We start from the raw sequence: 68,924 nt of genomic DNA, 5'->3' as shown, positions 1-68,924 counted from the left end.
GACAAGAGAACGAATATCACTTATTGCATGACACCTCTCACGCATTCACGAAATGAGCTGCCAAACCCTACAGGAAAGCCACCGAGGATTTCAGCGCATATCGAAGCGTTACGCCGCGGCAGATTGATCGTTCGTATAAACGATAGGTTTGGCAACCATGAGGTCCGCACGTCTTAACGCCTACTGCGAGGCCCGCCAGCTGACCTCGGACCAGGAAAGCGTGAGAATTGCAGGCGCAAATGGGCTGAGTCATGATCGTGTTCGTCAAACTTATAACCTGCAAAACGAATCGCGATGGTTTATATTGCTCCGTTCGTCGCGTGAACAGATCGGACCTTAACAAGAACAGGAAGAGTTAATGTTTTGCCTTCAACCAATGGTCCCATGCAGATGAGGATGCAAAATGTGAATGTTTGGAAAAAAACTGGTAAAATGTTAAAACTCGTATTAGATTGGTAGCGATAGTACTACCAAGCAAGATGTCATGCTGCGGATTGGTACTCTGGGCATGACTCCAAGCATTATTAGCTTGTTAGGAAATGCTGAATTGTTGTATGGTTTTACCGCTTTATACCCCCACCTAACTGTCAGCGGGCTGCTATAGCTTATGTATGAACTAATTCAGAATTTGCACAAAGTTAGACCGATGAATGAAAGCTTCACGACAAACTAGAAGCGAATGCAGACATGAATAACAGAATTTTAACAAGAACACGCGAGGGAAATTGCATGTCACAAAAGTTAGTCAAGTAATGAACCCTGATACATGCTCCATATCCACAAATGTAAGTATTATCACCTTGCAATGCTTCAAGAGCAATTGTAGCTTGAGCAGGGTTGTCAAAATCAACAAAACACAACACATGAGGGTCTCCACCAGGCTGCATAAAAGTTAGAACATAAGGCATCATCCATTAAAAGAATAATAATTCTAAAAGGGTCAAAAGGTACAGTAACTTACATGTCTGGACTCTTTGTTAACAAGTCGCACTTCACGAAAACCTACAAATGGGCGAAATATATCTGCAGAAGCAAACGGTTAAGGAACAAAACACATCAAGAGAGTGGTCACGTATACAAGTATCCTCAATTGGTATTTTGAATCAAACTGGCAAATGGAGCATCTCAACAAATATAAATTAGAGAACATCAACAGTACAAAAAGAAGGAAAACAGGACCATCATAAACCTAACAACAATAAATTTTTGCTACTTACACGGGTTCTCAATTACTAATTACTATCTGAGTTGTTGCTATTTGAGTAATTGAAATAACTCAAGGCGCAGAATAGATCAACCCTTCATCTGTCCTTTCTTTTAGTGGAATGAAAACTCAATAAGATGCATATGATATTCAATAATAGTAAATTGAAACATCACATGCTAGCAACAGCCAGTCATTGGAATGTTCAAAGCTAGCGAAACCTATTTAGAAAGATAATAAGATCTTGAAGAAGGATACGTGAAACCTCCCGGCGTGTGCAGTTTGCAGGTAAGCCCTCAATATACAAAGTGCTTGATGCATCTGGAGGAAGAGGAGGCTCAGGCCTGCCACCATAGCCCATCCCTCTGTTGTCCATACCGACAACACCCATCATACGGCGGTCATCAACACCATAGCCAGCCATGCCAGCACCCATTCCAGCAGCCATACCAGCACCCATCCCAGCAGCAATCCCAGCACTCATCCCAGCAGCCCTACTAGTATCATTGGCACCGACAGAGGGCATCTACAAAGTTGTCACACAGATAAAGAGCAAGTTAATAACTCTGTGCTGGGGAAAAATGCTAGGTATACAACATGAAAAGCTCTGTTTGTACCCCATTGCGCAAGTAACGATCATAAGAAGCTCCGATCGCTTCATTCTCTCTAAGTGAATGGTAACCTGCCCTGTCAATTTCACGTGGATAATATCCTGTCATGTCTTGTCCTCCAGACACATCTGCTAAACCAAAAATGAAATCAAAAGATTGCAGGCAATTCTCACTATATGGCATATAGAGTATTTCCTCAACTTCAAGAAAATTCCCTATATGGCATCAGATAAAAATCTGACACTAAATTTTTTTCCCTACCTTATTTGACACTGAGATTTATTTTTCATTCCTTTCTTGACACTTTTGTTCCTTATTTGACATCAGGATATATTTTTTGTTCCTTTCTTGAAACTTACGCTAGTTTGGCTGGTATATCTCAGCGAAAATATATTTTTACCCCTCATCTTATCTAGTACAAAAGTTCTTGTTATATATGATAAAATATATAGAATACACAACAACGGAATTGAATAATTTTCTGTGAATTATTCAAAGGGCAATATAAAGCTGCACATTGTGTTTGCCAATTTCGACAACTTTAGTTATATAATTATTCAATGAAAAAATAAAGATTTGCTGTATATCAGGAGTATTTTGGTCCACATACCAAATATCTGACATATTGAAAGTGAAGTTGATGGAAGTTTCTAATAGATATAACCGACATGTAATCCTGGTGTCAAATAAGGAAGATAAAATTTTGTAGTGCTGTATGAGGAATCGTATTTTTATTCAGTGCTATACAGGGAATTTCCTCCACTACAAACCATCTTGTGTAATCAATATAAAAAGTTTTCTGGGAAGTTCAGGATTTCGCTACATAGGACAGTCCTAGCACATGGACAGAATTACAACAAAAATAATAAATACAATAAAACAATCAATGCCCCCCGTTTTTTATTAGCTTTATTTTTGCGACAGCTTTTTATGTAAACCATAACTAGGCCTTTGACCAATCGCGAATTTATTATAGCAATAAAAAGAGAACAAAACGGGAATCATCCTTTCCTCCATGAGTCAAATCAGCAAGTGTCTAGGAAGTATCAGTACATAATTTTTCCTCAATCAACAATCCCAACAGGAATCAGCTTAACAGATTAAACTTTTAGGCAAACAAATCTCAATTTAGTGAATAGAACCTAGGTTGCCATAGTTTAGAACTAAGAGCAACCTAAAAGTATGATCTAAAGGTCAGACATCTCCAGATCTAGAAGCTGGAATTAAAAAACCGCACATAATAACTACGAGCAACCTAAAAATCCACCCCCTAAATTCCACAGGGCACGGGCGACACGGAGATCGAAGGGCCACCAGGGGGGGCCGTCGAGTAAAACAGATATATGGGGGGCACGAACCTCCGAAGTCGGGGCGCGCGCGCTTGAGCGGCGGCGCGGCGGCCTGCTGCGCCATGGCGGCGGCGGCCTGCGGGTTCATGCCCGCCGCCGGGCCCCCGACCGTCTGGGCCGCGGTGACCGTCGCCGCGGGTGCCATCCCGGCCGCGGCCGCCGCGGCGGCCACCATCGCCTGCTGCTGCTGCCGCGCGTCGGCGTACCTCCAGTAATTCTCCGCGGCCATGGCGCCCGGCTCGTCCCGCGCGGCGGGTGCGGCGAGGCGAGGGGAGGGGAGCGAAGAGCTTGCGTGCGGCTAGGGTTTCGGGGCGCGAGGGAGAGAGGGTAGGAGACCGGAGTGGAGCTCGCGTTCTGACAAATCTGGTTGGGGCGACTTGCGGAGGAGAGAGAAAGAGACGGACTCGCGTTGAGAGGGAGAGAGGCGTGGTGGCGGTTGTGTCCTGAAGCGGGCTTCTTGGGCCGGGCCTGCTCTTGCAAATTGAGACGTGTCCGGTTCAAAGGAATTTTTTCTTTTTTATATTTAAAAAAAATTAAAATTTCAAAAATATATGTCGGTTTTGGAAAATTTCAAAAATATACCCCGGTCGCCCTATGGGGGGGCGACAGGGCTCAAATGTATTTTTTTTCTTCAAATTTGCAACGAAGTCCCTGGAGAAAAAAAAAGAGGGGGGCATGTCGCCCCCCAACGGGCGACAGGGGCCTGTCGCCCACCCCAGGGGCGACAGGCCCTGTCGCCCGTTGGGGGGGGGCGACAGGATCCTGTGTTTGGCCAACAAAGCATATTGAATTGCATAAAATTCCTCCAGCGTCCGAAGATTTATTGTGATATATTTGCAGAAGGATTTGGAAATCGAGTTCGAATTATCATGAAATTTACGGAAGGTGTCGGATGTCAATTTTGGTGGGTGATGCGGCCTCTAAAGGATGACACTAGAGAAACTACTTTTCATGTGATTTCGAACTATAAACTTTTTTGTCAGCGCGGATGTCTGGTAGATGCAGATTTCACGTTGATTTACACAAACCTATAATGATTAGAAACTAAAAACGAAGTCTCGAAGCAATTCGGACGATTTCGATTATCATTTATTTGTACTTATTAGTTACTTCTACCAATAGAGCTTAGAAGTTCGAAGTAATAATTTCTTGGTTGATTGTATCCTTAACCATTTCTACCAATAGAGCCTAGAAATTCAGAAAAAAAGAGAGGGGTGAGGAGAAGAAAAGCGGCGAAACTCTGCCGAATTGCGTACTCCTGATCTACAGGTAACTTAAAAGCACACATGTAATTAATATAACGATAAGAAATAAGAACTAAGAAATGCATTACGTAATGTGAACCACCAAATTTTACATCATAATACAACGATAATGAAACACACATCACACATGCAGTGGCATGTCAGAACCCGTTGCAAACTACGGTAAACAGATTCCGGACTAACCTAACATGTCTTAGGTAATTTAAAAAAACAGAATAAACACAATGATACAGCATGTCACTAGCACTAGGGTAGTCCTATTAGCCGTACCCCCACGTAGCAAACTGCGTTGAGCCTTCTCCGCAGTATCCACCCATTGCAGGTGGTGCAGGAGGTGGTGCCGGAGGCGCATGGCCCTTCTTCTTGTGACAAGGGCAGTTGCAGTAAGGAATAGTGCATGGTTCATCCTGTGAAACGGCTGCATTGCTGATATCATCAACTTCGTCGTCTTTGTTACCCTCGCTCACTTCCTCATAATGGTTCACCTTACATTCCAGATCAAAGATCTTTATCTGGAGGTACTCGATGAACTCCTGAACAGAATCAATTGGTGCAAGATCTACCCACCTAGTAAAACCACAGTTTTCTGGTGCATCGGAAGACTGCAAAACAAATTCCATGTAAGGTGTCTCATTGAAGATAAAGAAATGAAACAACCGAGTATTACCCATGCATGTGGACATTTAAAGAAACGCCGACCGCCATCCATCCCGTCGGTGCACATCTGCACTAAGCAGTCCTCACCATGTCTGCATTTTGGCCACGGTTCTCTACGGTTATCGTATTGTCGAAGAGGAGTTTCATTGGTAAATTCACTCTTGTGCTGTGGCGGAAACTCAAACACTGGTTCCGGAAAGGAATCAGGTCCAAGAGGCCCCTCCCATATTATGGGGTCTCCCTTTCTTCCCCCTTTTCCTTTCCCAAAACCATAGTAATTCTTCCCGTTAGACCCACCTCCAGACATTGGATATACAATGAGGTTTGATGTTTGAGTTGTGCTGGGAGTTCACAAACTTGGGAGTATTTATAGGCGCACAAAGGTCTGATACCCGGAGTGTGGAGTGTAAATGCACCTAAAAAACCTATATGACAACACAGTGAAGAGGCTAGCTGACCTAACACTGAAAAGGCTAGATTCGATTCTCGAAATGACTACTGTAAGGATCGATGGACCAAGAGGGGGGGTGAATTGGGCCTTTTTCAATTTCTAAAACAAAGTAAAGCAACCTTAACCTATGCAATGCTAGTAGGGCACCAATTCACCAACCGGATAACTAAGCTACCTACACAAGCTAAGAGAGATAACACAAAGTAAAGCCTAGCAAGGTAGAGCTAAGTTATGATCACTAAGTCAAGCACATGAGTAAATTGCATGAAAGAAAATGCTTGAATAAAGAGAGTGGACAAGAGACGACCGGATTTTTTCCCGTGGTATCGATGTGTTGGCACACACCCCTAATACACGTTGTGACACTCACAAAGAGTCTTGTCACCTCCCAAGTCACCGAGACGAGGGCGCTCACTAAGAGTCTCCGTTCACCATCCCGGCGTGGTGGAGATCAAGCCACGTACAATCTTCTTCTCCGGGCTCCCACAATCCTTGGCAAGCTCCACGAGAAACACCTCGATCACCAAGATCGCCTAGGTGATGCCAATCACCAAGAGTAACAAGCTAAGGCCTTCACTTGAGCAAGAACCGATCACCAAGAACGGATGCACACTAGCTTCTCTCTACTCAAGTCCTTAATCTTGCTTCTTGATTGATTGAATGCACAAGTATGTGAAAGATGAAGCTCAAGGTGGCTCTTGACTATATTATGAGTGTATGGATGTTGCCTGGTGTCAAGAGTGGGCGAAATGACCCATTGGAGGGGTATATATAGGCAGCTCACACAAATAGAGCCGTTGGAGAAAAGCTGCCAGAAAACTGCGTAGCGCCGGTTAATCCGACGTCCCTCCAATAGTCATCGTCGGTTTAACCGGTGAATGTAAACTGCCTCTTCTGAAAACTAGCCGTTACCACTTGGGCAGATTAACCGACGTATCATCGGTTTAACCGGTGAGTGTAGTTGTCCACTGATCAACTGAAAAACCAAGTCTCTGGACAACTGCACCGACGTTAACTCAAACCTATCGTCGGTTTAACCGGTGAGTACAACTTTTGAATTCCTCTGAAAAACCATCTCACTGGTCAATTGCACCGACGTCTTGATTTAAACAGCATCGGTTTAACCGGTGTATAGAACTTGAAATATCCTGGAAAAACCAACTCTGGACTAATGCACCGACGTTAATTTCAAACACGTCGGTTTAACCGGTGTATTGAATTTGTCCAGACTCTGCTGACTTCGTTTAACCGACGTATAGAAAATTTAGAGCGTCGGTTAAACCGGTGTATAGACTTTTTCTGATTTTGTCTTTTCTGATCTGAGTCTTGAATGAAATCCAAATATTCTTGAGATATAGTTTGAGAACCACTTATTTGAACTTCTAGAAACCTGAGAGACCATAGTGTGCATCCATTTTCAAATGACCATGTCCATGCTCAAGTTACTTAGCCTTAACCCCTCTTAATAGTGCGATCACTATAAAACTATAAAACCTATACTAACCTAAGTGTCCTTCTCAACCTTGTGACACTTAGGACTAGAAAGATCCTTAGCCTTGACATATAATTGAATTGAAAACCGAGATCGCCTTTTTGAATAATGAAATTTAGGGGCCTCTTTTGACATATGACCAAATGAGCGATAATGATCTATTAAGCTGCACAAACTCATTAGTCACAATAATGGTTGTCATTAATCACCGAAACATACCTTGAGGGCCTAGATGCTTACAACTACTCGATGCATCTCTGTGCATGCAGACTCACAGCACTGCATTACTGCCGCTCGGTCGATCGCGCCTAGATGCCGCCTTCCCCACTACACGCCACAGACCTTCGCTGTAGAATGACAGGTCCGCCGTCCTCGCCAGAGAGACTGCTTTGAAGGTGAGCTGGTGTGGTTGCCGTGTTGTCACATCTTTTTGAAATGTTGGAAGAGCACTGCTATTGGGTTGTCGTTTTTTGTCACGTATGTCTGGGCAAAGAATGCGACATTTGGGAAACCCGTGATCGCCGTGCTGAGCAGTGGCAACCTGTGATCTCGTACTCGCAGCTAGATACACTATGGTTCCTATTTTGAGCTATTCGAGCTTTTTAGCAGCAGACCCTGATGTATTTCTTAGTTCTTAATTCTTATCGTTATATTAATGTGTGTTTTTAGTATTCTAGTGACATGAAAAGCTCCGAAAATATTAAAGAAAAGTTTAAAGATTTCATAGACTCCCGGCTACAACTGCAAATTAATGGTAAAGGCTACAACACACAGAGTTAAGCTCTCAACTTAAAACACAAACAACTAATTGCAGTGGCATGTAATTTCTTGTTGCATCTAAACCTACCATGCCTTATGGAATGTAAAATGCCAGGATTACATGGTACTACTCTACTGAGTGCACCTAGGATATTTGCCCTTCATAATTGCTTCGGGCCCGGCTTCCTTCGCACGGCGTGCCCTCTCTCGCTTTCTCTCCCTGTCAGCTTCACGTTCGGCCGCCGCCTTACGATCCACCTCCTCCATCCTCTTGCGGATCTCTTCTTGCTCTTTGTTGCGCTTCTCCTCTTGCTGTTCCTCGTGCTTCATTCGGCGCCAACGTTCTGCAGCCCATCTTGCTTTTTGTTCGACAATGTCCTTTGCCTGCTGCGACTGCACGGTGTCGAACCACTGCATAAAATCACAAAGAGGCGGAGGAGACTTTGTCCAACACAAGTTAGAATCATAACTCAAAGTTAGGTCATATAGAAAAATAGCGTATGTTGTCCTGCTACCTTGGCCCGGTCTTTGCCATATCGCTTAGGTGGATCATATTCGTAGTTCTCACACATAAAGAACCTCATGCCGTAGTCATCTCCTAAAACCTCAGATTGCATGAACTTGCATAACGAACCGCAGAAGCACATTGGCGCATCAATTCCTTTGGGTACGGTGCCTTTACACTTGCTCCACGGAATGTAGGTTGATCCTGACGAAGACATTGGCGCTATAGTGTGGTGCGCCAAATAACAAACCATAATTTAAGCAATGCACATATCGTATACCAAATCGATGCGTGAAAATATAGGTACTGTTATAATTCTATTGTCTTATACTGCAATATCAATAAGGTACTATCATAATTCTATTCTAATGTATAATTATTTTATTTGAAAAAATCTGTAATAGTACTCAAATTGTAATACTAAACCAGTGTTCTAAAGCACCAAATCTAATTCAGCTAATCTGCTAATTAAATTAAATTGTTATTCAATATCAACGAATTTATACGAAAGTTACCGGTAGATCACAAGTGCGGAATTCAGCAGAGCTTCGCTGCTTCCCTTCTTCTCACCCTCTCTATTTTCTGGATTTTTTGATGTCAAATGAGAGGAGGGAACGAGGGGGAGGCCTTATATAGGCGGGCTGACCCGGTCGCCCGTGGGGGGGCGACAGGACCCCCCTGTCGCCCGCAGGAGGGGCGACCGGCCCCCCTGGCGGGCCCACTGGCCCGTCGCCCCTGGGATAGGCGACAGGGGCCTGTCGCCCGTTGGGGGGGCGACAGGCCCCCTCTTTTTTTTTCTCCAGGGACTTCGTTGCAAATTTGAAGAAAAAAAATTACATTTGAGTCCTGTCGCCCCCCCATAGGGCGACCGGGGTATATTTTTGAAATTTTCCAAAACCGACATATATTTTTGAAATTTTAATTTTTTTTAAATATAAAAAAGAAAAAATTTCCGGTTCAAATGGGTGGAGATGGGCTGGAAAAGCGTTTTGAAGTGGGCCGTTGAAAATGGGCTTTTTCGTGCTCGGGGGTTTCTTCTTCCAGTCCAGGAGCACCGTAACAGCCCAAAGCTTCTTTGCCACAGACAACCATGCAGAAGATTTGCGATCACGTAGCCTGGAACTGTTCTTTTTTTTTGTGGCACGATGCAGGGGTGAGATGTTTTTCTTTTCTTCTTTTAAAAAATATATTTTATTTTTCTGTTTTTGGAAAAGGAGATGCCATAGGGTAGGTGTCTATTGGTGACTGATTGTGCCCCGCAACTGTATGTCGGAATCAGTGTGTGCTTTGACTTTTTGTTTTTGGTGCATGAGGGCTTCGTTTTGCCTGACTTATCATCATGCATTTTTGAATGACAACATCAAAAAGAGATTCCTTACTTTAAGTATACAAAATACTTCATGTCAAAAAAAAAAAGCGAGAACGAGCGCTCAGCTCGCTGGGAGGACTGTCAGTGGACAACCTACCGTTCCGGCCGGGTTCCGTTCCTGATCGGACCAAGAGTTGCTTACCAAGATTCGTCCCATAAACAACTCATCCATCTTTCACACATGATGGCAAAGGAAAATGCGATGTGCCCACCATCTACGGGAGTTATGGAGGGTCCCGATGATCTCTTTATGTAACACCCGGTTTATAAAAAGATATAAACCGAGCAATCATATACGTGCCCAGATAAGTCACACGTATATACAACAGAATGAACAGTATATCACAGCACATATCACGTAAAAAGATATAATAAAGCGAGTACGAATGTTATTTATTACATTAATGACAAAATGTCTGATACAGCGGAAGCGTAAATACATATACGAAAACTCTCGGAAACTGGGCGCCACAGGGACGTCGACTGGGAGACGACCGCCTAGAAGTCCTCGTACTCCTGGTAGCTCCGGGTGAACTCCTCCGCGTCGCCAGGAACTGAGCAGCAGTAGGGTATCCCCAAAAAAACAAGAGGAAAAGAGTAGAGTAGGCAAGATTAAGTACACAACTTGTACTCAACAAGTATAACACAAACTATGAGGCTCTAAGGTTGGCTGACTCAACTGCATTAGCTTTTAATCTTAGCAAAATTTTATTAAAACTAATTACTACAAGTGGATGAATTACCATAAACACAGTTATATAGAAATTAATCAGAATTAATTATGATACTACTGAGAATCATACCAAACCAAACCACCCGGGGAACCCCCTAATCAAAAGAAGATAACCCCACTAATCAAAAGGAGGATCTGGGCCGCTCATAACCGTGAGCACGGCTAGTATACCAGTTTTACACTCTGCAGAGGTTGCACATCTTTACCCACAAGTCGTGAGTTACACTAGTTGTTCATCACACTTCCTTAGGTGAGATGACTAGCAAACACACTACGAGGACGTTACAAAGAATCTCGTTGGTAAGGCGTAACCACGAAGGGTTAGATTAGCGACGATGGGGCCCACCTCACGGGGGTACAAGACACGTAGCACAGACCAAGCCGGAGGAGCAAGGACCATTGAAGCTTACCACCCTTACCCCGCAGGTAAGTTACTCCAAACCAAAAAAACCTAATTAGTAAGCCAAGGCCGTCTCATTCCAGTCTTGTGGTAGCGCTGTTGTCCCATGTTGTCGCTCTATGAACCGGTCCTTAGGGTGAGTGGCCAACCAAGCACTAAGCACCGTGCTGGCCCCCTAAACCATGTTTCTAGAAAAACCAATTTTTAACGAGACGTGAGCCACTCAAGCGGGCCACTCCCAGAATTAAGTTGCATATACCATTAATCAAATTAATTAAAAAGGACCAAGTGTGTTATAGCGCAGCAACCTAGCACAACTAACCAAAATGCAACCCAAGGGATATATAAAGGATATAAAGTGGTTAGGAAAGTCCATATAGGCATACAATATTAAAATGCAGTATGAAAATATATTTAAAAGTGATAGGTGGTGTTCATGTTATACTTGCCTTCCTCAAAGTTCTCCTGCTGCTCAAACTGCTGTGAAGACGGTGGCTGCTCCGGGTACTGGTACTCCTCCAAAGGATCAACGTCTACTCACGATCGCAACGCCAAAACAAGTCCAGCACATACACATACATGCAAAAAAGAGCAAACACTAAGAAACAGTACAACAATACATAAAAACAACAAACAAAACTAAGCTAAGACTATTCTACGCATTACAACAATCGCGTGAACATAAAGAACACCTAAAACGGAGCTAGAACGCGAAAACTAGGCTTAAAACAAGATCCTGGGACTAAACTGTAAGAAAAACTGAGTTTCCAGGGGTTTTCTGCAAAAACCAGGGACCTATACATAATTAAAGGGTAGATCTAGGGTCTAATTCGCAAAACTGCAAGGGCTGGACTGCGGGTTCTAATTCTAAAAAGCTCAGGGTTCAAAACGTAAAAACCAGGGCTGATTCGCAATTACTTTTGAACTAAGTGGACGGCGGGTTGATTTCAAGGAAACTGAGGGGCTCTTTAGCAAAATGACCAGGGCGAAGGGGTACGCGTGGATCTCAGCCGTCAGATCTGGATCTAACGATCCGGACTCGGTCTGAGTCTAGATCTAATCTCGTGCATCCATTGTGGATTGGGCGGCCAGGACCTATTTGGGCGTGAGATCGGCGGCGCTGGTCACCGGAGCTCATCTCCCGCGGCGGAGCTGGGCTGAACTTCACCGGAGTTCGCCGTAAACGGCCGTCCGGGGGTCAAATCGACCGGAGTTTTTGTAACACCCCCAGTGTTAATGAGCGCTAATCATGAGCCTAATTTTGCTAATTAGGAGTTTAATCTTGTCTTTAGTGTTAATCGAGTTCGCGCGGTGAGCATCGATTTAGCCGAGTTCGATCGCGTTTTTCACTCTAATCCGAGCTCCAAATCAACTTTCGCCCAAAAGCAAAGTTGTAGATCTTCTTGTCCTCTACAACTTCTATTTTGGCCAAATTTTAGGTTTCAATATGAAATTTGGAGTTTTGGGCTGTCAAACTTTGGTCAAAATTTGATCAAAAAGCACTCAAACTCGGTACTGTGCCTCCCCTGTTCTTGCCACGGCGACGGCGAGACTCTCTACTGCCATTGCGATCGCCAAGTCCGATTTCGCCTCCCTGTTCCCCTTTCCTCGCCCGTGCGGAGCACGCAGCAGAGCTGAGCTCGAGCAGAGCTGCCGCCGGTGCCGATTCCGGCCACCCCTCGTCGCCGTGCCTCGATTCCCCGCGCCCCAATCCGTGCAACCTCGCCCTCCACCTCCTTCGCTCCATCTCGTGCTCGGTTGAGCCCTCCGCCGGCCGAATCAAGCTCCAGACCGCCGTCCGCCATTGTTGCCGCCTGAGCTCCGCCCCCCTCCCGTCGAGCTCCACCTTCCAGCCTCCATCCGCTCAAATTGAGCCCCCGGTGAGCTTCCTTGCGACCCACTCATGTTCCCCGAGCCTTTTCCCTTTCGATTCCGGTGCTGTCGCTGCCGATGCGCCGTCGCGCCGCCGTGGCCGCCTTGCGCCGCCGCCTGTGCCGCCGCGGGCTATCCTGGTGCGAGCTCGCGGGCCACCGCCGCGCGCCCCGAGGCCGCCGAGCTCCCCTCAGCGTCGCGCCGCTCCCTCCCGCGGCCGCCTTGCTCCGCCGCGGCCGGAACGGCCCGCCCACCGCCGCCGCCGCAAGCCGCCGCAGCCGCCTCGCTCCGCCTCGTGCCGCCCCTTGCGCGGGCCGCGGGCGCGCTGGCCCCCTGCACGTGGGCCCGCCCGCGCTGCCCCGCTAGCCGGCCGGCCCATGGTCGCCGCGCTCGCGCAGGCGCGCCGCAGGCGGGAGCGGCCGGGGCAGGCGGGCAGAGCAGAGCAGCCCCTGCTCCCTCTGTTCCACTGCGGGTGGGGCCGCTGGTCAGGGGGGGTAGGAGTAGTTTTTGTTTTATTTTTGTTTGATTTGATCATATCTGCAAGTTGGGTACTTGCTTTTAATTTGTTTCTAGCTAGGCTCTTTTCTTTTATATTTGTGGTAATGAATTCTTTAATCCATGTGTTTTGCAACAAAACAAGCCCCTGGTTAATTTGATCCATGTTGTTCTAGGGTTGTATTTAATCCTTTGAAGCGAGTTTAGTAACTTTTGCTTGATAGGAAACACTTCAGGCTAAAAGGCATTAGAATCAAAGCCTGTACATCAGTTCTAAACTATTTTTGTCGTAACCCTAGTTGTGAGGTTGCTCCGTAGATGCTTTTCGAGTTTGGTCCATGCTTATCATTGTGTAGTGCATTGCATCATTTCATGAGTCTCATGCATGGCATATTTTATTCGTATAGACGCTGAAACCGAAGTCGCCTACGAGCTGATTGCCGAGCCGGTCCAGGAGCCTTCTGCAGGAGAACCGCAACCAGGAGAAGTCGTTGATCAAGCTCCCGAAGAAGCCACTAACCCTGTTGACCTGCAAGGCAAGCCCCGGAGCATAACTCTTAATTTCAGTATTCAATATTATTATTTAAGTATTGTGCATTTACGTTGTTAGGAGTTGTATGGAACCCTAGTATGCATGTTTCTCCCTAGGTAGCTATGAGTTTCTACTAGTATGCAGGTGTCGTTAGAAATGCTTTGCTAAGTAGGAACTCGGTAAAAGTCGAGTGATTTTCTGTCACTCGCGAGATATAGGTTTGATACTTCAGTAAGAAAATAAAAAATAATACTATGAGAATGGAAATGGAGACCGAGCGGAGGAAAAGTTGGACATGGCTATGGAATAAAGGAAAGTTGAGTCTCCGCCTGTGTCGATTGAGGACCGTTCCGTTGTTGGCCTTTTGACTGAGGATTGAACAGTACTAACCATATGCCGGGAGTAGGAGGTAGTCGAAACCAGTAAGCTAATTACCTAAATTGCGTTGGAATCTGATTCTCGACATGCGTTGCTGGGTAGGGATGACGGATGAGGTAGTCGTCCACGAGTTCACCGGGTGTTCGTCGTGTGGGGCTCCTCATTCGGGTGCTGGCGGGCTTGATTCAGGCTTCAGGGTAATCGTGGGAACGATTGCTCGGTGTGACCAGCCGGGGTCGCACTTGGCGTGTGAGTTAGGTCCACCTTGCAAGGTTAAATCGGATCGATTCGCCGTGACTCGCGGATATGAGAGCCTTGGTCAATGCGTCGCATCGTAGTAAGGATTGAAAGGACAAAAAGAGAAAAGATGGTTTTATGTTGATGTTCTTGAAAAGATAATATGATCAACCATGTATGCTCTAGAGAACTAGGCAAACCTAGTTTCTAGCTATAAACACAATTGGAGCTAAAATATTGAACGTAAGGATCCAGTATTAGTAGCTTTTTAGCAAAATAACTCCAGAGCCAAAGAGTTGTGAATGTCTAGATAATGTGCTAAGTATACCCATAGACGGGTAAATCTTGCTGAGTATTAGAGTACTGAGGGTTTTGGTTGTAACCCTTCTGAGCAGAATGTGTTCCGGAAGACTTCGAGGAAGTGTGCGCGTCCTGGATTGGTCAACCTCTTCCTCCGGGTTGGACTGTCGAGTGGGTCCCGTCTTCTCCGTGAAGTACGGGCAGGTGGGCCTCACATCAGTGGGCAAGATGTGAAGCTCGTCTTTTGTCATCGACGTTATCTACCGTACTGTATTTTGATGCGTTTTCAAACTGGTTGTATTTTTCCGCTGCGTTGAACTCTGTATAAGAAGTGTAACCCTGGCTTGTAAAACTGTCTTGTAAATTTAATTTGGAGACTTTTGTTTAACTCTGGTTGTAAGTTAAGTTTGAAAACTTTTGTTGATTGTAATCACCTATGCTCGTCTTTTGGCGAGAGTTCCCGTGTAATCGATCCTGGTTATAGCAGGCAGTCTGGGTGCACTGGTGGAGTGCAGTAGCGGAGGATTAAGTTTAAATGGTTGATTAGTGCACTTGATCGGTATTATTTGGACTGTTCTGTGACAGCTGGCATCAAAGCTAATTGCACTGGGGGTGATTACTTGAGTGTTTAACTGCAAAATTTTTGGGTTTTTCGAAAAGTTGACGCTTGATGCGCTAAGGAATAGGATAGATAGATCGTATGCCCTAATTATGTGTTATATGTTAGGAGGCATCTAAGTATCTATTCATTCCAGCACTTCCAGCATTTACTTCTCGTTAAACCTTACTTTTGTGCACAACTACTATTCTGTAACGACGCACCTATGCTGAGGTAAGCAAGGTGAGTATTCTGATAGTTCTTAGAATAGCCCACGTGTTTCATACGTGCGCGGGTCCCGTATGATGAGCATACGAGGAGGTGATAAGACTCAATTCAAACGAGCCTGTCGCTATCTGCCGCCTGATATGGAGTGCGGATTTCTTACCGTGTGATTGTGATCATGGCCATCTCGTAAGTCAATGTTACGAGATGTAAACCTGTCATGCGGTTGGCCATGACCATGACCCTTGGGACACGTCTACCCTTGGATGCCCCGTAAGGCGAGTGTACGGGAAGTGAATACGTTGCCTCGGTAACGTATGCAGCGCTGCCCATTTAGCGTCGAACGTTTGGGTGCCATCTCTATAGTAGATGGTAATGTATGTGTGAATATGTGGGAAACTGCATATGCGTTACCCGTGTGGCGTAGGACACATGGGGGCCGTTCGTGAGTGCTGGCACGAAGGGTCCAGAAGTGGTTATATATCTATCTATTGTGTTTTGCTGCAGGTAACTAACCTCGTTAAGCGCATTATGAAATCCTTGATTGTAGGAACGACTAGTATATATAGGGAGAGTACGTAATTGTGCCACTAGTCGCCCTCGTATGCTATAATTGGTAATTGTTTGGGTGAGAAACGATAGAATGTGCATGCATCTGGCATATTTGAGTTGGTTGATCGCTTTGTTGTTTGCGGTTGCGCCTCATCAAAAATTTATTTTGATCGCTTCGTAGTTAATAGTTGTGCAACCCCGAGTTACCAATGTGCGGTTCAAGTGAGTAGATGAGGTTTCAACCGAAGCAAGTCGGTTTATTTTCCCTTGGTGAACCATATCGCGAGGGAAATGATTCATGCCATGTGTTCATATTAGATATGCACATTTTTTATTTGCATGAATTAGTCCTGATAGCGGAATGGCTAACAAAGGGGTGGTTATTTTGCAGACGGGTGATAACCACGCTGCCAACCATGAAAATGAGAATCACGGAGCACAGCCACAACCACCTCCCTCCTTGGCTCAAGCTATTGCGGCTCTTATTGCTGACCGCAATGAGCAGACCGAATTGATGAGGCAATTGGTGCAAAACAATGCCGGCAGAGGTCGACAAGCACCACCAGCAGAAACCGACTACGTGGGTTTTCTGGCCACACAACCACCTCTGTTCCACAAGGCAGATGATCCCCTTGAAGCCGATGCATGGATTCGCACTATTGAGGACAAGTTCAGTATCCTCAATTACACAGAAGTAGACAAGGCCGCCTTTGCAGCGCAACAACTGAGAGGCTCAGCGAAGATATGGTGGGTAAATCACAAGTCTCTACTCCCCGCTGGTGCGCGTCTCACTTGGGATGAGTTCGTGGCAGCTTTCAAAGCCCACCACATCCCTACTAGCTTAATGAGGAGAAAGATGGCGGAATTCCTAGCACTGAAGCAGGGAACTCACACCATTCTTCAATATGCTCAAACCTTCAACCAGTTAGCTCAGTATGGCGGTTTTCATGTGGATAGTGATGAAAAGAGGCAGGATTGCTTCAGGAGGGGACTGAGCACCAAACTGCAAGACAAACTGGCCCTAACTACTTGTGCCAACTTTACAGAACTGGTTAATAAGGCTATTACTCAAGAAGATGCTACCTTAGCTCATAAGGCCGACAAAAAGAGGAAGGCACCTGTTGGATCTTCCAGCAGTGCGCCCCAGAGGTACAAGCTAGTACAGACAGAAAGTCAGCGCTCCAAGTCATCCTCCGCAGCAGGGCCGTTGGGTCGCTAGGCCGCCACAGCAGCTGCCGTGGGTACCACGTCTCCCAGCGCCACAGCAAGGGTAGAGACCTCCAATGCAGCAAGTGACCCGCACTAATAACTATCCCTGTTTCAACTGTGGACTTCCTGGGCATTTGGCTCGTGATTGTCATCTACCACGCAAGCAGTTTAACTACAGGCCTCTCGCACCAGTTCCAACTGCCAGTACACAGGATCACAAGAAGAAAGCTGCACCTATCAAAATAGGTCGTGTGAACTACACTACACTGGAAGATGTTACTGACGGTACTCAAGTGATGACGGGTATGTTTTCCGTTAACCAGCGCCCTGTTGTTGTGTTATTTGATTCCGGAGCATCTCATACATTTATCAGCGAAGCATGTGTAGCACGGCTCAACTTACAAGTAACACATATGAAAAGACCCTATATTATTCATACACCGGGTGCACAGTTAAACGCCAGTCAATGTGTTTCGGGCGTATCCCTTGCCCTAGGTGGAAAAAAAATTCGAACCACTCCCATTATTCTTCCAAACCGATGAATAGATATCATTCTCGGAATGAATTGGATGGAAGAACATCGTGTTACCCTTGATACTTCATCTCGCATTGTCCGAATCAATTCTTCCACACATGACATTTTGGATATTCATCTCTCTAAGCATGAACTACCTATCAATGCAATCTATCACCTTAAAGGAAAAAAGCTTAGCGGAAATTCCGGTGGTCAGTGAGTATCCTGATGTGTTTCCAGAAGAATTACCAGGTATGCCTCCCGATCGAGATGTGGAGTTCGTGATTGAACTACAGCCTGGTACAGCACCTATATCTTGGCAACCATATAGAATGACTCCTAGTGAGTTGGCTGGATTGAAAATCCAATTGCAAGAATTATTAGATAAGGGTATTATCCGACCCAATACTTCACCATGGGGTTGTCCAGCCTTGTTCGTAAAAAAGAAAGATCATGGGTTAAGATTGTGTGTGGACTATCGACCTTTGAATGTGGTCACCATCAAAAACAAATATCCTCTTCCTCGCATTGATATTCTCTTTGATCAATTAGCCGGTGCCAAGTTCTTCTCGAAAATAGATCTTCGATCCGGTTATCATCAAATCAAAATCCGTCCATCAGATATACCAAAAACAACATTCTCCACTCGTTATGGTCTTTATGAGTATTTGGTCATGTCCTTTGGATTAACCAATGCTCTAGCCTACTTCATGTATCTCATGAATTCGGTGTTCATGCCAGAGCTGGATAAATTCATCGTGGTACTCATTGATGATATCCTAATCTATTCCAAGACGGAGGAAGAACATGCTCAGCATCTTCATATAGTACTCCAGCGTCTCAGGGAACATCAGCTATATGCTTAACTCAGCAAGTGCGAATTTTGGCTAAAGGAAGTTTCATTTCTAGGTCATGTTATCACGACTGAGGGTATCTCTATTGATCCCAGTAAAGTACAGGATGTACTGAACTGGAAGGCTCCAACCTCAGTGGCTGAAATCCGAAGTTTCTTAGGTTTAGTGGGATATTATCGTCGGTTCATACCGGAATTTTCTAGAATTGCTAAACCTATGACTAAACTTCTCAAGAAAGGTACCAAATTCTATTGGAGTGACCAATGTGAGGCAGCTTTCCGGAAGTTAAGAACTCTACTTACTTCAGCACCAATCTTAGCTCAACCAGATACTACAAAGCCATTCGATGTCTATTGTGATGCTTCGGGCACCGGAATTGGCTGTGTTCTGTTGCAAGAGAATCGGGTGATTGCTTATGCTTCTCGATCACTCAAGCGTCACGAAGAGAACTATCCCACACATGATCTTGAATTAGCAGCTGTAGTCCATGCTTTGAAGATCTGGCGACATTATCTTCTGGGCACGAAATGTAACATTTATACAGATCACAAGAGCCTCAAGTATCTCTTCACCCAAGCTGATCTGAACATGCGTCAAAGACGATGGCTTGAGTTGATTAAGGATTATGAGCTCGAAGTACACTACCATCCAGGAAAAGCAAATGTGGTTGCTGATGCGTTAGGTCGCAAGGCTCACTGTCATTGCCTCTCTGCTATACCCCAAAGTGAGTCTCTCTGTTTTGAGATGGAAAAGCTGAACTTGAGCATTGTATCCCATGGCACATTGGCTCATCTAGAACTTACTCATAATCTTCGTGATCTGATCAACGAAGCACAAAAGAAAGATAAAGGAGTAAGGGAAATTCAGATGAGATTATAAGAAGGAGATCCGCAAGTAAGTTGCTTCCACCAAGATAATCAGAATGTGTTATGGTTTAAGAACCGAATAGTGGTGCCTAAGGATTTTGAGCTCCGAAAGCAAATTCTTGATGAAGCTCATAACTCCCGACTATCCATCCATCCTGGTAGTGACAAAATGTACCAAGACCTGAAACAACGATTATGGTGGACTAGGATGAAAAGAGAAATTGCTACATATGTGTCCGAATGTGATATCTGCCGGAGGGTCAAGGCTATTCATCTACGGCTCGCCGGGAGGGTCAAGGCTATTCATCTACGGCCCGCCGGGACTCTTCAACCTTTGAGTATTCCTGAATGGAAATGGGAAGATATTAGTATGGATTTCATAGTCGGATTGCCTCGGACTCAGAAGGGCTATGACTCTATATGGGTTGTGGTCGATAGACTGACCAAGTCAGCACATTTTATTCCGGTTGGCACTCGTTATGCCACGAAGAGATATGCTGAGTTATACATTGAGTGCATCTTATGCCTGCATGGTATACCCAAGACCATCATCTCCGACTGTGGAAGCCAATTCACTGCTCGCTTTTGGGAACAATTGCATACTTGTTCAGGAACTCGATTGATCCGCAGCTCAGCCTATCACCCTCAAATAGATGGCCAAACAGAGAGAATCAATCATATTTTAGAGGATATGCTCCGTGCATGTGTCTTAGCATATCCACAGAAATGGGATCAATGTTTGCCATTAGCTGAATTCTCTTATAACAATAGCTATCAAGAAAGCATCAAAATGGCACCATTTGAAGCATTATACGGTCGTCGATGTAGAACACCTCTGAATTGGTCAGAGGCGGGGGAAAGAACTATCTTTGGACCCGATATGGTTCAAGAAGCTGAAGAACAAGTCCGTCTTATTCAAGAAAATTTGAAAATCGCGCAGTCTCGGCAGAAGAGCTACGCTGACAGAAGGACTAATCCACTCGTCTTTAAAGTTGGTGACCATGTATACTTAAAAGTATCACCTTGGAAAGGCGTGCAAAGATTTGGAGTAAAAGGAAAGTTAGCTCCCCGGTACATTGGTCCATACCCAATCGTGGAGAGATGTGGCCCTGTAGCTTACCGGTTGAATCTTCCAGCAAAATTTTCGGCAATTCATAACATCTTTCATGTATCGCAACTTAAGAAGTGTCTTAGAGTTCCGACTGAAGTTGTTGAAAGTGACTCGATTCAATTAGAGTCTGATCTCACTTATCCTGAGCATCCTATCAAGATTATTGATCGCAAGGATCGAGTTACTCGTCGCACAACTAGTCGATTCTACAAAGTTCAATGGAGTAATCACTCCGAAGATGAAGCTACTTGGGAGAAGGAGGAATTTCTGAGATCCAAGTATCGGACTTTTTAAACGCTTATCCAGGTACTTCACCTTTGAACCTTCTCGCTTTATACGTTCCCTCGTGCGTAAATCTCGGGATGAGATTCCTTTAAGGGGGGAAGGCTGTAATACCCCCAGTGTTAATGAGAGCTAATCATGAGCCTAAATTTGCTAATTAGGAGTTTAATCTTGTCTTTAGTGTTAATCGAGTTCGCGCGGTGAGCATCGATTTAGCCGTGTTCGATCGCGTTTTTCTCTCTAATCCGAGCTCCAAATCAACTTTAGTCCAAAAGCAAAGTTGTAGATCTTCTTGTCCTCTACAACTTCTTTTTTGGCCAAATTTCAGGTTTCAATATGAAATTTGGAGTTTTGGGCTGTCAAACTTTGGTCAAAATTTGATCAAAAAGCACTCAAACTCGGTACTGTGCCTCCCCTGTTCTTGCCACGGCGACGGCGTGCAAAGCCGGCGACGCCACGCGTTGCCGTGCCGGCGAGACCAGCGCCGCTTAAGCTCTCTACTGCCGTTGCGATCGCCAAGTCCGATTTCGCCTCCTCGTTCCCCTTTCCTCGCCCGTGCGGAGCACGCAGCGGAGCTGAGCTCGAGCAGAGCTGCCGCCGGTGCCGATTCCGGCCACCCCTCGCCGCCGTGCCTTGATTCCCCATGCCCCAAGCCGCGTAACGTCGCCCTCCACCTCCTTCGCTCCATCTCGTGCTCGGTTGCGCCCTCTGCCAGCCGAATCAAGCTCCAGACCGCCGTCCGCCATTATTGCCGCCCAAGCTCCGCCCCCTCCCATCGAGCTCCACCTTCCAGCCTCCATCCGCATAAATCGAGCCCCCGGTGAGCTTCCTTGCGACCCACTCATGTTCCCCGAGCCTTTTCCCTTTCGATTCCGGTGCTGTCGCCGCCGATGCGTCGTCGCGCCGCCGTGGCCGCCTTGCACCGCCGCCTGTGCCGCCGCGGGCTATCCTGGCGCGAGCTTGCGGGCCACCGCCGCGCGCCCCGAGGCCGCCGAGCTCCCCTCAGCGTCGCGCCGCTCCCTCCCGCGGCCGCCTTGCTCCGCCGCGGCCGGAACGGCCCTGCCACCGCCTCCGCCGCAAGCCGCCGCATGCGTGATCCACTGGTGACCTAAGTGCAGCTCGGGAAGGCTCTGGTCGCCGAGCGGGATGGCGGTGGCGGCTCTACGCGGTGAGGGTTCACCGGCGTGCGATGTTCCAGCATCGGGAACGGCCTACGGGCTGAGATACCTAGCGCAAAAGAACAAGGGAGGCACTGGGGTGCTTACCGCGGGTCGGGATCGTGTGGTGGGGCTGTGCAGGGAGGCCGACGTCGACGGCGGGCGGCGGCGCAGGAACGGAGTTCACGGCGAAGGTGTTGCAGTGGTACTTCGGTCGTCTGTTCCCCCCAGGAAGGTGCGCCGTCGAGCTGTGAACACGAACCGAGGGTCAGTGAGGCACGGGGCTCACCGGTGGCGAGGAATTGACCGAGGTTGGATTCACCTGCGGTGGCGGATCCGAGGGCAATCCCGACGCTGGCGATGGTCTGGATCGAGGCGGAGTGCTCGGGAAGGTCCCTGGGCAAGTGGCGAAGCTGCGGCGCGACTCGGGGGAGGCTGCGGTGCGGCGGAGAGGCGAGGCCACGGCGGCGCGGGGCTCTGCTCCGGCGCGGAGGTCGCGGGGTTGGTACTGGGGTGTAGAGGTGGCGGCTGCGGGATGGGAGGAGGGCGCAGAGGGGAGGCCGGGCATTTAAAGGAGGCGGCCGGGATCTCGGCGTGCGCTCCCGGGAAGGAAGGCCGGCGGAAATCTCGGCCGGGAATCTTGGCTTGGCTGTTGTGTGAGCGGAGGGCGCGGGAGGAGGGAGATGGTGCTGACGTGTGGGCCAGGCGTGTCAGCGGAGGGCGACGCGAGCGTTGCGCGGGGCGCTGGGCTCAGGCGCGGGGTGGAGCTGGCCCGGTCGCAGCCTTGCCGGGCCGAGCGCGGGGCGAACGGGCTGGCGAGGATGCTGGGCTGGCGTGCTGGTTGGGCCGATGTGGGAGCTGGTGGGCTGCAGTGGGTTGGGTTGGTTTGGGTGATGGGCTGGGTTGGTTTTCTTCCATTTTCTTCTCCCTTTTCTATTTCTAATTCAAACCAAACTAAACCTATTAGAATTCAAATTTGAATTTGAATTCAAACCACACTCAATCAAATAAAATTATGCACTAGCATGAACGCACAACATGTTGACCTAAGAAAAATTTTATTTATTTGTGAAACAAAATTAAATTAAATGCAAGACTAAACCTAATAAACTTTAAAAAATTAAATAAAACCAATTAAATTTATTATTAAACGCACAATACGGCCTTTTCTTCTGATCTAAATGTAGTTCTGGATTTGTTTATTTTGCGTGCCAGTGGTGTGAGTTGGGTGTCCGTGTGTAGGGAGTTAGCGTGTGTTCCGGTACGGACAGATACCATAGCTGGTGTAGAAAAAACACATGTTTGCCCGCCCCAAATCGGATTCCCCTATCCAATTGAACACACCGTGCATTAGTGGCAAAGAAATGCGACGTCCCGTGGCAGATACTAAGTGAGGAGACACGTGCTCGCTCGGCCAGCTTTCCCCAAATGCAGCTCCGGAGGCAGGCATCTCCCCTCCAAAGCAGGAAATCCTGTTGAATGGGTGCTTAGCATACCTGTAGATCAGTGGTTACCGCCCGCTAACGCATCCAATCCAATGGGGTTAAAATAAGGTCAGGATTGTTTGTCAACAACGCCGCATCAGTCATCAGTTCATCAACATCAAGGATCGCACGCAAATCCCGAGCAGAGCAGGTACGGTAAAAAAAGAAGAAGCAAAAATAAAAAGGCACAGCAGGGGTGCTCGTCGCCTACTACCTTCGAATATAATCGGACGCGAATCCCGAGCGCTGCGCAGCAGTTGCAGTTGCAGATCACACCGCACCGCCGGCACATCCACGCACATGCCGAGGCCTCCTCCTCGGTCCACAAGATAAACAAACCCCCGCTGGACTCTGGAGGCTGGATCGCCACCGCCCGAGCCGAGACCAACACCAACCACCGAGCTCGGAGAGCAGAGCAGCCTCTCTGCTCTCTGGTTGCTCTCGCAGCCGGTCAGTCCTCACACCTCACCGCTCACTATCTGACCGCGACGTCCGGCGCCAAGCAAGGCCGCCTCGTCCACCTCCGTCCATGTGAGTGAGTGGCAGCACAACGCTGGCTCCGAGGTCTCGCTCGCCCGGTGGCCGGACTTGCAGAAGAAGCAGCAGCAGCAGCTAACCGCAGCGGCTGCAGAATCCGGCGGGAGGCATGGGTCTGCTGTCTCACCGGGTGGAGCGGTCGGAGATCAAGCCCGGCGACCACATCTACACCTGGCGCGCCGGCTACACCTACTCCCACCACGGTACGCACGCGCGTTTCCTCCTCCGCCTCCTACATTATATTGCCGGCGGTTAGCATTAGCAATGCAAGCGCCGCCGCTGTCCGGCACTCCGGGCCGGCAGGTGCCATTGTTTCTCAGTTTCCCTCTGTCGGTGCGCACCATCCGCGCCGTCCGGGCTGGGGTGGTTGAAAGCTTTGCGGTGCGGCAGATGCTTCTTCAATTTCGTCTGCAATTGCGTTGGAAAACGCCGCCGTGCTGCTCAATTGCTGTACATTTCGGCACATGCTTAATTCAGTGACAGCAGCACTACCGTAGCTGCTCTGCTCCATCAGAGCTTCCAGTTTCAACTCGCGTTGCAATGCTCCTGCTCCCTCCACCATCTATCCAATTCCCATCACATACAAGCGGCTGATGGGGTGCTCAAGGAAGAAGCCACTACCAGTACTGTAACTGCCGAGCACGGTCCTCCTCATCCAGGATCTGCCGACGCAAATGCTGCGCCCACCTAGTATCCGTTCCGTACAAAAACACTCATCGCGCAGCTGGTCACCAGCTGGTGCTCAGCTCTTTCTCTTTCGTAGTATTCCCTTTATTTCTCAGATTCGACGACTGCAAGTCTGCAACTGATGCTACTAGTAGCTCCATAAAGCCAGTCTCAGTGGGAGTGTCATCGACATAGTTATTTAGACTGAAAACTTGAGAATTGTGCGCCAGTGGAGTGTCATGGTGATGACACTCCTTTCACATTTCATGACACTTCTCTCTCCTCATACTATTAGTACATATTAGCAAATTTAATTTTCATGACATTCCTATAACACTCCCACTAAGATTGGTCTAAGAATAAGACCATACCCCAAATGAACTGCTCCTCAATAGTCAGTACTAGACATGCATAACTGGGTGACGTGTTCTAATGACGATTTCAGCTAAGCCATTTTCGCGAAAGAAACCTCCTCAACTTGCTAGTAACTTCACCATCGGTGAGTGATCAAAGCTACTACTTACCTGCCTTTTTTCCGTGCAATGCCCTGCATGCGCGCGTCCTCCAGCTGAGAGGCAGTGCCACTCACCGCGCCCTCTTTTACTTTGCATCTCTCCTCACCGACCATTTGGAAGCGTAAAGGTCTGTTCCACATCGTGTCTCTATGCGCTGCCATAGGGGCCGGCATTTTGTCCCGCGCATTGTTAACGTCCAGCCTAGACTTCCTCCGATCATTGTCGTGTGTGGGGAGTGGCCTTTCCGGATGGGGTACTTCTCCACATGGATGGATGGAGCGAGCACTACCTGCACAAACAAGATCCAATGCCTGTGACCCATATGTCTAGTGTATTTTTCTTACCCTTTTTAGGGTTCGATTCCTAGAGTAGTATAGTATAATTGGTCGGGTGTATGCAACTCAATACCCGTCATTGAAGCAATAATGTGCGTAATTTCCCTTAAAAAAAGCAACAATGTGCGTGATTGGTCGAGATCCAATCTAGCACGCTAATCTGCAACTCTGATCATGAATTGGATCATGGTGGAATCGTATGGACCATCCACCAGGGATCTACGTCGGCGGGAGCAAGGTGGTGCACTTCACGCGCAAGAAGGAGGCGGGCACCGCCGGCCTGGACTCGGCCATCGCCGTGTCGAGCCTCCTCTCGCAGGGCCCCGACGAGTGCCCGACCTTCCCGGACTGCGGCTTCCAGCGCCCCGACAGCGGCGTCGTGCTCACCTGCCTCGACTGCTTCCTCCGCGGCGGCGCGCTGCACCGCTTCGAGTACGGCGCCCCGCCCGCCGTGTTCCTCGCCAAGCTCCGCGGCGGGACCTGCACCACGGCGCGCGCCGACGGCGGGCCCGACGCCGCCGTGCGCCGCGCCATGCACCTCCTCCAGAACGGCTTCGGCGACTACGACGTGTTCGAGAACAACTGCGAGGACTTCGCGCTCTACTGCACGACGGGCCTCCTCCCCGGCGCCGGCGACGACGGCATCGGGCGCAGCGGCCAGGCGGCCTCCGCCGTCGCCGTGCCACTCGCGGCGCTCCTCTCCACGCCGTTCAAGGTGCTCGCCGCCGGCCCGCTCGGCATGGCCGCCATCACCGCCGGCGTGTACTGCGCCGGCAGGTACATCACCGACATCGGGGTGCGGAAGGACGTCATCAAGGTGGAGGTCGAGAACCTGGCGGCGCACCTCGGCTGGCGACGCGCCAAGGCTGCTGAGGAGGCGGTCAAGAAACAGCAGCATCAGCCGCAGCCGCCGCCGACGCCGGAGAAGAAGGCCAGCAGCAGGCTGCTCCCTCTGAAACGGAAACGAGAGATTTGCGTCTGATTTTGCGTGGATACAGGCAGATTGGGTCGTTGCATAGAAATCAATAAGTGCGGTATAGGTATCGAAGCGTCTTGATCGAGCGTGCTTTGATTTGTTTAGTTGAGCGTCGTACGTGATCGATCTTTCTTTCTCACGAAATGGAAGATTAGATAGTTGCAGTTTTATAGCTTGCATTATGTACTACGTAGTCAATTGCTAGACTTGGTCTCTGTATTATCCGATATAGCTCAAGAGTTGATCAGTAAATGGTTTGTCATGCTCGCTACATAATTTCTTCAGCCTACTGCTATTGGCAACAAGAAAACAATTGTATACACTTCTTAGCTGAGCTGTCTCTTGGTACTGTTCCAAACTAGGTACTTGTCCACAAACAAATACAAGAGGTCCCCAACATTGGACCCTTCCCTGAACTATCCTACTAGACGCAATTCAGAGCAGCAACACATGATGATGATGATGCATTCGTCCTCCTCCCGACCACACACACGCACATGATTGTAAAATGACAGCCCTGACAGATCAGATCAGGTCAGAGAATCGTTCGTCCATCCACAGTGAAGCCGCAGGCGAAACTTCAGGCAGCCAGAAGCAGCTGCAGTCTGCAGCTTTACCCCCTTGTGGAAGGAGATCTGGATTCTGTACTGATATTTAACATGGTAGTAAGAAAAAGATGTCGGTTGTTTCTTCTGAAATTACCCCCGGCCCGGGTACGGTGCTGCCTTTTTCCCCTTTGATTGATGCTGCTGCTCTTCTTCTGCCTTTAATCATTGACACCATGTACCTGTAAGACCTGGAGAGGCTGGCTGGCCAGTGGCCACGTTGTGGATTGGGATCTGTCGTCGGCCTGGGGGTTTGGCCAGCCGGAAAAGTACTCTGGTAAATCAGGTCCAGGACCATTGTTACAGGCCGGTTAGGTGAGCAGGAACCAGAAAATGTTCCCTGGGTTCTGTCAGTGAGGTATGGACCGTTCTGTATGCATGTTCCGTAGTAGGCGATGGCAGGAGAATCTGTAAGTATTCACTAATAAATCAGTATGATGCTGTTGAGGGAGGGAGGTAGCTAGGTCACGTGAGAATGTAGGCGCTCTACTGTCGGTGGAGCGAGCATGTGGGCGCGGTTGCCCCTTCTCTCTTGTCTCTTGTACGTAGCTTCCTCCTGTTGCAACTTGCAGGAGCATTTGTTTTTCTTTCTACGGAGTACCGAGTTGAGTATTGCTGGATCAGTAGGCTCCGTCTGGAAGATGGCACGAGTATAGGTGCAGAGGAAACTCTGTAAAGCCAGCGACAGCGGCCATGGTGTGGTGACATGGGGGCAATGGATCATAGATCTGGTCATCTGGAGGCCGCTACAGCACCCAGCCGCTACAGTATATCTCCTCTCACGAAAACCAGCTGCTACAGGAATAAGCCAAGCCAAAACATTCATCCGAACAGGCTGTTAGCTGACTCCATTGTCGGCCCTTGATTTTGTGTCGAATTCGTCGACGATGCATATCTCATCAAGCCATCAAGGGAATACAGTATCTATCGAGAATCAATGGTCAACTATCCCTATTAGCTTTCCTTGCTCGTTTTCTTTACCGATATTCCATTTGGAAAAACAAAAACAAAAAAAGGCCAATGCGTCACCCGTCAGATATTCGATATAGTATATGTGCATGTCATGTCTGCTTTTGTTATATGCTCTTGGTATGTCCATTGTGAATGTGCATATTATCTTTCATTTTAAAGACAAAAAACAAAATACAGATAAAGATATTTATGTGCATGGTAGTACATCTAAAATAACCCTATGAACGCACATAAGTAAGCGCTCGGACCTTATTAGTGGAGGCGTCTATTCATAGCACTTGCGATTAGCTGTCATACCATCGCATAAGTCCGTCAGAAATAAAAATGTCCCGGAGATGAAAATTGTTCCAGAACAAAATAAAATGTTCTAAAACAAGATAAAAATATCTCCGAGGTAGAAATTGTTCCGGAATAAATAAAAATATTTTAGAAAAATATCATCTAAACACAATCAGGTGTAGTATAGTTTTGAAGATCTCTCGTAAAAACACAATGGTGCAATTAAAATTTAATTTGAGTAACTCGTTCTCAAGATAAAATATTTTTTTGTTTAGATGCATGGAAGTCAAGACACGTGAGGTGTCAGGTGCGGCACCCCCTGCGATAGGTTCATGGCAGTTCGCGTGCGTGATGAATACCTTTTTTTTTATTTGGAAGGGAAGAGTGACCAACACAAGAGGCGCATTATATGGGCCGCATCTTCTTAGATGCAAGATTCTTGGCCGTTCCCAAGAGTATGGGCCGGTTGTATCGACCGCTAATCCAGGCAGAATTGCTTGGGCTGTTGAGCAGTGAGATTGGGCTGTGCGATATTTGATGTGGGTTGGGCCCTGGTGGAGACTTGCTGAATTACTCGCTCCACAAGTTTGACAACTCGTCTTATTCAAAAATTTGTGCAAAATATTACTTTTTTTGTGGTGGGTTGCTTTATCAATACAAAATCTTTAAGAATGACTTAAATTTGACAATATTTACATAATTTTTTGAATAAGACGAGCAATCAAATTTAAAATAAAAAAATCAAACGAACTATAATTTAAAACGGAGGTAGTACTTCCTAGTGCGGCTGCTGCTGTAAAGGCACTCACTGCTGGTAGTACAGTCACGGGCGCACGGGCTCAACCTGACACGAATTCCCTCCCATTCGACGGAATTTCTAAAAAAAATCAAAAAAGGAATACGAAAAGATCTCGTCCGTTGCTTTGTTTCCTGCACAAAGCAGCAAAGCTGCTTCTTCTTCTTTTGGCGAGATACGAGAACGTTACATCGAGTCAAAAACTAAGTAGCCGTCCATCACCGTTTCCCTGCTGCACTCTGCTTCGCCATGGCGGGCGGCAGACTGGGCGCTGCTGCGACCAAAGACCAGCTGAGCTGACCAGCAGCCCTCTGCTGCCTGCCTTCGTCATCGCCCTTGACCGCTCCATCCCGAAGCTTGCAGGTGGCACGCACATGGCGATCGGCTGCTGTTCAGCTCAGCTCATGCCGCTTTGAACGGTTGCCGGGGGCGGCCGGTCATGGTCAACAAAGCCTACGCCGCCGCGCGGCACGCCTCCAGAATCACCGGGCTCAAGAGAAGGGAAGGGTCTGAACAAACAAATGCTTCTCTTAAGAAGTTGCGATCCAGTCTGACTACGGACTCGTGTCGCGCCCGACGCCGGCTTACTCCAGATCGCCGGAGCTCGCGTCGCGTGTAACGCCAACTCTTCTCTTGCAGCAAGCTTAGGTTAATGGAATCATATCACGCAAGTTTATTGTACGATACTACTCACTCCTCCATAAAAGAAATGCAATTCTCGCTTTTCGTAAGTCAAAGAGTTTAAATTTGACTAAAGTTATATAATAATAATAACATTCATTTTCTTGCAAAAAAAATAATAGCATTCATGATATAAAATAAGTACCACTAGATTAGTTATACAATATACTTTTATAAAAAAAAATATGTGGAGACATAAGCGTTAACACTATTTATTATAAATTTGATCAAACTTGATCTAGTTTGACCAGCACGGATTTCATAATTACTTTTTTTTGGACGGAGAGAGTACTTATTTTTTAGACAAAATAGGCATTTTGGTCTCCGATTTTATCCTGAGGGTCAAAGTAGTTTCTCAACTTTCAAATTAACTAGTAACTTTTATTTTGAGGTCAAACTCATCTTTATGTTGTTATAATAACACGAGATAAATGTAAAAGTCTTTTTTTATCCTTAGTTTGTTTTCCCCACTTAATTTAGTGTCATGGTTCGCTCAACTTTCCCTAATATTTTATATGGTACTAGTACCTAGTTATGCAAAGAGTTTTAGAAGGTGCGCCTCTCCATGAGTTTTCAATACAATATGATACATGCGGAAATAAAATTCTATGTTCCAAATTAAACATCTTGTGGTGTTAAGCTCCTAAATGAAATTAGAAGGTGAATGAGCCAACGATAAAGGGAACTTTTTGCACAAATTTAAAGTATAGGGATGTGTTTGATCAAAAATAAAAGTTGAGGGATTATATTGATCAATTTGAAAGTTTAGGGATGAATTTAACCCTCCAATTAAAGTTGAGGACTAAAATATCGTTTTTAACTTCTTTCTAGAACTTTGTACATTCTGATGTTGCTTCGTTTTCCTTCCAAGGCGTTAACCGAACCATCGGATCGCGAGTTTTTTTTTTAATACAGGATCGCGAGTTGTTGGCCATGTTTGATTTCCACCCTCAAATTCTTTTCAAAAAATATGAATGTATACATGGAGTACTAAACGATGATTATTTGCGAAATTTTTTCACGGATAGGTGTAACTTTTCAAAACGAATCTAATGAGCCAAATTCCACCATAATTGGCTACAGTGGTGCTACAGTAACCACCTCTAATAATCTTTTAATAATGCGGTTAAAAGCCTTATTAGTTACAGCATGTGCTATAGTACCATAGTTGTGGAGGTTATTTTATAATTAAATTTTATTTAATACCTCTAATTAGTAGTGAAAAAAACAAAAAAAATTCATGATTTTTTTTTACCCACTAACCAAACAAGGCCGTTCTTGCGATTCAGCTGGAAGTTGCTCACTGTGCAGCAGCTCCAGGGGCCGCTCGCGTTTCACCAGCATCCGCCGAGCACCTGTCCGTGTCAGGGGGTGTTTAGTTAGTAAAAAATTTTGATCCAGGGTCACATCGAAATGTTTGATCAAATGTTGGGTGGGATTTTTTGACACTAATTAAAAAACTAATTTCAGAACTCGCTTGGAAATTGTGAGACGAATCTTTTGAGGCCTTTGACCGCATCATTAGAACATGTGGGGTACTGTAGCACTTATGGATAATCATGTACTAATTAGACTCAAAAAATTCATCTCGTCGTGTACATCTAAACGGTATAATTAATTTTGTTTTTTTAACTATATTTAATGTTCTATATATGTGTCTAAAGATAAGACAAAAAAAAATTTGGGTGAAAATTTTTGGCAACTAAACGGTGTCTCAGCATGATGGCCCGATGGGCTGTGCGTGTGATCCGGGTCAGCGAAAGATCTCGGCCTCGGCGTCAGAAAAGCAGATTCACGCTAAAGAAAAATCTTGTTCAAGTCGGCTCTTTCCAATCTTCTGGAGTGGAGTACAGTATCTGCTAACAAAATATCTAAGTAGTAGAATCACAATCAGTAGTGATGCATTACTTGTGCCCCGAAACTGTCACGCTCAAATTAAGAGTGTGTTGGTGAAAAAGTTTGAATTTTGGTGCTGTAGCACATTTTGTTATTACGCGACAAACAATGTCCAATTATAAACTAATTAGATTTAAAAAATTCATCTCGTGATAATCAGCTAAACTGTGTAATTAGTTATTTTTTCAACTGCATTTAATACTCTATTCATATGTCGAAAAATTCGATGTGATGATTATGTACGGAAGCCTCCAGATCATCTGTGTCCACACACAAACACCCAGTCAGTCATGCCGAGGACTGCAGCTGGGCCGTGGCTATCCTACAAAAAGTTTCATTTGTTTAAAAAAAGTTCAAATTACAGAAAGATGGTACTACTGCTAGCATCAACTTTTCCAAAAGAAAATAACTTCTCTCAAATCTACAAGGAAAAAAAAACAAGTCTCGTTGCAGCTGCTGCCGCAAGCTGCGTGTAGGGAAAATTGGGTGTGGGACACTCCTCAAACGTGGTCTTTGCCCCAACACACTGAAAAATATGGTCTTTGTCCCAACACACTAAAACTTTGTGGCTATTTGCTCCAACACACCGCCGTGAGACCACCGTCCGCATCACTCACCTGTCATCACCCATCGGTACTCTCTCCTCTGCTTGATGAGCTTGAAGAGGCTGGGCATCACCTTCTTCTTCCTCTTGTTGGTGAACGACGAGCGCTGGTTCCGGATCCCCGCCGCCGTCGACACCGACGACCACCGCGCCCTCCCCCTCCGCATCGTCGCCGACACCCTGGTCGACCGCCGTGGCGGCGGGTACGCGCACATCAGCCCCTCCCGCTCCGCCGCCGCGTCCAGGTCGTACAGCTCCTGCTCCAACGCCTTCTGCTCGGCCCCCGCGCTCTCCTCCTCCGTCGCCGCCCCGGCCTCCCTGGCTCGCATCTCGGCGGCCGCGTGCTCGGCCGCCTCCGCGCGCGCCTCCAGCTCCTTCTCGCCGGCCTTGAGCGCCTGCACCCACGCCTGCGCCGCGGACACCTTCTTGTCCGCCACCACGCGGACCAGCGCCGCGCGCCCGCTCAGGTACTCGAACCGCGAGATGGTTATGGTCCCCGAACCCTGCGACGCCCTTGCCGGCATCGTGCCCTCCATGGCCGCCTTCAGCTTCCTCATCGCCGTGGCCTCGGCCGCCTTCGCCGCCTCGAGCTCCCTCACGGACTGTTGGATATGTGCCTCATCTTCTTCCCACGCGATGGGGCAGCGGCGGCTGGTGCCTGACCTCGCCTCCTTCGCCTGACTCCACGCCCGAGCTCGCTGAGCGACTGGAGAGAGTACCGAGGCGCACGCGAGGTCGAGGTGGTCTGGTGGGAGTCCACGTCACGGCGGCTGGTCGACGGAGATGGCCGGACGCGGTGACAACAGACAGGGCGCGGCGGCGGCTCAACGTGGTGATCGGACGCTCTCGTTCCCGACGATGGGGTGGCTCAACCTGGGATCCGAGAGAAGCATCACGTTCAGTGCATGAAGGAGAACCTATCGGTGCTATTTAGAGCCAGGAATAGGGTCCAGGGCCAGAGCTCACCGTGCGATGGCGAACTCAGCTTCATGGTGGCTCTGGATCTCCAGCGACGAGCCTCTCCGGCGGATGACTAGCTCGGGCGAGGGGTGGAGGTCGTAGAGGGGCTCGGGAGGATGCCGTGTGCGCGAGGAATTGAAGAATGGTGGACTGAGGAGGGGGAATCGAGAGGAGAGGCGGAGCGGGCCTCCGCCGCCCAGCTCTGCGCCCGAGCCACCCACGCTCCGCGCTTGAGCCGCCCGCGTCGAGGAGCGGCGGGGAACCAGGGGCGGGCGCGCGCGGAGGAGGGCGGGGAAGGTAGTCGCGAGGAGCGGGGTGGCCGGCGGCGGGGCTGCGATGGAGGATGTGGAGGTGGACGGGGAGCGGGAGCGGCGCCGCGGGCAGCAGCGCGGGCGGCAGGTGCGTCGTGGTGAGGAGGTGGCCGGCGAGGCGAGTGGCGGAGCGCGTCCGTCAAGCTGGGGAGCGGCGTGGCGGCTGGGAGCCGACCGATGGGCTCCTCCTCTCACCGTCGGCAGCAGTCATGGGTATCGCGAGTAGCAGGAGGAAGAGGATGGAGGCGCGGCAGTGACGCGTGACGCGATACAGACGGAGGGCTCACGGCGGTGTGTCGGAGCAAATGGCCACAAAGTTTCAGTGTGTTGGGGCAAAGACCGTATTTTTTAGTGTGTTGGGGCAAAAACCACGTTTGAGGAGTGTCCCGCTCCCAATTTTGCCATGCGTGTATCGTCGAGGAGCGGGCCCCGCCCCCACGCGCGACGTGTCCAAGATTCCTCCGCCCGGTCTCGAACCTTCCAGAATCACCAACTAAGGCCCTGTTCAGATCTTTACAAATAAACGCAAAAAAGCCGTAAACGCATTAAAGTGAAACAAAATCTTGCTAATTTGATGTACTAAATGAAGTCTATTTACAAAACTTTTTGCATGGTTGAGCTGTAAATGACGAGACGAATCTAATGAGTCTACTTAATCCATGATTTGCAACAGTGATGCTACAGTAACTATTCGCTAATTATTGATTAAACATGGATTAATTAGCATCATTAGATTCGTCTCGCGATTTACAACCCATCTATGTAAAAAGTTTTACAAATAGACTTCATTTAGGCCCTGTTTAGTTCCTTTTTGCAAAAACGCAAAAAGGTGTAAACTCTCAATTTGAAGTACTAAATGAAGTCTATTTACAAAATTTTTTGCACAGATGGGTTGTAAATCGCGAGACGAATCTAATGATGCTAATTAACCCATGATTAAGCAATAATTAGCGGATGGTTACTGTAGCATCACTGTTGCAAATCATGAATTAAGTAGGCTCATTAGATTCGTCTCGTGATTTACAACCCAACCATGCAAAAAGTTTTGTAAATAGACTTCATTTAGTACTTCAAATTAGTAAGATTCCTTTTCACTTTAATGCGTTTACGGCTTTTTTGCGTTTACGGGGTGGGAACTAAACAGAGCCTTAGTACTTCAAATGACTTATTTATATCTTTACACAATTTTGCAAAATGAACTAAACACCCCCTGACCAGATTACCAGAACCAGCCGTGTAATAAAAGAAAGAAAAAAAAACCCAGCGGAACCTTCTCGCAGTTTCCTCGGCCCACCACCACGCAGCCCCCGCGCGCCGCCATCTCCACCGCTGGGCGCCCATCCAGCGGGCCAGGCCTTGCCCCCGCGCTTGACTCCCACTCCGGCCACCGCGCGGGGACCTGGCCTCCGCTCCTTCTTCCCGTCTCGCGGGCGGACTACCCGCCACTCGCCTTATTAGCGCCTCCCTCGCCGACCGCGTGCCTCTTCTCCCGTCTCCTCCGCGCTCTCTCTCTCTCTGGCCACAACCGCCCGCTGGTTTTCTTCTCCACACTACGCAACGCGGAAACTTCCAGAAGCCAACACCTTTCTTCTTCCTTCCGTCCTTCGTTTCTGTCCTTCCTCGCCGGCCGATAGGGGCGCGACGGTGTCGCCGGCCCGGATCTGCGCGGGCGGCGGCGCCATGGCCGCCGAGCAGGTCGCCGCCGCCACGGGGGGCGAGCCGCCCCCGGCCACGCCGCAGCCGGCGGAGGGCGTGACGGCGGCGGCCGCGGGGCAGAGGTCGGTGCCCACCCCGTTCCTCTCCAAGACGTACCAGCTGGTGGACGACCCGGCGGTCGACGACGTCATCTCGTGGAACGACGACGGCTCTGCCTTCGTCGTGTGGCGCCCCGCCGAGTTCGCGCGCGACCTCCTGCCCAAGTACTTCAAGCACAACAACTTCTCCAGCTTCGTGCGGCAGCTCAACACCTACGTGCGTCCGTCAACCCAGCCTCCTTTTATCTTTCATTGATCATCGCAATTCCTGTCCTTTTTGCGTCGTCTCGGCGGCGTGGTGCTGATTTCTCGGCGTGATCTGCGGCGGCGCAGGGGTTCAGGAAGATCGTGCCGGACCGGTGGGAGTTCGCCAACGACTGCTTCCGGCGAGGGGAGAAGCGGCTGCTCTGCGACATACACCGCCGGAAGGTGACGCAGGCCGCGGGGGCGACGGTCACGGTGGCCGCCGCGGCCGTCCCGATGGCGCTGCCCGTGGGGTCGCCGGTGTACTCGGGCGACGAGCAGGTGCTGTCGTCGAGCTCGTCCCCGGAGCCCCCGCCGCAGGCGGCGTCCGGGTCGGGCTCCGGCGGGGAGGCCTCCGGCGGCGACGCGGGCGAGGAAAATGACCGCCTGCGCCGCGAGAACGCGCGCCTCGCGCGGGAGCTCGGCCAGATGAAGAAGCTCTGCAACAACATCCTCCTCCTCATGTCCAAGTACGCCGCCACCCAGCAGCTCGACGCCGCCGCGCAGCAGCTCGACGCCGCCAAGGCCACCGCGGCGGCGGCCGGGAACTGCTCCGGCGAGTCGTCGGAGGCCGCGGCGACGCCCCCGCCGCTGCCGTCGGTGCTGGAGCTCCTCCCGTCGTGCCGCGCCGGCCCCGCGCCCGCGGCCGCCGAGGAGCCGCCCGAGGCGGCGGCGGGGACGGCGCGCGGGGACGATGACGACGATAACAAGGCCGGCGCGAGGCTGTTCGGCGTCTCCATCGGGCGGAAGCGCGCGCGCGACCACGCCAGCAACGGCGACGCCGGCGGAGCGGAGGACCCCGTCAGCCGAGGCGCAGCGGCGGCAGCGGAGGTGAAGGCGGAGCCGGTGGACGCACAGGCCGAGCACCGCCTCCAGCACCAGCAGCTGCCGCAGCTCAGGGATGATCATCACGGTGCGACGGAGCCGCAGGCGTGGCCCATCTACCGGCCCAGGCCCGTGTACCACCCGCTCCGGGCCTGCAACGGGTCGGCGGGCAGCGCCGGGACCGGGGGCGACCACGACGGGTCCAACTCCACCAGGTGACGCCGCGGCGGCGTTTTCCTCGTCTCGTCGTCGTCCCGTGCAAGCAAGCAGCCATTGCCGCCGGCGTTTGCAGTAAATTACTACTGATGCTAGTTTACCGTGATGGATGGACATCTCATACAAGTACAACAGGAGGTAACAGGAAAAGAGAGATCTGATCTGATCAGCTTGGGATTTTACTGACCCCATGTAAAACTCAAGTGCTTCTTTCTGTAGCAGCTGCTTGCTAGTTTTCATTCATGTCACTGTAGCATCTATGTATAGCAAGGCCACATGAACAAACCTAGAGATTAACTTATGGATCAGGGTACATTTTCTGCTGCTGTGCTAGCTCTTGAATCGTACTGTGTGATCGGTCCCAGCAGCAAGCACGGCACGGAATAATCCTTGTCGGCTAGTCCGAATTGCTTAGGTCGTGTTTAGATAGAATGTAAAAAAATTTTCGACGAAATTTTACTAATTTGAATTTGAAGTACTAAATGAAATTTATTTATAAAACTTTTTATACATATGAGTTGTAAATCTAGAAACGGATCTAATGATGCTAATTAATTCATGATTAATCCATATTTAGTGGATGGTTACTATAGCATCACTGTTGCAAAATCATGGATTAAGTAGGCTCATTAGATTCGTCTCGCGATTTATAACCCATCCATGCAAAAAGTTTTGTAAATAGACTTTATTTAGTATTTGTGGCAGCCTCACCTAAATTAATCCGGCTTAAGTGTGTTAACCATCACCGAAACGGTAACTAGGGTTAACACGCACTTAAAATGGAGTAATCCGGTAGTGCTGTCGGGTAAAATCCCGATTAAACCACTTGAAACAAGATCGACAAAACAGTCAAGAGAATGCAATATTCCGCAAATTTTACTATACAGAGTATGAAATGGAATTATTATTACAAACCAAGTTTGAATTTATAAAAGTACAACAGAGTTCAAGTTTGACGAAAAACGAACGATAGTCTAGCGTCATAATCAGACGTCATGATGAAACTCGTACATGACGTCAACCGTAACCTCCGATGTACCACCTGAAAAACAAAGTCAAAAGCAAGGCTGAGTATACTAATACTCAGCAAGGCTTACCTGACTAAGGGTATACTTAGCCCTTAATCTAGACATGCAAGGCTTTTGGCTTGAGGGGTTTGTTTTGCCGATAAACAGTAAAGAGTAGATCCTTAATTTCAGATTTTAGCTTCCAATTTCTAGTTCAATTAATCATTCTAGGTGAGCATCTATCCAATAGCATACATGGTGGAAAATAATTATTTTTCATCATCCAACCAACCATATTCATCATCATCATCATCTTTCACTTCTTACTCTATGTGGCAAAAGGGTTAAGCAGTCCCAAACCGTGAAAAGCGGACGATTCGAATTGAATTTGTTAACCTGACCAGACAGACCTAACACACACGCATGGGGTCGACATCTCGCTTCGCCCACGCGACTTTTCCCTTCAATTCCCGCTGCACGGAACAGGCCCACCACTCTCGACTACAAGAATCCACGCCACGGTACGGCGCCGGGTCGTGAGCCTCCTTGCACCCGCATGTGGCCGCATGAGAACAACGTTCAAAGACGGTGGGGAGGTATGTTCCGGCCTCGGTGCAATCCAGTACTTAAGCTTACCGATTACCATATTTCTCGGCATGTGGTTAGTACGTTCAAAAGCTTAACCACCATTACCACACACTGCAGCCTTATCCATTTTCACTAAACAGACGGGGTATCACAAGTACCACAACCCCGCCCGTGAGCCTTATAGTTGCAGTATGTAGTAGACATTCAACTCCTATAATTCTCGCGAGTGACAGGAAATCACTCGACTTCTACCAAAACCATTAGCCTAGCCAACTAGCGACCTACACATACTAGTGTTCAAGAATAGGTACCTAGGATCATGCAGCTAAGGTTCCAAGTAACTCCTGTAAACTTAAATGCGCAAGTAGATAGAAATAATAAGAAGTTGCATAAATTTAAAATAGATAGGATATGCTCCGGGGCTTGCTTGGGATTAACACTAGTTCAGTGTTAGTTAGAGAACAACTGCTCGGCGAGCATCTTCCTTCGGCCATGCACATCGGGATCCATCCATCCATCTTCTAGATGTGTGCACCATTCACCGTCTTCTGTCTCGGCTTCAACGTCACATCCTTCACGTGGTTCATCTATCATACCTAAATGAAATGCAACAATGCATATGTATGAATACACAGTTCCGAGTTGTTTAGTGATTTAGGTTTTATTATTTTTCCTCCACGAAAAAGTTGTAGTCCAACATAAAGTGAGTTGATATGGGAAACTTGTCAATTAATATTTCCTGGACAGTCATTTATAGAGTAGTTATTTAACACAATTTAGTTCATAAACGAACGGGTGGGTTTCAAACTTTTGCTAAGTCATGCAACACAAGTATTTCAACAAACAATAGACAAACAAGAATAAATTGTATAGATCAAAACATGCAAGTAATGGTAAAATTTTCAGATTTTTACAGATGAAACAACTATTTATCATGATATAGTGCCATTTCTAAGGATTAAATCACAGAGCTAGTTACACATATCTAAAAATGTTCAAATCTGGATAGTTGTGTTCACATAATATGCTAAGCACACAGAAAAAGTTTCATCCACATATTTGTAGTGTAACAATCAGAACAAAAATACAAAGATTTATCCTAGATCTAGCAAAGGCTAGGTTTTCATCTAGCTACATATGTTATCTGGAGTTCAAAATTTTACACCAAGATAGAGATAGCACAAAGTATTTACCAGCCAAAAATCATCAACAGATAATGAGTAGAACTTTTTGAACATTTATGTCCTATTTAAACTAACTTTATTTATGGATAAAAATAGAATCTGAATCTGAACATGTGAGTGTAACAAAACTTGTAGTTCTTGTTCTAAGGATTCCGGAACAATTTAGTTTGTATTTTTATGATTTTGCTAAGATTTTATATGGAATTTACGAGTTTGCTGCCTTGAGGGTGTTTTTACAGATTAGACCCCGAAGTTTCGTTTCTTCTCATAGGAGGTCCCTGGCCGGGTCTCAGCATAGGGGAGGAATGGGAGGCGCCGCTTCCGGCAAAGTCCGGCCCTGGAGGCGAGGGGAAAGTTGGGTGAAATAGAGAGGGGCTCAAGGTGCACCTAATGGTGGTCGTAGCTCGTCGGGAGGGGGCTGTAGGAGGGCGGACGGCGGAGGGGGTTCTCGCCGGCGGCGGCGCTCTAGCGCGTTCTGGAGGAGACGGTCAGGTTCAGGAGCTTCACCGAGACGAGGGGGTGCTAGTGGGGTGGTTAGTTCGGGCAATGCGTGAGCGGAGGGAAGGCTCCACGACGAGCTGATCTCGCCATCAATGGAGGGCGCTGCAGGGGGTGGTCTGGTCGTGCGCGTGGGGTCGGGCTCTGCCCTTTTGTAGTCGCAGCGAGGGAGGGAGGAGCTGGGCGCGCACAGGGTTTGGGGCATGGCCTAAGGGAGGAGGGGAGAGGAGGAGGGCACGGCCATGGACGTGGCGGCGAGGCTCGCTCTAGGCGACAGGGAGGAGGGGAGCTCGGACTCTGGAAGAGGCAAAACGAAGAGGAGAAACACGGTTTGGCTTCGACGACAGCTTAAGCGGCGACGAGGGCAGCGGCACGGTGACGCGTGGACGCGGACGCCGAGAAGCTGCGGCTGCGTGAGCAGAGGAGTAGATGGAGGTGATGGCAGTTTCGTAAATAAAGCGAAGTTCAAAACTCCAGTTTGTAAACTCCATTTTTATCCCTATTCCAAAGGTCAAACGAAAAAAACTTTTGAATATCAAACTTGCTTAAAATTTCGATATCTCCAACTTTCGTTGTAGGCACTTTTTCATTTGAACACTGGTTTGGAAGATAAAAATTGAAACTTGAATACATTTGAAAATGTCGTATACACTTCGGAAATCAACTTTTTCTCCCATTTTTGTGTAGCAACTCGAAAAACTTTGAACACGAAAGTTGTTCGTCATTCGAAAACCTATAACATTGGTTTTGGGCAAAAATTTATTTGAGCAACAGTTTAAAATTCATTTTTAAAACATGTTCGTTACGATTTGAAAGATAATTTAAACGTTTAAAAATAGTGATTTGAAGAACTCGTCATTTCATGAGTAAAATTTTATTTTCTCCCCTTGACATCAACTAAACTTTGGCTTATCATGATGTTAATGAGATGCCTAATCAATTTCATATGCACACGTGCATCGGTTCAAAAGTTATTTAAGTGTTCTCCCCTAAGTTCAAACACACATAGACACACGTAGATATAGACATTCATGCATACACATGTATTAATTCAGGGTTCCCTATTTAATGATGCATGATTTGGTTCTAATTACTCTAAATTGGCTATTTAAAAACTTGGGCGTCACAATACTCCATGCATGTGTCAAAACATTCGATGTGATGTTTTTTTTACGTTTACCGGGGTTTACAGGTAAAGATCTAAACAGAGCTTCATTTCCATTTCTGGCTGTGTTTACTTCCAAAATTTTTCCCTCCAAATTTCACTATTCACCTATCACATCAAATTTTTAACTCATGCATAGAGCATTAAATGTAGGTAAATAAAAAATTAATTGCATAGTTTTGATGTACACAACGAGACGAATCTTTTGAGCCTAGTTAGATCATGATAAGACAATAATTATCACAAATAAATGAAAAGTACTCATTTTACCGTCATTTTACGGATCTAAACAAACAGCCTCTGTTTTTGCTGGGGATCTGAATTCGATGCCTGATGGAAACGTGGGCGATGATGGAGTCCTCTAGAGGCGTGGTCAGTTGGTGACTGGTCACTGTCAGAGTTGAGAAACGTACGTATTCCGGAGGGGTTTGGTGGTTGTTCCAGGCTGGTGTGGGTTGCGCCGGCGTTTGTCCCGCGGAAAATATCTCGCGCCGCGCCTACTAGAAGGTGCGAGAGGCGCGCTTTCTTCCAAGCCAAGTCGGGTATGACGGGGACGGCGACGGCGACGCATGGTGCGCCACCGCCGCCGCCGGCGGCCACCGTTACGTTCGCTCTTCAAACAGTTAGCTGCGCGGCGCCCGTGTGTGCTCCACGTCAGCTGCGTGCTAGTGTAAACAAGCAGCAGGGCCAGGTCGGCGTGTCGAGAGCCGAGCGCATGCCCCAATCGGACGGCCATTTCAAATTAGCTTGGCCGTGTTTATTTACATGTAAAAATTTTGTGTTGAAATCTTGCTAATTTGAAGTACTAAATGAAGTATATTTACAAAATTTTTTACACAGATGGATTGTAAATCGCGAGACGAATCTAATAATACTAATTAATCCATGATTAATTCATAATTAGCAGATAGTTAATGTAGCATCACTGTTGCAAATCATGGATTAAGTAGGCTCATTAGATTCGTCTCGCGATTTACAGCCCGTCCATACAAAAAGTTTTGTAAATAGATTTTATTTAATATTCTATGCATGTGTCAAAACATTCGATGTGATGTTTTTTTACATTTACGGGATTTACGGATAAAGATCTAAACAGTCCCTTACATAGGTGGCTGGTAATACGATTCAACAGCACATGATGGGTTTCACACCATTCTGGTGGGCGTACTTGCTTCTCCGGTTCTCCCTAGCTCATCTCGTTCTCATCCCCACCTCATCCTACTTCTGTTTTAGAGGAAGGGAACTCTCGCCGGCCTCTCTCCACTATCTCATTATCTATCTTCTTCTTTTAGATTTTCTTTGATTGATCCGTGCCATCTCTCTCTCTCTCTCGGTGACTTTTTTTTTTGCATGTTAAAAGGGAAGAAAATGAAATGTTCTCTAGCTACTCACATGAAATTAGTGGGAATTTGTTGGTTCAAAAACAAGTAGTCGCAACCACACCGCTCGTTAGCTAGCGTCAGTGAGGTCTAGGGTACAACGGGAGGGGAGGTTAGAGCATCCGCAGTAGTGTCGTGAAAAAGCGAGGTATTGTAGTGTTTTATTCACGGTACAGGACATAGGACGCGCATGATGTGTTTGACAAGTGCTTGTTTAATTTGCATACGTATGCAGGCCTAGCCATGCTAAGGCACTTCCACTCAGATCACTAGTACATCAGTACACCACCTGCATCCTCTCTCCGGTCAAGAATGCTACCAGAAAGCTCTCGTTTGTATCATTGACATTGAAGTGCTCTCTTTTCTTGAGCCATTTGAACTGCGTGATGACTCTATTATTTCAATCAATTGTATGCTGAATGGTTTCTGTCTGAACCTCGAGACCATATTACTGACATGTGAACTCATCATGAATGAATGATTTCTGTTGCTGTTTGGTTTCAAAATCCGTCTCAACATTTCATTGCATATTAGTTCACACAACTGCATTCGGCAGGCTGGAGCTGGAGTGGTGTGAGAGAAAAACACTGTTATCTGGTTGGTGGCTGGAGGCTAGTGCTGGAGCGATGTGAGAGAGAAATACTGTAGGGCTCGAAGCTGGTGCACCAGCCGAACACTGTGAGGAACGGAACATGAGATCTTCTCGGCCATAATTTATTTCATAGGCTCATAACTCTAAAACGTACAATGCATTCATCCTGTACATACATGCATTGTCACTCTTCCTTTAATTTATGCAGATTACTCCACCAACATCACTAGCATACTCATCTTACTATTACTAATTGGAGGCTCTTTTTGAAGCCTCCAAGCGAAGTCACCTAGGATCCTAAGTGGACAGTTTAAAAAAATAGAGAAATTCTACAAAATCTCACAAAAATCAGAAACATCCGGCCATCAATTCGGTAACTCTAATCATAATAGCCATTGGATCTGTTATCTTTTTTAATAAATTACCCACCTTTGCCATTATAAAAATAGACTAAAATACCCCCTAAACATGTATCTAAATTACCCACCTCTACCATTATAAAAAATAATCTAAAGTAACCCCTAAACATGTATCTAAATTACTCACCTCTGCCATTATAAAAAATAATCTAAAGTAACCCCATAATTTTCATGTAAATTACCCACTTATGACATTATAAAATAATATCAAATGACCACCTAATTATATATATATATATATATTATCCAATGATAACATAATAAAAAGTTAAAATGAACCCCAAATATTAATCAAAATTATATTAATATAATAAATCTTAAAGTGCATCAATATAAAATTCTAAATTACTATTCCTATCATTAGTAATAGTAAGATTTATGTTATTATTTATATAAACATACTAACCATAATGTGTTTGTCACCATATATTCGTGTATGAGAGAAAAGATAAAAATACAATTTTCATGTTGTTCACATAGTTCAAACAAAGTATTCAGTTAAACACATATCAAACATATATGGAGATGTGATGCAAAGTGACAAAAAATTGTTAGTAACTAAACCTATCACATTTATTACAATTACATAATAATAAATATACATTTTTATAGTATTGAATTAGAATATTTAATTAATTAAAGAGAGTGCAGGATAGATAATTATTATATATCTCTAACTAGCCCGTGCGGGGAGCACGAGTTGAAAGACTAGTTATTACAATAATTAACGCATTCGCAGGGAGGAGATGGCAGGAGAAGTAAGAGATTAAACTAGAGCTCCGGGCGGAGATCATGTGATTTGTGTCGAACTGTTGATCTTCTGAGTTTCTTTTTTTTTATTCAGGAATAGATGGATGAGGGAATGGCACATCCCCCAGAATCCTAAATTATCAGTTTTTTTTTTTTTACAAAATGGTTCCTTACAGTACTGAACTCATGGTTTTCACTTTTCACGGCGAGGACAGACGAACTGTTAAGCACCCTATTAGTCCCGCGAAAACAACCGGTTCATCTCAGAGGAGGGTTACAAGTAGTCATTGAACTGCATCTATTTTTTGTTTGAAACGGAGAATTTCAGCCTCTGAACTAACTAGTACCAATTAAGTTCATTTAGAGGTGACACAGACCAACAATTAATCCTAGAGGTTACAGCAGCCTAATGACTTCAATTCTTCAAAGCATGATGATAGTAGACATATAAGGCGAGAAGAGCCTTCTTTCTCAGGCCGTGTTTAGTTCAGGGGAGGTGTAAACACAAAATTTTTTTGCGAAAGAATCTTCTCAATTTGAAGTACTAAATGAAGTCTATTTACAAAACTTTTTGCACAGATGGGTTGTAAATCGCGAGACGAATCTAATGATGCTAATTAATCCATGATTAAGCAATAATTAGCAGATGGTTACTGTAGTATCACTGTTGCAAATCATGAATTAAGTGGGCTCATTAGAATCGTCTCGCGATTTACAGCCCAACTATGCAAAAAGTTTTATAAATAGACTTCATTTAGTACTTCAAATTAGCAAGATTCTTTTTCACTTTAATGCGTTTACGGTTTTTTTGCGTTTACGGGGTGGGAAACCCAACCCTCGTTTTCTCGCCCTTCTCGGATCTCATCGATTTCTGTTTCGACGCCATGCCCAGCATCCCCAAAGCCCTGGTCGTGTTCTTCGCCGTCGCCGCGCTGCTCTGCGGCGGCCACGCGCACCGCAAGGACCATGCGGCGAGCGTCTACGACGTGACGCAGTACGGAGCGGCGCCGAGCAACCGAGACAACAGAGACGTAAGTGCCGTTTGATTCCATCACTTCATCGTATTTTCTCAGCTAAATTTACACGCGGTCGGTCTGAATCGCGCGTGCGTGTTCTCCGTGCAGGCTTTCTTGGCCGCGCATCGTATTTTCTCAGCTAAATTTACACGCGGTCGGTCTGAAATCGCGCGTGCGTGTTCTCCGTGCAGGCTTTCTTGGCCGCGTGGCGCGCGGCGTGCGGCTCCACCGCCGGTAACTCGACGCTCGTGTTCCCCAAGGGCACATTCGCCGTCGGCGCCGTGCAGTTCGAGGGGCCGTGCGCGAACCGCGGCGCGCCCGCCGTGGTGATCCACGGCGTGCTCCAGCCGTGCGCGGGCGGCGGCGGCTGCCACCTCTCGGACGACGCCTGGATCACGTTCAGCGGCCTGAACAACCTCCTCATCACCGGCGACTGCACCTTCGACGGCCAGGGCCATAGGAGCGGCAAGCCCAAGTCCAAGACGACGGTAAACGAACCGGAAAAGACTTGATCCATTTTCTTCTGTCGACGAGATGGCGAGGTGATCGGCCCGGCGGCCATTGTGCTGCAGACCCTGGTTTTGGAGGACGTCACGAACTCGATGCTGAGGGGCCTGGCGTTCGTGAACAGCCGGGGCTTCCACGTGAACCTGCGCCGCTGCACCGGGGTCGTGGCCGAGGGCCTCGGCATCCACGCGCCGGCCGCCAGCCGCAACACGGACGGCGTCCACGTGGGCCACTCTCGCCACGTCCGCATCCTCGACTCGGTCATCGGCACCGGCGACGACTGCGTGTCCGTCGGCCCCGGCTCCGTCGACGTCGTCGTGAGCGGCGTCACCTGCGGCCCCGGGCACGGGCTCAGCGTGGGGAGCCTGGGCAAGGACGGCGGCGAGCAGGACGTGCGCGGGCTGGTGATCAGGAACTGCACGGTGAAGGGCACCACCAACGGGGTGCGCATCAAGACGTGGCCCGGGTCGCCGCCGAGCCGCGCGTCCAACATCACCTTCGAGGACATCGCCATGGCCAACGTCACCAACCCCATCATCATCGACCAGCGCTACTGCCCCCACGACCGCTGCTCCGACGCCGACAAGGTAACTAACGCCGCCGCCGGCCGCCGGCCGCGACACGAGCCAACGTTCTCCGCCGAATCGCGTAAGATTGACGCGCTGGTGTGTGTGTCCGGCCGCAGCCGTCGCAGGTGCAGATCAGCGACGTGACGTTCCGGCGGATCGAGGGCACGTCCAGCGGCCCGCTGGCGGTGCGGCTGCTGTGCAGCGAGGAGCGGCCGTGCACCGGGGTGCGCCTCGACGACATCAACCTCACCTGCGGCGACGTCCCGTGCCGATCCGAGTTCTCCAACGTGCGGGGGCCACTCGTCCCGGTGGTGGCGCCGGCGCCGGCGCCGGGGTCGAGCCCGACCGCCGCCGCGGGCGGGGAGGAGGAAGAGGCTGATGTGGCATCCAGGGTATCTCAACAGCTAGGCAGGTTGACTTGGTGGTTACCGTTGACTGTCAGAGGATTTGTTCAGGAGGGGACAACAAAAACTGAAGGGAGGTTAATTTTCTAGATTTTTTTTCTCCTTGATGATGGATGGGCTACTGTCATTGTCATAGTCATAGTTCACAGTGACCTAGTCCCTATTTAGTTCCCACCCCATAAACCCTATAAACGCAAAAAAAACATCATATCGAATGTTTCGATACATGCATGAAGTACTAAATGAAGTCTATTTACAAAACTTTTTGCATAGATGGGCTGTAAATCGCGAGACGAATCTAATAAACCTACTTAATCTATGATTTGCAATAGTATTACTACAGTAACCATCCACTAATTATTAATTAATCATGGATTAATTAACATCATTAAATTCGTCTCGCGATTTACAACTCATCTGTGCAAAAAAGTTTTGTAAATAGACTTCATTTAGTACTTCAAATTAGTAAGATTCCATCGCAAATTATTTTTGCAAAACATCTCAACACGCCCCTAGTATTTCTACATTACAATACTCATTTAGGTCTGGAACAGACGACAATCTCATGTTAAGAGAGAAAAAAGCCTCTTTGTTCGAGGGACTGTCAATCCTTCAGTTCCTTTTCTCCATCAGAGAACAAAACCTCGTTCTCCCTGTAGGGATCTGTGGCCGGCGTCCATGAATTCGAGCGCGAACGCGGGCTCGCCGGCGGGGTCAGCATCGAACGACATCTTGAGCGCGGACACCGCACCGGTGACGCGCTGGAAGCACAAGGACTCGCGAGCATGCGATGACAAACTGACAGTGGCCAGGGAACCCATGGAAACGGGCACGCGGCCGTACCGTACCGTACGGCGCCAGCATGAGATTGCAAGCAACGGACGCTAGCTCTCGACTCGCAAATTCATCGGAGCGAAACCAGAAACAGGCTGTGTTTCCTGCAACTCCTCCAAAATTTCCAAATATTAAATATAGTAAATGACTCATGCATGGAGTACTAAATGTAGATAAATAAAAAAATTAATTACATAGTTTTGATGTATATTACGAGACGAATCTTTTGAGCATAGTTAGCATATAATAGGACAATATTTACCACATACAAACGAAAATGCTACAGTAAAAAAAGGCGTACCCAGTGCCGTAGGCTTCCCGCACTGTGCGGGGTCTGGGAAAGGGTTGTTTTTAAGCCCCAAACTTTACCCACACAAATGTGCAGAGGCTGAGGCTCGAACCCGGGACCTTCCGGTTACAGACGAAAATACTACAGTGCTTTTTACAAATACTTTTCGCATACTTTTTGCAACTAAAGACAGCGTTTCTTCGAAAAAAAACAGAAACAGCGGATCACGCGTAGCACTTGCGTACTGCTGCCACTGCCAAGACACTACTAGTACGCAACTGGCCTTGGTGAGTGAGCTGCCAAATCTGAGATCGGAAACCATCCACGCAAACGCAAGGCGTCAAACTGCGTTGCAAAAATGTGACGCCCCGCAACAACCTGTGCCGACGCAAATGGTTTGCGTTTCTCCAGACGCCACTTCCAAAATTAAAAACATCGCGCCGTGCTTCCTCACCGATCTGAATGGCCGGTTGCTTCGAGAAGAATACTTGCAGCACTAGAAGATGGAAATGGAATGCCCTGTCTCTCCAAGCAAAGGGCGGCTCTGTTTTAGACGAGGACGAGGAGGGTGGCTTTGCTAGCAAACCAAGCAACCAACACCACAGCTCTCCACTGCCCCAGAAGGCGAAGGCCCCAAGCTGCCCAAGGGAGCCAAGAGGAACGGGCACCACTCGCCGACAGGTGGTCCCAGCAGCCTCCACTCCCCACCTCCTCCGTCTTTCCCCTCCTCGCTTCCAAGCCAAGCCAAAAAGCAGCGGCGAGCCCCCGCGAGACCGCACGCACCCACCCACCAGCCCACTACCCCCGCACGCTATAACTGCAGCCCCGCGGGCGCCGCCGACACCGCCATGGCGCCCGGCGGCGAGGCGAAGGCGCCGGGCGCGGGGTACTACCAGTACCCCGGCTCGTACGGCGGCGGCGCGGACGAGGAGCGGCGGTGGTGGCCGTGGCTCGTCCCCGCCGTGCTCGTCGCCTGCATCGCGGTCTTCGCCGCCGAGATGTTCGTCAACGACTGCCCGCGCCACGGGAGCGCGCTCGGCGGCGGCGCCGGGTGCGTCGCGTCGGGCTTCCTCCGACGGTTCGCCTTCCAGCCGCTCCGGGAGAACCCGCTCCTCGGGCCCTCCTCCGCCACGTACGTCCCGTCACTTGCGCAACTGGCTTCGGGTTACGCTGAATTTTGTTGGGTTCGTACCACCCGGAATCTGCGTCTGCTGCCACTTTCTCGCTCCTTTTCCGCTGACTCTTTAGGGTCATTATGCAATGGCGAGTATTTAGATCTACTGCAGATTGCTCCCTGTTTTGCAAGTAGATTTCTACCGAAAGCTCAATAGGTTCAGCCTTCAGGGCAATTCTTTTTTTTTTAAAAATAAACTAACCTCCAGGGCAGTTACCTGAACAATTTGGATTCAGTCAGCAGTGGAATGTTCCATTCGTCAGAGATTTGTCTTTTAGTGTCTACATCCCTTGCTGACAGTTAAGAATTGCTACTTGCTAGTAGACTTTTGATAGACACAATTGTATTTTTTTTTCTCAATTATAATCAGCACTTATGTGACCAGGATATATTCAGTTGGGGCTTTTGTAGTCGAACTGTTACCTCGTGCAAGATCATGCAAGGTTATTTTGTCTGTATTTGTTCTCTTCCCATCACGTGAGGCAGTTTTCTCAGAGAGCAATCTGATAGGGACTGCATTCACTTGGCACTGTACTATCATGCATTATGTGAATGTAACATATAACAGTGCATACCAAGGTTTTGTTTTAAAATGGCCATTTCTTTTGGGCAGCTTGGAGAAGATGGGAGCTCTTAACTGGGCCAAAGTAGTTCATGAGCACCAAGGATGGCGCCTCATTAGCTGTATTTGGCTCCATGCTGGCCTAGTCCACCTGATAGTCAACATGTTAAGCTTGCTATTCATTGGAATCCGACTTGAGCAACAATTTGGCTTTGGTAAGCTTCTTGTTTGCAATTGTTGGTTCATTATGTCATTATTACCACGGTATATCAATCTTTTCCGGTTTGAGCACCTTGATCGAATACTTGACCATCTATTGTTTTGCAATATCAATCTTAGTCTGGATGATGTACTTTATGTTTTAACATTGAAACACTGTTAGCTGATTCTTTCTTGGAATTTATGGAAAGCTGAAGTAAATCTGAAGTAGCCATGGAGGGTTTCTTTTCTGCCATGACGTTGTGGTGGAACCACTTAAATAGTTTTCTCTAGGCACCATTTGTTAGGATTTCAACATAAGAAGACCATTGCATTCATTTAAGGAGTAATCAAATATAATTTTGTTTATTGGTAGTCATTTAAGGAGTAGTCAGGTTTCACACGTTATTAGGGATCAATTTCTTCCCATTTCATCGTGGATTTGGAATTATGCTATGTTCACCTTCGTCAAAACCTCTTGCATCTGGTTTTGGCGGTATTCTGCTGTCAACTCACTTCAGTTTTCTGGCTTGCAAGTGCGCATTGGGGTCATCTACTTGATATCTGGTTTTGGCGGCAGTGTCCTGTCTGCACTGTTCTTACGGAGTAACTACATCTCTGTTGGTGCCTCTGAGGCTTTGTTTGGCCTCCTTGGATCTATGCTCTCAGAGCTTATTATGAACTGGACTATCTATTCCAACAAGGTCAGCAGAAAGCATATTATATCACTGTTTTTCCCTTATTGAATTTATGTGTTTATCCTTTGTTTTCCCCACTAAGTTTCAGTCGATTCATTCTTGCAGGCAGCGGCAATCATAACTCTACTTTTCATAATTGCAATTAATCTGGCCATTGGGATATCACCCCATGCTGATAATTTTGCCCACATTGGTGGTTTTGCTTCTGGATTTCTTCTTGGATTTGTGCTGCTGGCAAGACCTCAATTTGGTTGGATGGAACGTAATGAGCTACCTCAGACTAATCAACCTCCAAAGTACAAATTGTACCAGTACGTCTTGTGGGTTGGTGCACTCATATTGCTGGTTGTTGGGTAAGTCTCAACCATCAAAACACTATTGCACATTCACACAATCTCTAAGTTGACATCTCACTTAGTAATAGACTAATAGGTGATGTGGCACCCGCATATTGCCTTGTTGTATACTAGTGCCGTACTTTGTATGGGCAATGATGATTCTTTTCATTAAGGATCTAAACTTGAGGCCTGACAAACATGGCTTCACGGTGCAGATTTGTGATTATCCTGGTGATGCTCTTCAAGGGCAAGAATGGGAACGACAGCTGCCACTGGTGCCAGTACCTGAACTGCGTACCAACATCCAGATGGAAGTGCAACACTTGATGGTTCAGTTTTCCATCAGCTCTTGTGCAAAATGCATGCCTCTGGTGGGAACCATTTTTGTGCTTGCGTGTTTGGGGATAGCAAGACCTGCCTGCACTCCTCGTGCCTGAGTTCTGTATGGTTATGTGAAGTACAAATGTTTCTCAACTGTAACCTGAGCTTGTAACTGCGGAATTCGCCGCAATTCTTGTATTGATTTCGCCGGCGTTAGCTGCTGACTGCTGAACTGTGTAAAACCATTCTGAGCAATGTGATTGACAGAGATTGTTTACTTCTCCAAACTTTGATAGTTAATAGATTTTGAGGGACACCCAGAAGCCTGCAGGTTTCAATCAATGGCATGTGTTGACGTCCAACCAACGGACCGTATAACCGAAGGAGGATTATAGGCTTAATCGTACCAGATTTGTAAGTGAAAAGGAACAGAACCTTTCTGCCAACCTTAGTGGCCGATGTCAAAAAATGAATATCCAAACTAGTAACTCTGGAGTGGCTGTGTGGGGGTGTGGCACATCTTCAGAAAACTCTATACACACACTCGCGGTTTTCTGGTGAAGCGCGTGTGTAATCTGAACATTTTTCCTCTATAGCACGGCTGCACTGTCATCCATTGGTGCAATTCACGAAGCCAAAAAGATCTTTTTACCGAATTCTCCTCGGCGCAGCAAGGCATATACTACTTACCAGCCAGTGGTGGCTACGGATGCTTTCAGCCTCACCAAAGCTTCCTCCATTCCTTCGCGAGCAAGGCCCAACGCTTTTCCTTCCTCCTCGTCCTCTTCCACGGCATACTTGTTTCGCAAGATGATGATAGAAAAGCAACGGGGGTGTGTCCATGGTGTTTTACGGTCATGCCCCTACTCCTTTCAGGTACGCGCCCTAGCGCTCGCGAGGGCACGGGCGTCTTTTCCGGCGTCCATCGTTCTCAGCGCGGCCCACAGCCCACGGCCCACGGCCCACGGCCCACGGCTTGCGATAGAGGCGGAGGCGGAGAGGAGCAATAAGAAAGCACCACATCGACCGCACTTGAATTAACACGCACGGCTCCGCCCGCAGTCCGCTGCTTCGCGACTCCTCTCCTCTCTCCTCTCAGCCGCGGGCCGCGTTCTCCTCGCCGTCGCCGTTGCCGCCGCGGGGCCCCGGGCCGGAGCCTGCTCCGGAGCGCCTCCCGCCATGGCGCGGCCGCCGCAGGAGGCGATCGACACCTTCGTCAGCATCACCGGCGCCGACGAGGCCGCCGCCGTCCGCGTGCTGGAGGTGACGACGCCTGCCCGCCCAATCTGACCCCCCCCTTTCTCTGCCCATTGGTGCTACGGCCCCGTGCGTTCGGGGATTAGTTGCTTCGGGTTAGGGTTGGGCTTCGGATTCTCGCTGCGTGGGGGTGGTTAGATGGCGGGTGAGGGGCTGCGGCCGATGGGACTGTGATGTGCGATTTGAGCCCGGGTTTCATACGAGTGATTGGAGTTCGCTTCGCTGTGGTTTTAGGGGTGCCAAAAATAGTGGAATTCTCTGGGAGTGCAATGTAAGGGGGGGTGGTTTTCTGGTTGTGCTGTGAATTGTGGTTGATTTCTAGTTTGCGTTTGTGCAGTGTGAAAAATTGCTGAAACTTCACCAGATCAATTTCATTTGTGTTAAATTCTGTTTGGATGCTCATGTTCCGGAATTTCAGATTGGATTGATTTGGTGGAGGAGAGGGGAAATCACTTGCTTGGATGTTTGTTCATGTGGGGGGTAGAGTTTGTTATCTACTGACTTTTTAAGGCTTGCCTTCAATGCCTTGCCCCTGTTTTTATGTCGCATTACATTAGTCTGTGGGATTCATTGATCCTGTTTGCCTTTGTAATGTGGAGTTGAGTGCTGATTGAAACAGTGCAGTATATTTCAAAATGTCGGAGTTCTTTGAGGTGTCCATAGTGGGTTCTTTTAATCATTTGCCATCCAGTGTGCTGCATTTTAACCCACTTAATAATTTTAACTTGAATAAAAGATACGAAAGCTGTATCACTGAAGATACAGAGTGCAGATATTAAAATATATGACTATGCCTTTGGATTCATATATTAGATACAATGGCTGACCTTGTTTCCCCCTCAGGAACATGAAAATGATCTAAATGGAGCTGTGAATGCTTATTTTAACGAGGGAGATAGGTCCACGTATGTGTTTCTTCTCTTGACTTCTATGCATTTGCTGTTGTAGTTTTTTTACTGTTCCATTTGTCATGACTGAAATGAAATACTCAATTGAATGATTTTCAGCACCAGAATCAATCAGAATCCTGTACCTGCCAGTGATGATGACATGGAGCTGGATGAACCACTTGATCCCATGTTTAACAGACCTTTGTTCCCTAGAACTTTGGGCAACCCTTTTGCATTTTTGGATCCAGGTCTTGCGGACATAACTGCTGCTGATATATTTCGGAGGGGACCTCAGGTTACACATCCTAGGGAGGTGAGGCAGATACCTATTGAAGTTAAGGACACCAATACTCAGACAGGCAGTTCTGGTCAGGGTCCGGTTATTGAGGATGTTACCGGACGTGAATCTTTCTATGGTCCAGAGGTTCATGGGACTGTTATAGTTGATGAAGATGATGAAGATTTGCCATCAACACCATCTGCTCATGATCCTAATGTCCCAAGCAGCACTTCACGTCCAAACCATTCCATGCCAAGTGCTCCTCCACTGGTTGACGTTAGCGACTATAACAACGATATAGAAGAGCAGATGATTCGGGCAGCAATCGAAGCTTCAAAAAGGGAAGTTGAAGGCATGACAAATGTATGCTTCTGCTTTTGGATCTGTCAAATTTCCATCTATTTAAACAAATTTTTGAACAAAATCCATTGTACGCAGACTCTAAACAATGGTGAATCGGAGACCGCATCACGTGGCAGAGGTGATGATGAGCTTGCTCGGGCAGTTTCTTTGTCCTTGGAGGTAGTTTTTTTTAACTTCTGACGTATATAGCTGTGTATTTTTGTTCATATATCAACATCCTCAATATGTTCTTTAATGTGACTATCAGACAGCAGAGCGAGAGAGAGCTTTGCGCCAAGAGGGAACGCATGTAGTGGATCATTCTCCTGATTTATCTGATAAAGAAGACACTGAGATGATTGAAAGGTGAATATATATGTTTTTGAAATGCATAAAACAGTGGTAGCCCTAAAACATATATTCTTGCAATTTCTAGAATAGTGGTAGTGTGTGGGTTATTAATGGCTCAATTTCTATTCCTTATCATTTCTTGATTTTTTTTGTTCCATTTCCATAGGAGCCAACCAGCTTTGCAGGATATGATATTCTTTCACTTTTTGTGTGCGCCATTATGCAATTTTTTTTAGCCAGCATTTAGCAATGCAATCTAGTTCTCTCTACTGGCGGCCAATTCCTCATACATGTCCTTTCTAATTGTAGGCAAGGACTAACAGGGAAAGTTGGAACTTCTAGGGAAACTGTAGATGAAGAGAACTTCCAAGAGGACATCGGTGATGATGACGAACAACCTTTAGTTAGGCATCGCTATAGACGTGGTCAAAACAGAACTACTGATCCGATGGAATCGGTGCAAATGGCCAACAGTCCTTCCTCCAGTCCTCATCCGCATAGTGTTCAAAATGACCATCAGCATAATGGCAGTTTCGAAGAGGTATTGTGCTCCCATCATGCTTAGTTTTTGCAAATTTTAGTTTCATCACAACTCACAGTGCTGTTTTACCTTCCTCGAAAAGTGGGGTGGCATTTCTTCTGAAGAGCATGACGAAGCTGTTATGCTTGAGGCTGCAATGTTTGGTGGGATTCCTGAACGAGCACCATATCCCTTTTCCTTCCCAACCCGTGGAAGGTCAACCCACTATCCCGGAGTAGCACGTCCTCCATCACCAACATTAACTGCACAGCGGTTGTTAAGGGAACAGCAGGTATTGAGCAACATTTTTTGTTTTAAGGAAGTCGGGATGGGAGACCCTACCTAAATTTTATTGATCATGCATAAATGCTGTACTCGTGAACCAAAAAGGGAAAGCAAAAAAAAAAATAGAACAGGTATTGAGCAGTATTCATCTGCTAGAATATTACAAGGATTGCATATGATTACCAATATTTCAATTGCAGGATGATGAGTATCTTGCAGCCCTCCAAGCTGATCGAGAAAAAGAGTTGAAGGCTGTGCAGGAGGCTGAGCTCCGCAGGGCTGAGGAAGCTGCAGCAAGAGAAGCTGCTCTTGAATGTCAAAAGAAAGAAGAGGAGGAGAAGCTAAAGAAACAGCGTGAGGAAGAGGTACTCCAGTTACTACCATCAAATTGAAAGTTGACAGAACAGGATCGAGATTCATACATTTACCACACTTCGATAATTTTATTGGCTCGTGAACATATATGTTTGATTAAATTGCAACTGGGATGGGCTAATTGTAGAAGTGGGTAATGCATACAATCTGCTTTATATTATGAAATATACTGTAGTGCATTTGCCAGTCCTACCAGGAAAGTCTCCGCAACCTATTGCTGTGGCTTAACTAGATTATGTCTATAATTTAGTGAAAGAATGATAATAGTATTATTGATTTCCTGCTGGAGTTCAAGCTAAATTGTTAGGTCTGTATTCTGAAGGTTTTTTATTTTGTTTTACTATTACCTTTTTTTTATGTTTATGTTAAAATAGGAGTTAGAGTCCGAGCTTACAGCCAAACAAGCATCACTACCAAAGGAGCCACTACAAAATGATGAGGGGGCAGTCACAGTGGTAGTCCGCATGCCTGATGGTAGTCGCCGAGGACGGCGCTTTCTCAAATCCGACAAGCTTCAGGTGAGCTTTCAGTTGTCAGCATCCCTACTGAAGTGCTTCTTTATACCTGCTTCTAATCTTCTGGGTCTTTTGCAGTATCTTTATGATTTCATAGACATCAGCAGGACTTTCAAACCAGGAACTTATAGACTGGTAATTCTCATCCACTTCTTTTGACAGTACTGTATATTTGCAAAATCAGTGCAGTTACAACTTACAATCCAGCTGGTTATTTGCACTAGCACTAAGAAAGAAAAGAGACTACTGTTTCTGAATACTTTTGCAGTACCTTTTACTCTGGCAACATAACTTCGCAATTTTGATGGTACCTCTACATTTGAACAGCGACTCTTTTTCGCTTATTGGAATCAGAATTATTTCGTCAAACAATTTTGAATTATTTATGTGGCTATAGTGGAATGTTCTTGTTTATCTTCGACACTTGTTAATTGTTAGACTTGTATGGCTATATTTGGCTGTCAATTAGTCAGGTCTCCCAACAAGTTGAGATTAGTATAATGATAATACCAGTCATTTTGGCTTTCACTGTATAAGGATAGTCATTTTTAGCTGGTAGTTCATCATCATTGTATTTTAGCTAGTCAGCTATTGTTGTTTTCTAGTATTGGGTGATGGCACCAGATGGGCCTTATGAATGGGACACGAATCATACATTTCCTCTAATTCTATTAGCGTCTGCCCCTTTCCTGTTATGTATAACCGTTACTAATTTTGTCTGTTACTAATTTTGTCGACTTTTTCCTGGACAGGTGAGATCTTATCCCAGGCGTGTGTTCACTGATGGGGAGAGCCAGATGTCGCTGAGTGATCTCGGCCTCACTAGCAAGCATGAAGCTCTGTTCCTAGAAAAAATTTCAGGGTAGAATACAAATTAAAGGTTTAGAGTTATGGTCAAGTAATATGCACTTCTAAAATTGTATCCGGCGTGTGTTTATTGAAATGCTATAGTGCTCGCATGATAACTGGTGTCTATAAGATCCCGTGGCCTTCTTTTTTCTTTTCCCCTGCCGAACGCTGGTGTTTCACTTTCACTGACTGCTGTCAGTTTGTGTAACGCATCAGTCTCATAGGCACTTCGAACGTGCCGTCAGAATGTATCTACAATTCTACATTCAGAAGGTTTTATTTCCAATGATTTCGTGAGTGCATGCGTGGTTGTTCGGGAGATTTGGTTTAGATCATCAGTAAGTATTGTATTGGTCTGAATTCTTCTGACGCGCCGTTACCACGATTGTCACCCAAGGTCACTGTAATCTAGTACTAGTTTGCCACAGAACCTGCTGTGGTCGCTACTTAATTTTTGATTGATTTTCTTTGTTCCAGTTCTCCTTATATTTTACTTACTTTATCAGGAACTTCGTAATAGGCACACTGAAATCATAGAAGCAGAAATCAAAGGAAAGCTGCATATGCCAAACCTGTCTCAATAACAATCAGACATCTGAACTTGCATGGTTTCACTTATTTTCTTCTGAAACAGAGAGATGGCAAGGCAGTCTTCTGAACATGAAACGAAAACGACAAGTCGACAACGACGTTGGACGTGTCAGGCGGCGACGCCGGCGGTCAGGCCGAAGCAAGGCCGGTGACGGTGAGGCTCGATCCCACTCGCGCGGAGGAACACGTCTTTATTTTCTCTTTCTAATTGCCTTGCAGCATCCGTGGTTAGCAAGCTCCATTGCCTCATCAGGCAGCTGCATGAACACAAGAGCATAAGAACACATGGATCGACAAGAGCTTAGCTGCGTAATAGTAGAAGTAGCTTACAGCAGTTGACAGGGGCGATGCTGCATCGTCCGGGCAGGCTGCTGATGATGCCCATGGTGCTGCAGGCGCACTCGTGCGACACGGCGCTCAGCGCGCCGCAGCAGTCGGCGCTGGGGTCCGGCGCCCCCGGCACCAGGTACGCGCGGCACGCCAGGAGCCGGTTCAGCTGCGGCACGCACTGCCCCGCGCCGGCGCCGCTCTGCGCCTCCGCCACGCCGGCGCCGAGCGCCACCACGACGAGGCACGCGGCGAGGAGGGACATGCCTGCTGGCGCCGCCATTGCTAGCTAGCTACTTTCTGGGGCTTCCTGCTCTTCTGCAGTTCTGCTGCTGGCCTGGTGGTACGGTGGCCTGCTGGGCGCTGCCAGGTGCGGTGCTATTTGAAGCTGCGACGACTAGTAGTGTCAAGTGTGCAACGGCGGTGCAGGGCGCCGAGCTTTGCGTGGCTCACCTACGGGCTACGGCGCCCACCCGAGCAGGCGGCGCTTGCGCCTGGGGAGAGGGAGCTGAGGCGCGGGGGCGAGCGCTACAGTCGTGTGAGCCAACCGACCCCCCCCCCCCCCCGGGTTGGCGTTCGTCAAATTAGCTCAACCACAACATTATATTGGGCGCGCGTTGTGCACTCTAATCAAATATAAGTATTGTATCAAAAAAAATTAAATATAAGTAAGCTAGAAAATTATGCTCGTGCGTTGCTACGGGCAAAATTGGTATAAATATCGGATACGTATTGGTGCCCGTACGTTAATTTGTAGTGCTACGTGATCGAATCATGGACGAAGGAGGTTGGTTCGACTCTCATACGAGATGGACTAAGACACACCTGTCAATAATATAAGGTGAAACAAACCAAACAGACCAAACCAAAAATTATTTATATGTATTCACTAGTGTACATGCCCATGTGTTGCCACGGTCGAAGGTATGTAGAAATTGTGGTTGTTTTTTTCTGTAATGTGTTTACTTTGTCGATCCCATTGCAACTCTAATAATATTGTATCCATCGGCTTATGGCATAAAGCCGACAATAGCCATGGATCATCAATGTTTGGGTTCCCAAGAGAATCCTTCTCTTTCAAGAGAATTGGTGGCATGTCAAATCCTGGTAAAGTTATTCCCTTTCTATCAAATTAAATTGCTTTCTATCAAATTGAATTATATGCTCCAAGTTTGTGCAGGCCCCAGCAAATTTATCAAAACAATTTCTAACAAACTCTGATAATTTTTAACAAGTTTGTGTGGCGGAGGTGACAACATATGATGGATGGCGCCGCTGTAGGTACCCGCCGCCCAGCCCTCTTCTCGGCTTCTCCAATCGACTCCTCCACCTCTTAGGGTGTCGTGGACACCGCCGGATACGGAGAGAGCGAGAGACGTGGGCGGAGCGGGAGGGGTTGATGCCAAGGCTTGACATGGATAGGAAAAAGGTATCGGACTTGAGTTGCGGGACCAAGTCCACCTGTAAGTGATTTTGGACGGACGAAAATCGACCGACCAAGGCAGAACACATGAAGGATTCATTGCTTGCTTTAGAAATAGGTATAGATTAGCTATAGTAGAATTGTTTGAAAAAAATAAAATGGTCACTTCGGCCATATTCAATCAAACAAAATGCTGAAATTTATGAATGTCCAGCATATAATCTTAACATGTTGCTTTTTAATTTTACATCAGTTTAGTTAATTCAATCTGTTGATTCCAACCACATATCTTTTGATTCTAGTCGCCCGCTTCATTAGCGTCCATACTTGTTCTTTTTAGGTTTTATTCTTCTTAACTTCGCTTCCTTTATTGATAGCTGTGAAATTAGTTGTAGAATTTAGGCATGGCTGAAGCAAAGATGAGAGAAGACTTTAAATCAATGGTAGCTTCTATAAAGCGTAGCAGAAGGTGTCTTCAAATCCCAAATAACCATGAAATTATTTATTTCATGGGTACTATACTAGTGGCCGAACTTCATTTCTGCTATGTAGTAGTGGACGGTGATATGATAAAGGATGATTTTAGTTATGAAGCAACCCTTCCAGATGGATTTGTGGTGCCATTGTTGGTTGATCAGTTCATAGTAGTGGAGAATGGAGAATTTGCTACATTTTATATCGATCGCAGTGCTGTAAACTACAATGTGGACACGATAAATGCTGTCAAGTTTGGAGACCAATTTTCAAGATTTGCAACCATTAGTAGAGTTTGAGAATATCTCCTTCCTAGGGGCTATGTGAAGTCTTTCTCTAAAATCTGTTGTCTAAGTATATTTAGAGATTTGTTTGTTGGCTTACTCATTTTGATTGGTTTCTTTAATTTGTCCAGCGATTGAAAGAAGATCAGCTTTTCATGCTTAATTGGTTCACTAATAATGTAGGAGTACATATTTTTTAATAAATCTGGAGCATTAGTTGGGATATGTAATCACAACCCTTTGGATCCATCTTTCTGGAGCATTAGTTGGGATATGTTATCACAGCCCTTTGGAACCATCTTTCGCCTACCCTCTGAGTGAAGTAAAGGGCAAACTGAAGCTTAGTGAACTGCTAGGACAGACGTTTGAAATTTTTTTTGCACCAAGTGACACTAAGGGATTCAATGAGTTACTTAATAAAATATTAATGAATGCAACTATCTTTCTCCATTCTTGGGATCCATACTTCTCATGCGACAAAATCCATGTGTGCACATAGAACTACTGCAATGTTTGAGGTTCAACGAGTCTTATGTAGTATATTCATTCAGTATACTGTATTAGTAGCAATAGGTTGCGCCATCTGAATTTTAGTGATTGTTATAATAAAATTTCATTGCTGGTTTCTTAATTAGTTTAACTCATCTATCAGTTGAATCTATGCATTAAAGTACAAAACTTTGGTGATTATTAATGTTTAGAAATCGGTGTCTTTAACTTGACACCGACTTTCATTAAGCGGTATCAAAGGAGACCTTCACCTAGACACCGGTATGGGTGGCCAAATCTATTTGGGGACTCAATTTTTTTCACTATAACTTAATACAATACAAGATTTTTGCACTTTTTATGTGGCTACCCTACCATGACACTACTAATCTACAAGGTGGCTACCTATTCCATCTCCAAATGGCTTTTACTTAGCATGGCTTGGGGGAGGGGAGTGACCCCATATATATATATAGGACTCCATGGCTCATATGATGTTGCCATGTATCCATCTTCTAAGCACTTCTACAATTCAAGAGTTTTCTTCATCTTTATCCTATCATACAAATATCTTTTTTCTAGAGTATTTCTAACAACGATTACTTGCTCTCCACTATTCTAGAACCTTCTTGTCTTGCCATTATCTTATCCTCATGCATTGCAAAGTTAGTTTCTTGTGATTTCCATAATTTTTAGAATATTCCAAGTATGCATTGCATATTTCAACAATTATTGTTCAGTCATAGTAGATTTAGAAAATCCTTGTGTATCTCAATTTTTCATTTGAAGAAACTATCTATGTCTGACAAATCGTTAGTGTTATATGTTGGTAGAGTATTTGTTATTCAGAGTTGTCAATATCTATTGCTTTGATGTTGTTTATATACTCAGGATAGTTATATCATAAACTGAAGTCTCCATGTGGCTTCCATGTTCATCTGGAGCAGCGCTAAGGTGTCGGTGTTTACTTTCTCCAATGGAAACAACATCGTTCTGTGTATGCAGCAATTAAATTTGTTTTCGAAACTGTTGGAGGGATTCTGTTTTGATTGCCAATACTTTTTGCAAAATCCAAAAACTAGGTTTTGAGAGTTTATTTTTTTAGCAATGGTTGGAGATGCTCTTATCAAGGGCCAATTACAGAATTACCCCATAAATCATCTTGGGAGATTGGGAACCCTCCCGGCCAAAAATATACCAATGGCAGCTCCACACAAACCTTGTAAGGGAGAGCCCAAACAAAATACCATGTGCGGATTCTAGGTTGCCAGCCAGTCAACAACGAAGACATCAAGTTTCTCTCCCTTTCCACCCTCTTCGTGAGGACTGCCGCTGCTTGTAGCTTGTTGTGGCATATTTGTCATAAAAAGATTTTAATCTTCAATGGTATATTGAACTTCCAAATAGTATTAACATCCTTGCTATGCACCCCTCTGTCAGCAATGAATCTGTGCATGGATTTTTCTAATATCTACTCTAGCTCCCCTTGATGGATGTGCTGGTCTTGCAGAATATACAGTATGGCCTCCCATTGCCCACATTCATCATGGACTAATGCATTTTCGTAGGACAAGTGTAGATCACAAAAGCCGACATAAATTACACAAGGCATGGGCCCAAATTTACTGTCCAGGGCAGTATAATTCACATAGCATGCGTCAAGTGGTTCAATATTTTCTAAATAAAGGGACACAAGTAAAACCAGTAGGCTAAATACAGAAAGGAAAAGGAGACAACAATTCCGCACGAATAATTTTAGCACCCTTCCTTTCTACTTATACAAAGCACCTCACTTAGAATATCTGGATGACAATACTTAGTTCAATACTTCCTTGATGAAGAGGCACAAGTAAAACTAGTTGTCTAAATACAGACAGAAAATGGAGCAACAATTCCACACCAATAATTTAGGACACATTCTTTCTATGTTGAAGAATATGTTGACGATAATGGCAATATGGCTCGGGCACAGGCCATCTGTCATTGAGCAAGTTTTCAAAAAGAAAAAAAACATCATGTGACTAAATTTCCATGAAAACAATGCAATAAACACAATATTGAGATGAGTCCAAACCTGTATAGATCACCTTTGTCGATAGTCTCAGCAGAATTATGCCTACAAAACATCAGGCAAAATTTCAACATAAATAATAACAGAACTGCCTACAAAAGCATCAGATGATAATTTACTGAGATGTGTTGTACATCCAACTACATCGTCTAACAGGCATACCACACTCAACAACCAGCAAATTAAATCACTTTGAGTGTTGCTTTTCATTTGAGATGAGATGTCACGCGATAAAAAATGAAGAGCGAGCATTAACTCAGAAAATGCAGCAGTGGTTCTAATGGACAAACACATCCCGGGTAATTTAATCAGATGCTGGCAAAAACTAGGGTTACCCCAACGGTGCTGGAGGACAAGAAAAGAGGCATCATCGACCCTTTTTGACCAAGTAAACACACGGTTGCCCCTATTTTGACACATTTTGCTATCAAAGTAGGCAAAATGAAGCGCAGAGGGATGCTATAAATGGCATAGGCTACTAGCAGTCATCCTGTGACCTTGTCATACACAAGTGAGATCCAAACATATTTTTTAAGATATATTTTTCTTAATTCATGGAACAACTTTTTTTCCAGCCCTGGTACATCCAACTATGGTCTTCCATGGACATGATTAATGTCGCAAGAATAAACTGAAACAGTACATAGCATGTCACTGTTCACATCATGGCTACATATATTGTGAAACTTACAGCAAAAAGTTTATTAATATACAAATTACTAGTAACAAAAGAATTGGGGAAATGTACAGTGAAGCAATGCAAGGTACAAAATGAGGTAACAAAACCAGCGCTAATAACAATTGGGAATAAACAATCCAATTGCCAGCCTTATGTCCTTGTTGTCCTTGTTAAACAAGGGCACTGAACTGATCCCGAAGACAAAATAAGCTGCTACAATTTCCCAAAAGTATATCGGTGCAGGAACCACACTTAAACAAATCAAGAAAATGGCTCATCAACTGCTTACTACACGTGAGTACTGAAATCATGGCCTAAACAATCGTCTCGGGATCACGCACAAATCAACATCGAAACCCCATGCCCTTGTCAGCCCTGCTTACTACACGTGCGTACTGAAATCATGGCCTAAACAATCGTCTCGGGATCACGCACAAATCAACATCGAAACCCCATGCAATTGTCAGCCCAAAAACGGCCCAACAGGGCGCACACCCAGAGAAAGTCTTGCTGCACCCCAAAAGCTAGCCCAAGAGGTGAGAGACTCCCCCCACAACCAATGTGGGACTAATCCCAATAATTTCCCCCGTCACACATTGGTGCCCCTTAGCACTGACTGGGCCCACACCACAGTACACCAGTGACCGGCTCCACACACGAGCACATATGGGCCTCACACCCGCGGTCCACCACTGACCTGGCTCGCCACACGAGCACACACAGGCCTCACACCCACAGGTCACTGGGCTTCGGGCCTACACCACCCAAGTGTGCACGGGCACAGGAGATTGCGGAACCAGCCCTGATACCAATTGTCAGCCCAAAAACCAGAAGAGTCGGCCCAACAGGGCGCACACCCGGAGAAAGTCTTGCTACACCCCAAAAGCTAGCCCAACAAGCCTAAACAATCGTCTCGGGATCACGCACAAATCAACATCGAAACCCCATGCCCTTGTCAGCCCTGCTTACTACACGTGCGTACTGAAATCATGGCCTAAACAATCGTCTCGGGATCACGCACAAATCAACATCGAAACCCCATGCCCTTGTCAGCCCTGCTTACTACACGTGCGTACTGAAATCATGGCCTAAACAATCGTCTCGGGATCACGCACAAATCAACATCGAAACCACATGCCCTTGTCAGCCCAAAAACGGCCCAACAGGGCGCACACCCGGAGAAAGTCTTGCTACACCCCAAAAACTAGCCCAAGAGGTGAGAGACTCCCCCCACAACCAATGTGGGACTAATCCCAACAATCTCCCCCGTCACACATTGGTGCCCCTTAGCACTGACTGGGCCCACACCACAGTACACCAGTGACCGGCTCCACACACGAGCACATATGGGCCTCACACTCGCGGTCCACCACTGACCTGGCTCGCCACACGAGCACACACGGGCTTCACACCCACAGGTCACTGGGCTTCGGGCCTACACCACCAAAGTGTGCACGGGCACAGGAGATTGCGGACCCAGCCCTGATACCAATTGTCAGCCCAAAAACCAGAAGAGTCGGCCCAACAGGGCGCACACCCGGAGAAAGTCTTGCTACACCCCAAAAGCTAGCCCAAGAGGTGAGAGACTCCCCCCACTTTTATGTTGGTTCAACTCTCCCCCCAACTAATGTGGGACTAATCCCAACAGGCATAATATCATTCAAGAACAGCAGCCGATCGCAGTCAATTCGCACTAGCATTGAACTGATGTTGCACTGCAAAAACACTGAGAAAAGGAGAAATTTCCCATCTCACCTCAAAGCATTGCTTGCCCAGCGGCATAGACGCAGATAGCCTTTTTCCCACTGTGTTCGGCTGGTCACTTTTGCGCTGCTTCCTGCTGCTTCTGCCGCGCTGCTGCCGTTCGGCTGGTGGCTGCTGGACGCGTGGCTGCTGCTGGACGCGTGCCTGCTGCTCGGCTGCTGCTCGCTGCTGCTGGCTGCTGCTGCTGCATCCACCAGCCGAACGGTTGTCTCCGTCCTTCCTTGCACAGCCACAGAGTGCAGCACCGAGCCAGGGTCTTTGCCAACACCTTTGGCCTCTCCTCCTCTGACGCAGCTCGTCCTCCTCTGTTCGGTGACCGGATGCGGTCAGGGAAGAAGGCTTAGCCGTAGAGTTAGGGCGGCGGCGCTGATGGCGAGAAGCGAAAGCAGTTTTTTTTTTTAAAAAAAAACCCGGGAGCGAGAGCAATTGGGCAAAGGTAGGCAGTTGGGCCGAATTGGCTTTTGTGGGCCGTAGGGTAATATTTATTATGGGCCGGCGCCTTATCCACAGGCGGCAATGAAGCATTGCTGCTGTAGAGCGTACTAGGATCATGTTGTGCGAGCACGATCGATCCTTGTCTCACTCATTATCTCCGGCCATCACCTTCAGCCTTCAGGGGTTGTGGTGGTGACTGGTGAAGTGGGTCCCCACCTGCTCCTCCTCCGTTCCATTCCAGTTGCCCCTGGCCCTGCAACTGAAGTCTTCTTGTGATCTTGTCTGCTGCATCATGTAATGCAACACGAGAGTAGGGAATCCTGATTGCTTCCTGCATCGAGAAAGCTCATCCAGCATTTCAACTCCCCGGCCGCAGTGGCGGAGCCAGAATTTGGCAGTTGGGTATTCCCAAGTCAAAAATAAGTGTTAAATTAAAAAAATTATTAGAGATTCAAACTAAAGAAATTCCATTAAATAGAAAGAAACTACAAAATATCTTAAGAAAATATCTTAAGAATACTTTGGGTTCCCATGTATGGTCCTAGCATTGCTGGTCAAGCCGCCAGCTCTCTCGCAGCCTTGCCGGCCTGGGCTCTACAGCTTGTGCAATGCCATGTGCATGCTGACAGGCAACTCTGTTGTAACCTGCGCATGCCATCACCAGAATACTAGTTTGTTGTCAAGCTTGCCACAAGAAGATGAGTCCCGGACTCCCCAGGCTGCGGTGTGCATGAAAGACGATAGGAGAACAGTCTGTTTGCTTGTTGGTTAGTTTGCTGCGATTTTGGGCTGAGACAGGGGGCTAAAAGTGGCTGAATTTGCCGAACATAAGCTACAAATATGCATATACTCTACATATACTCGATTCTTTACAAAAATTGTTGGGTATTCCCGTGCATACCCATGCATCAATCTAGCTCCGCCCCCTACCCGGCCGATTAATAGTTAGGTCTCTCGTCCATTATTAGCATAATATTAACCAATCGCACGAGCATAAATATGCATCCATAGACAAACAAGAAGGGAAAACAAAAAGAAGACATGCATAATGCTCTCAAAAGGTACGGTTTCCATCAGTTTAGACTCCATATATATGAGCTCACGACAATACGGACGCAGTCTGCACTCTTCTCGAAAGACAGATAAAGCCATGAGAGACAAGTATGATACGAATTCGATTGGATCTTCCGACAGACAAGCGACCACTGCAGTTTGTTTCTAAAAAAACTCGGCCGGGTGGGGAAAGACCGCCCCACCAGTTTTACACTTCATAAGAAGCCTCGGCTTCCCCGACCGAGAAAATCCCCGAACCCCAGCCCCGCCCTGACACTGGGAGCCGTAACCCCTGGGAATATCCTGGGCCACACACGGTCCTCAGGTCGACCTGGGCCGGCTCTTAACCAGTGCTTTGGCACACGGGACCGGTTTAGGGATTTTTTTAACCACAGCCTGAAATTCGCTCCCACGGAGATTCGAACTCAGGACTTGTGGAGTGCCGCTCGAGTGTCTTAACTGCTAGGCTAAGCGACCACTGCAGTTTGTTTCTAAGTTTGCTAGTTACTACTTTGGCACCTTTTTGCTTCTCAGGAATGGTTTACGCTGCTTCTCCTACACAAATAACCCACCCGTGTCTATGCATTCGTCGCAAGAGTTTTCCTTGTCGCAATACTTTCTCTCTTTTTTTTCCTTTGTTAATTCATTTCTTTGTCACTTTATTTCCTATACGCATCTAAGCTGTACTTTTGCACGTTAGTTTCTGTGATCTTTATATACTCGTACTTTTCTGAAGAGAAGATGGGATGTGAGTATTTTTATTATCAGTTTGTTACCGAATAAAAAGGAAGCACTGCACTGGAATTTCTCTGATAAATAAGTGATGGTCCATGCGGCCGGCATCTTTGGGGCTTTTGGCCTTTTGTCGAGGTGCGAATTGTCCCACTTTAATTATAGACCAAATAATCTGGCCGGGCCGGCGTCATGTATTTGATGCAGGGACAGCAAGCATCCATCATCCATGCATGCGCATCAAACCGACAGCCTTTAGTGTAAAAAAAAAAAACAATTAGGCGATGCAAAGCTATCGTCTTTATCTATCTATTTTTATATATTCATCATGAGGCCAAGATGACATCTTAATTTATTGGCATCCTGTTACTTTCTTGATACTCTTTCGCAGCAGGCAGCAGCTAATTAGGACAAGTCGAGATTGCAACAGCAACTGCAGTGGTCTGTTAGACTGTTGTGACAGTCTCCCCAAGAGAAACGAAAAGGAGAGCAGTTGTTGGGATTGCTTGTCTTGGGCCGCCTCTGTTTGTGTTTGTGGCCATTGCCGCCAGATACAACCTGAGATACGTGCAGCGGTGAGGCCAGTAATGGCCATGAGGGAAGAAATAATAATGTTACCATGGCGCAGATCGAGGCGGCAGAGCTGAGGTGAGGTTTGTTGGTGAGCGTTGCGCGGGCTCCTCCTTTGGCGTCGCCGCACGCGTCGATCGGCGTCGCGATGCCGACGGCCGGCGAAAGCGAAGCCGCCGGTACGGTCCGACTTGCTTGTCAGGAACAGCTGACGCACCTACCGCGCTTCCTCTCTCTCTCGCCCACATATATCGTCTCCGCCGACAAGAGCAAGGAAGCTAGCTAGCAAACGGCCCCGCGCACCGCCCGCCGATCAGCGGGCGGCGCGGGGCGGTGATCCGACGACGGCCAAGCCTCAGCGGCGCAGGTACGGGGGGCGCGTCGCCGTCGCCCGCGCGTGCCGCGACGGGGGGCGGGTGGGTGCGGCGTCACCGCCGGCCCTGGAGCCGAGGACCACGCCCGCCCGCCTACCTCGCTGGGGGCCGGGCCGTCGGAGTCAGAGAGAGAGAGAGAGAGAGCCTCGGGGAGGGGAGGGCGTGGGTTGCGCGGTCCCTTTCCGGTGCGGTCACGTCCGCCGGCTGGACGCCGGGCGGATCCCCACCCCACGTGTGCTTCTGCTTCCCCTCGCGCCGCGCTAGCTGTCGGTGGCCCTGGCAACGCGCCGGAAGGGGACGACAAGAGGGCCGGGCGGCCCCGCTCGGTGACAGGTGGGGCCCGGCATGAGGCACTGTTAGACCGTGTTTAGTTTTTTTATTTTGAAAGAGAATCTTTTCATATATATTTGAAGTACTAAATATAAACTAATCATAAAACTAATTACAGAACTCATCTGTAAACTACGAAACAAATCTAATGAGTCTAACTAATCCATCATCAGAGCATGTTTACTGTAATTTACTGTAGCAATTTAGTGTCTAAGCACAGCCTAATTAGGTTCATTAATTTTGTCTCGCGATTTACAGTCCATTTGTGTAATGCGATTTTTTCCGACTACATTTAATACACCATACATGCGATTTGCAAAAATTTTGAAATTTTGAAGTTTGAAGCTAAGCACATGAAAGGCACACGGCCTGGCCGGCGTTCCGCGTTCTAGATCGATGGATGGATACTGTTTGACCTGGCCTCATCTCCAGTCCGGTGATGGCCGAGCTCGTTCGTCCGTGCCCAACCCAAAACATATTCTCGGGCGTGGGGCATGTCACCTCCTCATCTCTTCTCAAGATGCCGCATGTTCCTCCAAC

At 47.1% G+C, this 68,924-nt stretch overlaps 7 protein-coding genes and 1 long non-coding RNA gene across 13 annotated transcripts in view; 5 read left to right on the top strand and 3 right to left on the bottom strand.

Annotated features, from left to right (window-relative positions):
* LOC120713751 (RNA-binding protein 1-like) overlaps window positions 1-3,558 on the bottom strand; it is a 4,995-nt gene extending 1,437 nt beyond the window's left edge. The window contains exons 1-6 of one of the 3 annotated variants that reach the window (XM_039999717.1): window positions 3,174-3,529; window positions 1,822-1,943; window positions 1,463-1,730; window positions 962-1,023; window positions 800-881; window positions 1-277 (exon numbers count right to left, since the gene is read on the bottom strand). The exon at window positions 1-277 is cut by the window's left edge and continues 170 nt beyond it. In XM_039999717.1, the coding sequence (XP_039855651.1) occupies window positions 174-277; window positions 800-881; window positions 962-1,023; window positions 1,463-1,730; window positions 1,822-1,943; window positions 3,174-3,393 (858 nt within the window). In that variant the 5' untranslated portion in view covers window positions 3,394-3,529 and the 3' untranslated portion in view covers window positions 1-173. Of the gene's footprint in view, window positions 278-540; window positions 882-961; window positions 1,024-1,462; window positions 1,731-1,821; window positions 1,944-3,173 lie in introns of those variants that run through there. The other 2 variants (XM_039999718.1, XM_039999716.1) reach the window with 2 other exon arrangements.
* Window positions 3,559-23,691: 20,133 nt separating this feature from the next.
* LOC120713749 (protein LEAD-SENSITIVE 1-like) lies at window positions 23,692-26,812 on the top strand. The gene is made up of 2 exons (XM_039999714.1): window positions 23,692-24,201; window positions 25,730-26,812. Exons 1-2 carry the CDS (start codon window positions 24,108-24,110, stop codon window positions 26,494-26,496), a joined length of 861 nt encoding a protein of 286 aa, XP_039855648.1. The 5' UTR covers window positions 23,692-24,107; the 3' UTR covers window positions 26,497-26,812.
* An 8,082-nt stretch (window positions 26,813-34,894) lies between these two features.
* LOC120713748 (heat stress transcription factor B-2b-like) lies at window positions 34,895-36,958 on the top strand. Its single transcript, XM_039999713.1, has 2 exons — window positions 34,895-35,565; window positions 35,682-36,958. Exons 1-2 carry the CDS (start codon window positions 35,275-35,277, stop codon window positions 36,633-36,635), a joined length of 1,245 nt encoding a protein of 414 aa, XP_039855647.1. The 5' UTR covers window positions 34,895-35,274; the 3' UTR covers window positions 36,636-36,958.
* Window positions 36,959-45,061: 8,103 nt separating this feature from the next.
* Window positions 45,062-46,994, top strand: LOC120713747 (exopolygalacturonase-like). The gene is made up of 4 exons (XM_039999712.1): window positions 45,062-45,245; window positions 45,422-45,718; window positions 45,803-46,324; window positions 46,423-46,994. Exons 1-4 carry the CDS (start codon window positions 45,099-45,101, stop codon window positions 46,798-46,800), a joined length of 1,344 nt encoding a protein of 447 aa, XP_039855646.1. The 5' UTR covers window positions 45,062-45,098; the 3' UTR covers window positions 46,801-46,994.
* A 1,407-nt stretch (window positions 46,995-48,401) lies between these two features.
* On the top strand, window positions 48,402-51,411 carry LOC120713746 (RHOMBOID-like protein 2). Its single transcript, XM_039999709.1, has 5 exons — window positions 48,402-48,965; window positions 49,621-49,784; window positions 50,305-50,471; window positions 50,571-50,818; window positions 51,019-51,411. Exons 1-5 carry the CDS (start codon window positions 48,682-48,684, stop codon window positions 51,128-51,130), a joined length of 975 nt encoding a protein of 324 aa, XP_039855643.1. The 5' UTR covers window positions 48,402-48,681; the 3' UTR covers window positions 51,131-51,411.
* Window positions 51,412-52,166: 755 nt separating this feature from the next.
* Window positions 52,167-57,085, top strand: LOC120713744 (plant UBX domain-containing protein 8-like). Of its 4 annotated transcripts, none has more exons than XM_039999707.1 (11): window positions 52,167-52,387; window positions 53,225-53,286; window positions 53,389-53,914; window positions 53,990-54,073; window positions 54,162-54,259; window positions 54,587-54,785; window positions 54,868-55,056; window positions 55,250-55,414; window positions 55,799-55,942; window positions 56,018-56,074; window positions 56,692-57,085. In XM_039999707.1, exons 1-11 carry the CDS (start codon window positions 52,304-52,306, stop codon window positions 56,803-56,805), a joined length of 1,722 nt encoding a protein of 573 aa, XP_039855641.1. In that variant the 5' UTR covers window positions 52,167-52,303; the 3' UTR covers window positions 56,806-57,085. The 4 variants fall into 4 exon arrangements, with proteins under 4 accessions (XP_039855641.1, XP_039855639.1, XP_039855640.1 ...); XM_039999706.1 differs by having other exon boundaries at window positions 52,170-52,387; window positions 54,554-54,785; window positions 56,692-57,077; XM_039999705.1 differs by having other exon boundaries at window positions 53,389-54,073.
* Window positions 57,086-57,324: 239 nt separating this feature from the next.
* On the bottom strand, window positions 57,325-58,260 carry LOC120713745 (non-specific lipid-transfer protein C4-like). Its single transcript, XM_039999708.1, has 2 exons — window positions 57,710-58,260; window positions 57,325-57,636 (listed from the first exon to the last, which is right to left on the bottom strand). Exons 1-2 carry the CDS (start codon window positions 57,987-57,989, stop codon window positions 57,629-57,631), a joined length of 288 nt encoding a protein of 95 aa, XP_039855642.1. The 5' UTR covers window positions 57,990-58,260; the 3' UTR covers window positions 57,325-57,628.
* Window positions 58,261-61,987: 3,727 nt separating this feature from the next.
* LOC120713743 lies at window positions 61,988-64,929 on the bottom strand. Its single transcript, XR_005691262.1, has 3 exons — window positions 64,882-64,929; window positions 62,451-62,492; window positions 61,988-62,353 (listed from the first exon to the last, which is right to left on the bottom strand). It is a non-coding gene; the product is annotated as an uncharacterized LOC120713743 (long non-coding RNA).
* Between the last annotated feature and the right edge of the window lie 3,995 nt (window positions 64,930-68,924).

Source organism: Panicum virgatum, chromosome 6K (genome assembly GCF_016808335.1).
Source record: "Panicum virgatum strain AP13 chromosome 6K, P.virgatum_v5, whole genome shotgun sequence".
Lineage (NCBI taxonomy): Eukaryota > Viridiplantae > Streptophyta > Magnoliopsida > Poales > Poaceae > Panicum > Panicum virgatum.
Note: the sequence above shows the minus strand (reverse complement) of the source record. Positions and strands in the feature narration are given on the sequence as shown.

Excerpts from the sequence above, each read along its gene's own strand:
- LOC120713749 (XM_039999714.1), top strand. The coding sequence starts at position 24,108 with ATGGGTCTGCTGTCTCACCGGGTGGAGCGGTCGGAGATCAAGCCCGGC. Across the intron at positions 24,202-25,729 it reads CTACACCTACTCCCACCACG|GGATCTACGTCGGCGGGAGC; the intron begins GTACGCACGCGC and ends ACCATCCACCAG.
- LOC120713748 (XM_039999713.1), top strand. The coding sequence starts at position 35,275 with ATGGCCGCCGAGCAGGTCGCCGCCGCCACGGGGGGCGAGCCGCCCCCG. Across the intron at positions 35,566-35,681 it reads TGCGGCAGCTCAACACCTAC|GGGTTCAGGAAGATCGTGCC; the intron begins GTGCGTCCGTCA and ends GCGGCGGCGCAG.
- LOC120713747 (XM_039999712.1), top strand. The coding sequence starts at position 45,099 with ATGCCCAGCATCCCCAAAGCCCTGGTCGTGTTCTTCGCCGTCGCCGCG. Across the intron at positions 45,246-45,421 it reads GCAACCGAGACAACAGAGAC|GCTTTCTTGGCCGCGTGGCG; the intron begins GTAAGTGCCGTT and ends TTCTCCGTGCAG. Across the intron at positions 46,325-46,422 it reads GCTGCTCCGACGCCGACAAG|CCGTCGCAGGTGCAGATCAG; the intron begins GTAACTAACGCC and ends GTCCGGCCGCAG.
- LOC120713746 (XM_039999709.1), top strand. The coding sequence starts at position 48,682 with ATGGCGCCCGGCGGCGAGGCGAAGGCGCCGGGCGCGGGGTACTACCAG. Across the intron at positions 48,966-49,620 it reads CTCGGGCCCTCCTCCGCCAC|CTTGGAGAAGATGGGAGCTC; the intron begins GTACGTCCCGTC and ends TCTTTTGGGCAG. Across the intron at positions 49,785-50,304 it reads TGAGCAACAATTTGGCTTTG|TGCGCATTGGGGTCATCTAC; the intron begins GTAAGCTTCTTG and ends CTGGCTTGCAAG.
- LOC120713744 (XM_039999704.1), top strand. The coding sequence starts at position 52,304 with ATGGCGCGGCCGCCGCAGGAGGCGATCGACACCTTCGTCAGCATCACC. Across the intron at positions 52,388-53,224 it reads CCGCCGTCCGCGTGCTGGAG|GAACATGAAAATGATCTAAA; the intron begins GTGACGACGCCT and ends TTTCCCCCTCAG. Across the intron at positions 55,415-55,798 it reads AGAAACAGCGTGAGGAAGAG|GAGTTAGAGTCCGAGCTTAC; the intron begins GTACTCCAGTTA and ends ATGTTAAAATAG.
- LOC120713745 (XM_039999708.1), bottom strand. The coding sequence starts at position 57,989 with ATGGCGGCGCCAGCAGGCATGTCCCTCCTCGCCGCGTGCCTCGTCGTG.